The 72,089-nt window shown below is 36.3% G+C and overlaps 4 protein-coding genes and 1 long non-coding RNA gene across 6 annotated transcripts in view; 3 read left to right on the top strand and 2 right to left on the bottom strand.

Annotated features, from left to right (window-relative positions):
• Window positions 1-20,527: 20,527 nt before the first annotated feature.
• Window positions 20,528-35,690, bottom strand: LOC131931163 (putative transferase CAF17 homolog, mitochondrial). The gene is made up of 6 exons (XM_059287866.1): window positions 35,380-35,690; window positions 23,622-23,756; window positions 22,624-22,786; window positions 22,160-22,294; window positions 21,805-21,904; window positions 20,528-20,985 (listed from the first exon to the last, which is right to left on the bottom strand). The coding sequence occupies exons 1-6, from the start codon at window positions 35,683-35,685 to the stop codon at window positions 20,775-20,777; spliced, it is 1,050 nt and encodes a 349-aa protein (XP_059143849.1). The 5' UTR covers window positions 35,686-35,690; the 3' UTR covers window positions 20,528-20,774.
• LOC131931165 (uncharacterized) lies at window positions 24,909-27,302 on the top strand. The gene is made up of 2 exons (XR_009384252.1): window positions 24,909-24,967; window positions 27,135-27,302. It is a non-coding gene; the product is annotated as an uncharacterized LOC131931165 (long non-coding RNA).
• Window positions 29,791-31,109, bottom strand: LOC131931164 (uncharacterized). Its single transcript, XM_059287868.1, has 2 exons — window positions 30,972-31,109; window positions 29,791-30,881 (listed from the first exon to the last, which is right to left on the bottom strand). Exons 1-2 carry the CDS (start codon window positions 31,017-31,019, stop codon window positions 29,976-29,978), a joined length of 954 nt encoding a protein of 317 aa, XP_059143851.1. The 5' UTR covers window positions 31,020-31,109; the 3' UTR covers window positions 29,791-29,975.
• Window positions 35,691-47,522: 11,832 nt separating the features above from the next.
• LOC131931167 (aspartate aminotransferase) lies at window positions 47,523-62,243 on the top strand. 2 transcript variants are annotated; one of them, XM_059287870.1, is made up of 14 exons: window positions 47,523-47,667; window positions 49,765-50,066; window positions 50,534-50,645; window positions 51,909-52,043; window positions 52,301-52,428; window positions 53,114-53,177; window positions 53,781-53,820; window positions 54,883-54,973; window positions 55,344-55,409; window positions 55,751-55,864; window positions 58,803-58,885; window positions 59,739-59,892; window positions 60,457-60,633; window positions 61,510-62,243. In XM_059287870.1, exons 2-14 carry the CDS (start codon window positions 49,944-49,946, stop codon window positions 61,561-61,563), a joined length of 1,341 nt encoding a protein of 446 aa, XP_059143853.1. In that variant the 5' UTR covers window positions 47,523-47,667; window positions 49,765-49,943; the 3' UTR covers window positions 61,564-62,243. The 2 variants fall into 2 exon arrangements, with proteins under 2 accessions (XP_059143853.1, XP_059143854.1); XM_059287871.1 differs by lacking the exon at window positions 47,523-47,667 and adding an exon at window positions 47,723-47,830.
• A 2,484-nt stretch (window positions 62,244-64,727) lies between these two features.
• The window catches only part of LOC131931166 (putative inhibitor of apoptosis), a 9,538-nt gene continuing 2,176 nt past the window's right edge, over window positions 64,728-72,089 (top strand). The window contains exons 1-6 of the mRNA XM_059287869.1: window positions 64,728-64,779; window positions 67,811-68,579; window positions 68,850-69,025; window positions 69,484-69,541; window positions 70,043-70,150; window positions 70,514-70,615. Of these exons, the coding sequence (XP_059143852.1) occupies window positions 67,910-68,579; window positions 68,850-69,025; window positions 69,484-69,541; window positions 70,043-70,150; window positions 70,514-70,615 (1,114 nt within the window). The 5' untranslated portion in view covers window positions 64,728-64,779; window positions 67,811-67,909. The remainder of the gene's footprint in view (window positions 64,780-67,810; window positions 68,580-68,849; window positions 69,026-69,483; window positions 69,542-70,042; window positions 70,151-70,513; window positions 70,616-72,089) is intronic.

The following is a 72,089-nucleotide window of genomic DNA, read 5'->3' as shown; positions in this document are numbered from 1 at the left end:
CATCTAAAATGGGTGCCCCCTACAATCACCGAAAACACAATCAACCAGATCGTGAGAACACTGGCCGTAGCTGACACGAACGTCACAACTCTCCGAATGGGGAAAGGTGACAAGTGGGCCATCGATTTCCTCCCCAACGCTCCTCTGGCAGATCTCCCCCACTATCTGGATGTGGAAATCGGTGGGGAAACACACCAACTACTACTTCAACTAGACGGAAGGAAAACGGTCTGCAGACTGTGTAATACCACTCTTCACGGACCCTCGGCTTGCAAAAGCCCATTTGTACGCAATCGAGATAACATTCAAGTGGACGAAGATGGCAACCATCATCTAGTCATCGAGCCTACAAGAACCGAAACTTCAGACGACAACGACTCAGACAGCAACCCAGACAGCGAGCCAGACCCCAGTGATCCCAGAGAAGACACCGAAACCGACCAATCATGGACAACAATTGTATCCAAAAAAGAACTGACCGAAAAGAAAAAGAAATACAAACAAAAAGAAAACACAGAGCACATCAAAGAAACCCAATCGATCCGGAGTCCCTTGGTCCCACCCCTAGAAGACCCTCTCTACAAAGGCAGAGTAAAACTATCCAGTAAAAGAGAAAAAAAACACACCTCCTCCGCGCATCCCCAAGCAAACTAGGGCGAGCCAGACTTAAAAGAAACAAACAATGCAACAAATAACGTAAGTACCCAAATCACACTAATAACCCTTAACATACAAAGCACGCACCACAAAGACAAACACATCAGACACCTAATTCACAACGTAAACCCCATTTCCTCTTACACTCAAAATCAACATCACATCGGACAAAGCGTACGAGGTCAACTTACACACATTAAAAACAGCTATCACCCAAGCACACAATATCAAGACAGAAGAAATAGAGTCACTATACAGATTTGAAAATTACAACACGTGGTATAATGCCCCTTTCTGCCAAGTTCAAAAGGTTAGTGGCGCTTCTTAACCTTGCTCTGGTGCCTTAGAAAAAATTACCTGTTTGGTACCATGGGGTCAGTTTGACCACCATTCAAATGAACGACAAACTCTCAGAGTCACAACGCGCAGATCTACATAGTTTGATCCATGAGTACAAAGATATTTTCAGTAACATACCGGGTAGAACAAACTTATTTGAACACAACATTTAATTAAGTGACGTTAAACCCATTCGGAGTAGAAATTGAAGAAATGGAAAGGTTAGGGATTATAGAAAAGTCAAACTCAGACTATAGCGCCCCAGTAGTTTTAGTCAAAAAGAAGGATGGGTCGGCACAATTTTTGTGTTGACTACCGCAGGCTGAACGCTGTCACCATATATGATGCTGAGCCTATCCCAGACCAATAGAAGTTATTTGCCAAGATGAATAGTGCTAAATAGTTTACCAAATTAGACCTCACCAAAGGCTACTGGCAAATACCCATGAACGATATAAGCAAGAAGATTACAGCATTCTCTACACTAAACAATGACTTTGTCATTTTAATTATCTCCCTTTGGGTCTGTCTACCGCCCTGCAAGCTTCGCCAGGTTGATGCATTTAGTTCTAGAAGGTTTAAGGAACGTAGTCTCATTCTTTGACGACATATGCATTTATAGTGACAGCTGGGAGAACACGTTAAAAGCTTAGAGGCAGTATTTAGTAGGTTAAAAGCGAAGCGGGATGAACTGTTAAACCGTCAAGACTAGAACTAGGATTTGAACAGATAAGCTACCTTGGTCTGATGGTGGGAAATGGAGTAACTGCACCTCAGAGAAGTAAGATAAATAAAAATTTAACATTGCCATCCCAAGGACAAAGAAACAAGTGAAACAACTTGTAGGCCTTGTTAGCTATCTATTACTCCAAATTTATCCCCAACTTTAGTAATCTTAGGGAAGTGTTGAGTGACCTTTCTGCGGGGAATAAACCAGAGAGAGCTGTTTGGACATAGGAGTGCAACAGGTCTCTTGGGCTGATACAGGAGCACTTAAACTCAGAGCCTGTCCTTGTTCTGCCTTACATTAACCAACCATTCATACTAAGGACGAGCGCCTCAGCACGCGGCATAGGCGCATTGCTACTGCAGGCTAAAGAGGGGGTGCTACGGCCCGTCAAATATCTCAGCAGGAAGTTGCTATTGCGTGAGACCAGGTACTCCAACAATCGAGAGGAATGTTTTGCTAGTTTTTTTTTATTTTTTTTTCATATATATATATATGCATCATTATGTCTATTGTAATATCTGTATGCACAGTTTAATTGTATTTATATATCTGCTGTGCGAAGGCAAATTTAAAATAGAAGATTAGTATTTAGTTTTAGGCAAATAGGGCAAAGCCCAATTTGCTTTAGGTATGGGGAGGTATGTTGGGTCAGAATCTGACTATTATCTATTCACACCATAATTACAGGGTACACAGTAGGGATGGACAGTAGGTGAGGTGTTCAAAGAGACTGACCCCTTTGAGAGGATAATACTAGTCTTTATGCTGACCAGTAGCCAGGGTTGTTGGTCAAAAGGATCCCCCCCCCCCCAAGTGGAAAGGATTCTCACAATGGCCAAAGTGAATATTCACACAAACCCAGTAGAACATAATGTGAGTACAGAAAAATCATTATTCAAACATATTAAACTGAATGGTGGATCGGTACGCACCTGAAGAATACTCAAATAAAAATACTACTAATAAAAGGTAAAATATCTGCTAGGTTTGACAAACTGATTCTTGAAGAGATATTAATGCAAGAACTGAGTATACCCCAGCGTATTGTCCCCTGATTGTGTGTGTGTGTGTGTGTGTTGTGTGCTGGTACAAAAGGTACCCTTTTTTTGTAATCCTAAGTGCTTTGGCCATAGGGAGGTTTGACCATAGGTGCTTTGACCATAGATTGGGTTTGATCACAAGGGGATAGACAACAGTGGGGCTTTAACCATAGGTGGTTTGACCATAAGGGTATAAATAAATAACTTCTTTTCCCTACTATGTAATGTTTTTAAAGGGAAGTAATTGTGTTTTCTTAATTTATCAAGGGAATTAATAAGTGCCTAAGGACTAAATGTAAATAATTTTCAGACATAATTAGAATTTTTGTTAAAGATGATATTATTTAAAATTTTTGTTTAATGAACATGCCGACAATTATTACTATCAGTTTGAAAAATGAAAATTGTTTTACAACACCTTCAGTGTTAATTTTTGAAACTCCGAATTTAGACGATGAGCACTTTAGACATTTAACTATGTCATCTTAGATTATGTGGACGGAATTTCGCCTATCATTGGAGTTGAGAATGTTTTAGAAATCTTTTGCTCTGCAGTATTTGAGCCAGCGGTTTATGCAACCAGCAGCCAAGGGCAAAAAAGCAAGGGATTAACATCATTAACTGATTGCCTCGTCCATCCAAAGTTAAGCTGTCCACCTCCTGACGGGCATCATCATTCAAGTGGTTTGGTGAACTGCTAGGTGCTGCTGCTGGGGTTCAGAATGGGCAATCATGTTGGAACATATGAAGAGGATCAAGTTTTGCGTCAACTGGCCTCAGCAGCAGCAGCCCTGCAGATTCGAGATGGTTATGTACAGAAGTGGTCTTTGATAGAGGAAGCTATCAGTCGGCAGATTTATCCAACAAGGCATGATGCTCGTCATGGAGTGGGAGCAGAGGATTCAAGATATTTCCAGGACTTCGTTTTGTTTTTAGTGTTAAATTTCTAAATAAATAGTGTCTGTGCAAATTAAATTCGAAAATACGTAAGTTACCTCCCTTTTATTTCATTTTCTTTTTTGTAGTTACTGGCCCTGTTCCCCCCCCCCCCCCCCCCCCCCCGGCCCCCCACTTTTTTATTCCCGACAGGAAGCCAGCTGCCCACGTGGCGAGGCCATCTTGCTAGAGAAATAATTAAAGGAATTTCTAAACCAGCCCCATCCAACTTATATCCACCCATCCTAAAGCCCAAATCTAACGAGGCCGAGAAGATGACGACGATCACTGTAAACCTGGGGCCTTCTGCCCCAAAACAAATCCACAAGCCAAATCCACTCAAAATCAACATCACATCGGACAAAGCGTAAGAGGTCAACTTACACACATTAAAAACAGCTATCACCCAAGCACACAATATCAAGACAGAAGAAATAGAGTCACTATACAGATTTGAAAATTACAACACGTGGTATAATGCCCCCTTCTGCCAAGTTCAAAAGGTTAGTGGCGCTTCTTAACCTTGCTCTGGTGCCTTAGAAAAAATTACCTGTTTGGTACCATGGGGTCAGTTTGACCACCATTCAAATGAACGACAAACTCTCCGAGTCGCAACGCGCAGATCTACATAGTTTGATCCATGAGTACAAAGATATTTTCAGTAACATACCGGGTAGAACAAACTTATTTCAACACAACATTGAGTTAAGTGTCGTTAAATCCATTCGGATGAAATCGTATTCTATACCTTACGTACGCAGGGAAATGAGAGTAGAAATTGAAGAAATCGAAAGGTTAGGGATTATAGAAAAGTCAAACCCAGGCTATAGCGCCCCAGTAGTTTTAGTGAAAAAGAAGGATGGGTCGGCCCAATTTTGTGTTGACTACCGCAGGCTGAACTGCGTCACCATATATGATGCTGAGCCTATCCCAGACCAATAGAAGTTATTTGCCAAGTTGAATAGTGCTAATTATTTTACCAAATTAGACCTCACCAAAGGCTACTGGCAAATACCCCTAAACGATATAAGCAAGAAGATTACAGCATTCTCTACACTAAACAATGACTTTGTCATTTTAATTATCTCCCTTTGGGTCTGTTTACCGCCCCTGCAAGCTTCGCCAAGTTGATGCGTTTAGTTCTTAAAGGCTTAGAAAACGTAGTCTCATTCTTTGACAACATATGCATTTATAGTGACAGCTGGGGGGAACACGTTAAAAGCTTAGAGGCAGTATTTAGTAGGTTAAGCGAAGCGGGATTAACTGTTAAACCGTCAAGACTAGAACTAGGATTTGAACAGATAAGCGTCCTCGGTCTGATGGTGGGAAATGGAGTAATTGCACCTCAGAGAAGTAAGATAAATAAAAATTTAACATTGCCATCCCAAGGACAAAGAAACAAGTGAAACAACTTGTAGGCCTTGTTAGCTATTACTCCAAATTTATTCCCAACTTTAGTAATCTTAGGGAAGTGTTGAGTGACCTTTCGGCGGGGAATAAACCAGAGAGAGTTGTTTGGACAGAGGAGTGCAACAGGTCTCTTGGGCTGATACAGGAGCACTTAAACTCAGAGCCTGTCCTTGTCCTGCCTTACATTAACCAACCATTCATACTAAGGACGAGCGCCTCAGCACGCGGCATAGGCGCATTGCTACTGCAGGCTAAAGAGGGGGTGCTACGGCCCGTCAAATATCTCAGCAGGAAGTTGCTATTGCGTAAGACCAGGTACTCAACAATCGAGAGGAATGTTTAGCTATTTTTTTATTTATTTTTTTTTTTCATATATATATATATGCATCATTATGTCTATTGTAATATCTGTATGCACAGTTTGATTGTATTTATATATCTGCTGTGTGAAGGCAAATTTAAAATAGAAGTTTAGCATTTAGTTTTAGGCAAATAGGGCAAAGCCCAATTTGCTTTAGGTATGGGGAGGTATGTTGGGTCAGAATCCCACTATTATCTAATCACAACATAATTACAGGGTACACAGTAGGGATGGACAGCAGGTGAGGTGTTCAAAGAGACTGACCCCTTTGACAGGATAATACTAGTCTTTATGCTGACCAGTAGCCAGGGTTGTTCATCAAAAGGATTTTACCCCCAAGTGGAAAGGATTCTCACAATGGCCAAAGTGAATATTCAAACAAACCCAGTAGAACATAATGTGGGTACGCACCTGAAGAATACTCAAATAAAAATACAACTAATAAAAGGTAAAAGATCTGCTAGGTTTGACGAACTGATTCTTGAAGAGATATTAATGCAAGAACTGAGTATACCCCAGTGTATTGTCCCCTGATTGTGTGTGTGTGTGTGTTGTGTGCTGGTACAAAAGGTACCCTTTTTTTGTAATCCTAAGTGCTTTGACCATAGGGAGGTTTGACCATAGGTGCTTTGACCACAGCGGAGTTTTAACATTAGGTGGTTTGACCATAGGTGCTTTGACCATAGATTGGCTTTGATCATAAGGGGATAGACAACAGTGGGGCTTTAACCATAGGTGGTTTGACCATAAGGGTATAAATAAATAACTTCTTTTCCCCACTATGTAATGTTTTTAAAGGGAAGTAATTGTGTTTTCTTAATTTATCAAGGGAAGTAATAAGTGCCTAAGGACTAAATGTAAATAATTTTCAGACATAATTAGAATTTTTGTTAAAGATACACAGTAAATTGAATGTTATGGATCCTTTGTTAGAAAATTTTGCTGAAAAAGTTTACTGTGGATTAAATTTGAGTCTTTTGGAAAAGTATCATGTATTTGTTAAAGTCCCTTGTGGTGGATTAAAAGAGTTTATTTCATTTCCACCAATAGGGCTGACAGACATGAAAATGAAAGCAAATACAGTTGAGCAGGAAATTATGAACATGATACAAGTTGTTGCAAAGATAACTGATTCATGGAAAAAATTTAACTCTCTAATAAGATGTTATTTAATGCATAACCCTGTTAACTCCCCATTTGTAAACTCTATAATTGATTGTTTAAATGAAAAGATAAACTGTATTGTTTTTAATGTTATTTTAAATGGATGTTTGAGTGTATCTGGTGAGGTGAAGATAGATTTAGGAAATTGTATTTTTTTGTGCAAAATCATGTATCTACTACACATCAGTAACATGTTTAATAAGCTAAGCATGACCAATCACACCAAATTATGCTTTTCAGAGAAATCAGTAATTGTTGATGCTAAAACATTTATAATGTTATGTGACGAGGACCAAAAATTTCTTTGTGATGAAAACGCTTTTCCAGTTGAGCACTCTTATGTGTTAAAAAAAAAACAGGTTCTTTTCTGTTAAAAAATTACTTGAAAACAGATCAGACCTTCACAATCAATTGAGAGACAAGGAACTTTATTATTTAAATGCAAGGTATATTGACACCTTAAAGGATTTTCAAATCATCAGACTACACACCATCCTTAGTCAAACGTGTCAGAATTTTAACTTGTTGATAATTGGACCAGCATTGGAGTTAGCTGAGTTAATAGGGCATATCATGCTTTGAGGAATTAGATGCTGTAATGGAATACAGTGCAGTAGTTTTACGTGAAATAGTACACAAAATTGCAACAACTGATAGTGAGAATGAAAGACAAGCTCAGTTAAAATACCAATCCATCAATAATCTGTTTAAAGAAGGAAAAATTTCTTTGAGTGAAAAGAAAGAAAGAATAAAACAAGCAGAACCACAACCAAATTATAAAAACCTAAAAAGTGACGCTATAAAACTAGCTAGACTGAGTTTGGCAGCAAAGTCTTTCAAAGCAAATATTGCATCAATAAGCACTAGATTTACTGCTCTTTTAACTGAATCTAAGAGATTAAGTGAAGGTGAGAAGCTAAATTTTGCCCATCCAATGCTGGCAGTAGCACACTATGTCAAACACTCAGGACGTAACAACATGGAGGATGATATTGATAAAGAAGAGTTTAAAAAATATCTTTTAAAGGCAAGAAATCTATTGGGTGATATTTCAACTTTTATCTGGTCTCAGGATGGACAGCTCAGTCGCTATGAAGTTAAAAATGAAAATGGATCAGTAATAGCTGCTAGACTTGAACATACAATACTGACGTTAATATAAATGTTGGTTTACTGTTATGTCCACTTGACTGATCTTTACATAATTTGTTTTGTTAACAAACAGGTGATTTGTAAAAGAATTTTTTGAAATGCTTAAATTATTTTGTTTTTACAACCTAATGGTTTTTCTTTCTCAACATTTTGTATGTTTGGGGAACAACACAGTATTGCTGTTTGTTGAATACTTTAAGAGTTCTCCATGCTTTACATTCCAATTTTTTCATTTACAAAACTTAACTCATTGAATAATTGTAAATCATGCTTGAATAGCATCTATTTAAATTTTGATTTTAAATGTGGTGTACATACACATTTTTTTGCTAATTTTAAAGCAGATGATAGGCCTGATGTTTTCTTATATTTTTGTGAGTTGAACTTTTAAAAATGTAAAAGGATTCTACTTGTAAGAAACAAAGGTAGTATTGATTTTGTTGTTCCTCATCTAAAGTGGATGGAGCATAAAAATTAATCTATTGTAACAAATGATTGCTTTTATTACCTCACTAATGACTGATCTTTACATAATTTATTTTAACAAACAGGTGATTTTTAAAAGAATTTTTTGAAATACTTAAATTATTTTATTTTTATAACCTAATGGTTTTTTTTTCTCAATATTTTGTATGTTTGGGGAACAACACAGTATTGCTGTTTGTTGAATACTTTAGGAGTTCTCCATGCTTTACATTAAAATTTTTTCATTTACAACAAAGGGGTTGCGCCCTTGGATGTTCCCCCTGGGTCGAGAGACTTGGGGAGGAGCAACCCGTACTACGGTTCGGGTGGCTTAACTCTTTAAGACCGTAACGACGCTCCCAGCGGTCGGTCCGCCGGCCTGCCATACCGTAACGACGCTCCCAGCGTCCGATAAAATTTTCTGTATTTAATTCGTTATTTTTCGGAATCCAAGTTTTTAATCGTAAATCTAGGTCATGATAACGCTAGAGCGGCCATTTTTCGTTGTATTTACTTCTTGTAGTTTTCTCGTTAGATCGATTTTGTATTTTATAGAATTTTTTTTGTAAAACAACTCGAAAATTGGAATTTTTTAGGTCTATGGGTGTCTGCGCAGGACAAAGGATTTACAGTTTGCTTGGAGAACCAGAGGATGCGTTGACCTTTTTGAGGATTATCCAGGCGTTCTTCAATGAAGATGAAGATTCTATCTTTTTCTTGGCAGGGATTACTGATACTCACCAAGAAGTAGTTCAAAGGTCTGCGCTTCCTGGAACTCCAAGGCTGATTATTCAAGGTTCCTCATTCTCGACCATTGAAGGTTGGATGTTGTCCACTGAGAGTGAGTTTGTAATGAAACGTACAAGCTCACCCACCAAGGCCGTGGCTGCCCTATTTCAAGTATTTGCTTGCTACTATGTGTTGAACCTAGAATACCAGGCAGAAGCGGCTTCAACACTTGAATTTATTCAGCAATTCTTCTTTGGTATTGTGGCTGAGGGCTCAAGGTCTGGAAAAGGGCCGTGCAGAAAAAATGGAAAAACTGTCTTCAGAAAAAGTGTCGTTTCTCCCCATGTACACACTTTAATAAATTTTTGCCCTATTATTCTTATTTTGTAACAAAAATAAAAAAAATATCTCATCATAGGCATTAGGTAATTATTGTCTGTTAACATGATGTTTGTGCATTTTATTGAAGGGTACTACTTTCTGTATTAATATGGTTAATTTTTAAATACTGACAAAAAAAAGAAAGTTTATAATCAAGTCAGTTTCTTTAAAGATACATTGATTTGGTGCTGTTGATTTCTTTCATTTATTAGTAAATATGTAAGAACTTGGTGGAGTTTTTTTGTCTTTAATGATTTTTTTAAATTGAATAAGTAACTGCAAGTTTATTTAATACAGATATAACTTTATTTGACATTTATTTATTTCTGAATGAAAAGTAACTTTACTTGCTTTTTTATTTAATAAAGTAGGGCCTTTTTTAGATTTGATCTGTCACTTTTAAAAAATGTTCATGTCTTATTTCTTATATTAAGAGTAAATTGATCGCTTTCTCTTTTTTTTTAAAGTTTTATAGACTTTTCTATCTCCCAAATGTTGTAACAAAATTTATATAACTTTTTCGTCAATGGAATTGGTTAATTATCTATTACCAAGTATTGCATAACTTCTGTAGAATATTGATTTTGAGGTTATTTTTTAGGACTTGTTCCACATATACCTTACTCCCTTTTTTATTTTTTTTTATTTGAAGTTAACTGATTTTGTTGCTAGTTCCTAGGCTAAGTCAACTATTTGCAACATTTTATGACATATTTTTATTATTATTGCTTTAGATCTATTGATATTAAAAAATGGTTTTGTTCACAAAAAAAAAAGTATTTCAACTGTTAGACCCTTTATGATTCATTCCGCTACTGATACTACAGAAGCTGAAAAACGCATCCAGTCGGCATGGCAGATGGCTGACAAGAAAACAAATCAGAGACAATCGGATGTACAAACAATCCCTATTCAAAACGTGAGTAATCCAGATTTGACTAGAGAGAGCCTTGTAAAAAAAATATCAATCCCTGGGGTCGCTCCAGGTCGGCACCCTAAAAATACTCTCAAAGCTATTCTGAGAGGGAAAACAGACCGGAAAATCAATGAAATCATCCTTGAGAACCTGATATCATACAAGCTCAACATTACCCGAAGCCTGTTTACCAATGTATACAACTTAGGAAAACATACTGAGTGGTACATCACCCTGAAGTCCGAGGAGCTCTACAATTCATTACATATGTATGAGCTCCTCGAACATTCCGATTATTGTAAGAGCCTGCTTCTACTCCACGCAGAAAAAAACTGTCAAAGGGGCTATCTAAAATGGGGTCATGTTAAGTATCATCATCTGTGTTAAAGCATATAGTATCTGTTATTATTTTCATATTTATTCTTATATATATATATATTAAAGTTATTATTATTATTGCTTGGCATTGTTATCCAGTGAATTTACTGTGGTGTATGTTGTCAGTTGATATAATATTAATATACCCCTAGACTAAAAGACAAAATGGATGAATCCTGGGGTAACTATTTTATGCCTCGATCTAGATTCTGGTAGATCTAGATCTATACTATCTAGATTCTAGATCTAGATTTTTTAGCGGGATGACAATCAATAGTGACTTAAAGGAAGTGTACACTATATCCAGAAGATTACACATTTCAATGGCTGCCCTCGTAAACAAAGACCTGGAGCTCCAGTTAGTTCTACATCGCAATAAAAGCGAAGTTGTCTTATGTTCCCTAAGCAAAAGCTTGCCTCAACAACTTCTAGACATAAATTTTGCTGTAGGGGAGGACATAGGATTTAGGATCATTGGTCAAGGTTGTATAGGTTTATCAGGCTATATATTGCCAAATGGAACTGATGATGAGGATTAATTTGATGTGGAAAGTTTAGACAGCAAGGAAGGGCAGAGTCAGCCAAAATCAAAGAGAAAAAAGACCGTCCGCTTTGCCAATGATGTTGTTGATGTCCACGTTAGAGGGATAAAAATGATCCGGCTGAAGAAGTGGAGAATTATACCAATTCGTTATAAAGAGATGATCTCTTGGATGAAAAGAGATCTGAAGGTGGAGGGGAGGGATGTTGTGTCCCTTACATGTCCCCTGCTGTGTGTGTGTGTTGTGTGCTTGAGTGACAGGTACCCCCCCCCCCCCTTTACTATGGTTGTAGCCCTTGGTTGAGTGTAGTTACATGGAGCGAGAGGTGTTCACGTCAGGTGTGTCAGTTGACGGGTGTCAGAGGGTGCGCCAGTGTGTGAATCAGTCAGTTGTAGTGTGGCTGTGGACGTGGTGTTGAGTATTGTATTTATGTTGTAGACCCCTTTTGATCCTTTTATTATTTTAGTACTGTATATATTATTAAATATCTTATTATTATTATTATTATAGAGTGTTAGTGTTATTGTTGTATACGTCGTATTTGTCTGTTATTTATATACCCCTAGACTTAGACTGAAGAACCCAACATAGGGTATTGCCAGAAAACTGAAACGGGGGATTTCGTCAATGGGAAATGTTCTATCAGCGTTTCTTCCAAGTTCTGGTGAAAAGAGGAAAAAAACTGTATTATCAGATGAAGAGGATGATACAGATGTGCCCCCTTGAAAAATGGGCAAAAATGGTGACCAATGGTGGATCAATGGAAGCAGATAATGTCTCAACCAATCACATGTAGTCCGATAACCGGATCTTTGGATCCTTGTGCTGGGGCTTACAATACCGGCGGTATCTGCTCTAATGAAGGACGATTGATGGGAACAGTGTGTTTTAGGGTTTTGACTTGATCAATTAAAAGTTCCAAAGGAGCTGATTAAGTGTATTTTTTAAGTGTCATTAGCTAGAACCACACTCTGGGGTATGGCTTTTTTTTTGGGGGGGGGGGGGGGGGTAAGTCTCTTTGTCATTACTTGATATCAGACATGAACGTTTTATCATAGTTTGCCAAGTGATGATATTGCACAGCAATGTAAAGCCAGCAATAGTGGCTTGCAAAACAAAGTTCATTGCCAGATAAAGGACAAATTTAGATTGAAAATGTGCCAGATCAGAGAAGAAGATCAGAAAACAACTTTCAAAAGGATGGACAGTATTGTGAATGCGCAATGAGAGAAATTAAAGTCTGATTTAATGATAAGAAGTTTAAAGAAGCTTGATGTCTTGATATTCACTAGTAGGTTTGAGACATTCAATCTCTAATGGAATTAGATGCCATTAAAGTTACTAAATTTTATGACAATTTTTCCTTAATCTGGAAGGTGAACTTACACAAAGTCATTCAGATAATTTGTGAAGTCAATGATTCAAAAGAAATAGTTGAATGTTAATAAAGGTCCATTGAAAAATTAACAAACTAATCTAGGGTATTATGAGTTACAAATGCTGTGTGAAACTCTTCATTCCCATCACAACAGATTCTATTGAAAGATTTTTCAGCACAATAAACAGAATACTTAACAAAGCAAGAAATAAAATGCTTCCAGGAACCTTAATAAACTTTAATGCACTGTATGATGATCATCACTGAGAGACCCCATATACTATCCGAAGAAGTTAAAAAAAAACAAAAAACAATAGGCTTTTATGCAATAAAGGAAATATGCCAATCACTGCTTTTGAATCTATTATTTCTAAAATCAATTGTTTTATTATACAGATAGGTATAAAAAAAGCCATATTTATTAATTTTAATAAATGATTTCACCTATTTTTACATCATCCGGGGGGTATTTAGGTGTCTAGGGTCTAAGGAGTATTATGACAAATCGACAAAGGTAAAAGACATTAGAATTGGCGACTGTGCTGGTGTTAAAACCTCAACTGCTGAACATATTAGAGCTTAGATGGGCAGGGCCTTAAGGAATTTTTGACAAAATATCAGACCAAGTCTGTGTAGTTAGAATGGGTGAGAGGACAAAACAGTGGCGTAGGGAACAATTCCGGCACCCCTCCCTATATTTGTTATATATAGTAATTCCTGTATGTGCAAAAATGCCCCCTTCCGCCAAGTTCAAAAGGTTAGTGGCGCTTCTTAACCTTGCTCTGGTGCCTTAGAAAAAATTACCTGTTTGGTACCATGGGGTCAGTTTGACCACCATTCAAATGAACGACAAACTCTCCGAGTCCAGCGCGCAGATCTACATAGTTTGGTCCATGAGTACAAAGATATTGTCAGTAATATACCGGGTAGAACAAACTTATTTCAACACAACATTGAGTTAAGTGTCGTTAAATCCATTTGGATGAAATCGTATTCTATACCTTACGTACGCAGGGAAAGGAGAGTAGAAATTGAAGAAATCGAAAGGTTAGGGATTATAGAAAAGTCAAACCCAGGCTATAGCGCCCCAGTAGTTTTAGTGAAAAAGAAGGATGGGTCAGCCCGATTTTGTGTTGACTACCGCAGGCTGAACTGCGTCGCCATTTATGATGCTGAGCCTATCCAAGACCAATAGAAGTTATTTGCCAAGTTGAATAGTGCTAATTATTTTACCAAATTAGACCTCACCAAAGGCTACTGGCAAATACCCCTGAACGATATAAGCAAGAAGATTACAGCATTCTCTACACTAAACAATGACTTTGTCATTTTAATTATCTCCCTTTGGGTCTGTCTACCGCCCCTGCAAGCTTCGCCAGGTTGATGCCTTTAGTTCTTAAAGGCTTAGAAAACGTAGTCTCATTCTTTGACAACATATGCATTTATAGTGACAGCTGGGGGGAACACGTTAAAAGCTTAGAGGCAGTATTTAGTAGGTTAAGCGAAGCGGGATTAACTGTTAAACCATCAAGACTAGAACTAGGATTTGAACAGATAAGCGTCCTTGGTCTGATGGTGGGAAATGGAGTAATTGCACCTCAGAGAAGTAAGATAAATAAAAATTTAACATTGCCATCCCAAGGACAAAGAAACAAGTGAGACAACTTGTAGGCCTTGTTAGCTATTACTCCAAATTTATCTCCAACTTTAGTAATCTTAGGGAAGTGTTGAGTGACCTTTCTGCAGGGAATAAACCAGAGAGAGTTGTTTGGACAGAGGAGTGCAACAGGTCTCTTGGGCTGATACAGGAGCACTTAAACTCAGAGCCTGTCCTTGTCCTGCCTTACATTAACCAACCATTCATACTCAGGACGAGCGCCTCAGCACGCGGCATAGGCGCATTGCTACTGCAGGCTAAAGAGGGGGTGCTACGGCCCGTCAAATATCTCAGCAGGAAGTTGCTATTGCGTGAGACCAGGACTCAACAATCAAGAGGAAAATTTTTTTAGTTTTTTTAAATAACTTTTTTCATATATATATTTATGCATCAATATGTCTATTGTAATATCTGTATGCACAGTTTAATTGTATTTATATATCTGCTGTGCGAAGGCAAATTTAAAATAGAAGTTTAGTATTTAGCTTTAGGCAAATAGGGCAAAGTCCAATTTGCTTTAGGTATGGGGAGGTATGTTGGGTCAGAATCCGACTATTATCTATTCACAACATAATTACAGGGTACACAGTAGGGATGGACAGTAGGTGAGGTGTTCAAAGAGACTGACCCCTTTGACAGGATAATACTAGTCTTTATGCTGACCAGTAGCCAGGGTTGTTGGTCAAAAGGATTTTCCCCCCAAGTGGAAAGGATTCTCACAATGGCCAAAGTGAATATTCAAACAAACCCAGTAGAACATACTGTGAGTACAGAAAAATCATTATTCAAACATATTAAACTGAACGGTGGACCAGTCGGTACGCATCAGAAGAATACTCTAAGGATATTAATAGAAGGTAAAAGATCTGCTAAGTTTGACGAACTGATTCTTGAAGAGATATATTAATGCAAGAAATGAGTATGCCCCAGCGTTAGATCACAAAACTTTACAATTTAGGCAAGCCAAATGAATGGTTTGTTACAATACTGTCAGAAGAACTGTTTAGGAGTCTACATATGAGAGATTTCTCCAAGAACTGTAACCTCTGGGAATGCCACAACAGTAACCAGAGATGTGCCACAACTGTAACAAAGGAGGTGCTAAAATTGTAGCCAGTGACGCGCTACAACTGTAGCCAGGGACGTGCTACAATTGTAACCCTGGATGTGCTAAAATTGTAGCCAGGAACGTGCTACAACTGTAAACAGGGACGTGCTAAAACAGAGATGAAATTTAGCATAATGCCAATTCTGAAAAGGAAAGGTACAAAAAAGTGCAAGGGTGGAAACTATTGCAGATATTGATGAGAAGATGACAGCGTCATTACAGAATAGTTAATGCCGTCTACAAGAGCACACTTCTATTTTAATAGCATGTGGGCATATACACAAGGAAGGAGCAGACATTGCTGGCAGGGGGAATATTGCTTGAAATTAGACACAAAAGTTTTATCATAGTGTGATGACGCTAGTTTAGGTCAAGTAGATAGAGAAACAGACTATAGATAGTTGGCTGGAGACCAAAGGACGTACAGGAGCTGACCGGTCACGTGGGACGGTCAGCTGATGATATTGCACAGCAATGTAAAGACAGCAATAGCGGCTTGCAAAATAAAGTTCATTGCCAGATAAAGGAAAAATTTAGAATGAAAATATGCCAGATCAGAGAAGAAGATCAGAAAACAACTTTCAAAAGGATGAAGATTATTGTGAATGCGCAAAGAGAGAAATTGAAGTCTGATTTAATGATAAGTAAGTTGATGTCTTGATATTCACCAGTAGGTTTGAGACACTCAATCTTTAATGGAATTAGATGCCATTAAAGTTACTAAATTTTATGACAACTTTCCTTAATCTGGAAGGTGAACTTACACAAAAAGTCATTCAGATACTTTGTTAAGTCAATAATTTCAATGAAATAGTTGAATGTTAATGTTATGATGCATGTTTGACTGGGGAAATCGGTGCGCAGGATTGATGGTGCGGCCGTATATTGAACGAGTGAATGTGTGACAGTTTTAGGTTAGAGAGTGGGTTGCTATGAGTTTATGTGTGAGCAGTTGAATCCTTATGGTCTGTGTGAAAGGACGTGTGTTGTTGTAGATAAGAGATTAAAAGATTCATACACGGATTACTTGGTTCATCTTATTCCTGATTGTTTATCGTTGATCTATTTGAATGTGACATAACCTAGTGGTTCTCAAGGTGTAATGCTCTCTCCCTGGTATTGGAGAGAGTGAAATGGTAGCTGGCTAAGTCAAATAAATCAAACCCTCTCACTGCAACACATAACCGTAACATGGTGGAGCAGTATAACAGTTAATAAAAGTCCATTGAAAAATTAACAAACTAACCTAGGGTACTGTGAGTTACAAAAGCTGTGTGAAAGTTTTCATTCCCATCACGATAGCTTCTATTGAAAGATTTTTCAGCACAATGAACAGAATACAGAGATGAAATGCTTTCAGGAACACAACGCTGGTAATGGTGTGGTTCAACGTTGGTAATGGTGTGGTTCAACCTGTGTCAGCCAAAGTTGAAGCCATTGACCACATGTCCCCTCCCACAAATGTAAGACAGTTGAGTAGGTTTTTAGGCATGTCGGGCTACTACCTACGATTTTATCCAAACTTCTCTAGTGTTGCAGTCCCCCTTACCACTCTTCTCAAACATTACGTTAAGTTTGTTAGGGATGCCACATGTCAACAGCTTTTGAAGAAATCAAAGCCATGTTAACCTCCAACCCTGTCCTAAAGGCTCCTGATTTTAGTGAACCATTTAAACTGGCTGTGGATGCCAGCGAAGTAGGGGTAGGAGCAGTGCTCTTACAAGAGGATACAAATGGAATGGATCATCCCATTGTCTATTTCTCACAAAAATTAAATGCTGGCCAACGCAACTACTCAACTATTGAGAAAGAGGCACTAGCCTTAGTACTTGCTTTGCCACATTTTGAAATATATGTGACTTCCTCTGTTGGTCCCTTAGTGGTGTACACTGACCACAATCCCTACTCATCAGAAACGCCTTAGTCTTCCATCCACCGCATTACGCATTACTATAGACAATACAAACATTGAACAGGTTGATAGTTACAAATGCCTAGGATTGGTTAGAGATCACAACCTCACTTGGTCCGATCATATTCATTTTCTGAGAATGTCCTTATTAAAGACAACTTTTCAATTAGCAAGGATAAAGAACTTTCTCGATTATAGGAGCAGGCTAGTTTTTTGGAAGCTTTTATTCAATCTAGGTTGGATTATGCTTCTGTAGTGTGGAGCGGCAGCTTTATAACTAAGCAGCGTCCTCTTCTATCATTACAAAAAAGGGCTATAAAACTAGTTACTGGCTTGTCCATTAGTCTGGATAATATATACTAAATTTTTTTTTATAAAATATTCCACGAAACAGCCCCCTCTTATTTATCAGACCTATTTTCTTTTAACATAAAATTAAATCGTCGTCTTAATTTACCATTACCATATACAACTTTTTTCCAAAAACATAGCTTCGCCTACTCTGGTTCTAATTTGTGGAACAATCTTCCTAATAAAATAAAGCTATCTAGATCTGAAAATATATTCAAATCTAAACTAAAACAACAATTATTTAATGACCTCTCTAACTGACTCATGTAACATTTCTCATTCATCTATTATATTCTCTTTTTTATCTAATTTTGTATTATAACTATGTAACATTATTTCTTTATTCCACATTTTTAGTGCTATGTTACTGCTATGTGTTATTGAATTGTTTTATTTGTTTAAACGGCCAATGGGAAAAAAGGCCTTCGTGCCTACAATTGTAACCATTTTTTGAATAAATTTGAATTTGAATGTTAGTACAGGTTAGGTTTATACTAGTTTTTAGCCACTGTATCTTAGTTTTGGTAGCTATAGTAAAACTCAAACTGAATAAAAACATGTTGGAAAACAAAAGGAAATACAGATACAACACAGGCTTGTTTAAGGACCCCTCTAAACTCAATGAATTTAAACTTCAAATGTCCAATAGGTTTCAGGTACTACAAGAACTAATAGATTTAGAAGAAGAGAAGATAGAGGAAACATGGAAAAAAACTAAAAACATATTAACATGTTTAGACTAGACTTTGTTAGGTGTAGATAGTGTATATACTATTACATTCTTTTAGTTTTCAACTAGCCTTTGTTTCATTCAGTCTTGTGTTGTAACCCGTTTGTAGTTGTCTGTCTTATATGTTGCGCTACGCATCGGATCACCTGAAAGGCGTGTCCGTGTGTTCACAACAGGCTTAAACCAATGTCTAGTTTTGGTTTTGTGTTAAGTTTTAGGCTGATGTGGATGCTTTGGTTTTGGTCTTTTTCTTAAGGTTAGGATTAAGGTAATACATAGGTATAGAATTCTAGTCAGAGTTAGGATTCTAACTTGAGGGGGGGGGGGGGGGGGGGAGAGAGGAGAATGTCCTATAGCCCTTGTAACATTAAATAAAACACCACCAGCACAACTTGAAGAACCTGACAATTCACCAGGTGACAAGGTAAATTTAATGTGGCACAAAAAGTACCAGAGGCCAGTGTTTTAAAATGATAACAGGCAGCATCAGCAAAGAACTGAATTGGGGCAGAGAAAGACTCAGATTTTACATTACTAGTGAATGCATTTGGGGTTGGAGAGATGAAAACTGAAAAGGCTAAGAAGAAAAATCATTAGAAGATTTTGCCAATTGTTATGAGTGATATCAGGGTATTGCAACTGTATAAGAGTATGTATGTTGTTGAAGGATGTCTGTTGTGTAAGGATTTTGTATAAATAAAAGCTCGTGACTGTGTGAAGCAGTACACAAGATGTTTTAGTGTAGGATTGTTGTTGCAAGGAAAGAGGGTTAGGGCAGTCCAGTGCCTTGCGTTAGGGTGAGGTTGTGAATGTAGTCAAGTCATAGGTTGTTAAAGTTGCCATTCACGAAGGATGACCAGCGCCTGAATAGCCCACCAGGTAATTAAAATGAAATGCGAAGGCATGTTCATGGACTGGCGCAGGTGGTCGGAGAGGGGACGCTAGTGAAGGAAAGGAGTTTTCATTTTAATATCTGAATAGTGAGGTTGACTCATTGATATTGTCTGAAATCCCTGCTCTTTGAATCCCTGTCTATTATAGAAGACTGAAAGAAACCCATTGCTTTTATAGATCAAGTCAATATATTGTTTTGTCAAAGATAATGACAGGACAGCAGAACAAAGAATGCTACCCATTATCCCAACATGAGTATCCAGAGTAAACAAAATGCTAGGTAGCACAGTAGACCATTATCTAGATCTAGTGTATTTCGGCAGAAGGTATTTGAAACAGGTCAAGAGTATGCAGCATTTAATTGTGATCATTCCTTGGATGGAGGGGGTGGGGTAACACAGGGGTGATGGTGACACAGAGGCAATAACTTAATAGTGGGCTGGGGATTCAGCAGTATTATTTATGTAAAGAACACAAAACTTGAAACAGAATACATGAATATGGGAATGATTTATGGGTGTGGGTATTAGGAGAAAGGGGATGTTAATAAGCAGCATGTGGTGAAAGTATGAATCAAGGCGTGAATGGGAAAAAATTAATCAGACTGTTAATGTAATTTTGTGTAGGAAAGTTTCTGTTATTGGTAGTCTGTTAAATAATGTCTTTTATTTTAAAACCTGTAGTGGAGAAGTTGTCTAGTTAATTAATGAGAATTGCAAAAAAAAAAAAAAAAAAAGGTAATGTCGAGCAACATACTAGTGATTAGATTCAACCACAAATCAGTCTTTATAATTGTATTTAATAAGGTGTGGAAACTTTTGTGCTCTTTTATGCTCTACCCTTTCCTCCAAAAGTTCTATTTCACTCCTGATTGAAAAATACTGAGTGTATCATAAAGCAATGTATTCTTAATTTTCTTCAAATACTGGCAAGTTAATGTTGGGCATTTGGCTGTAACAATTTCTTGATTCTCACTGACTTCCCTAGAATACATTTATGGTGGCTATAACCAAAATACAACAAAATGTATGAGCTAAAATTAACCCTTTACTGTCCAAGCATTAACATTTTTACTTCCCTTAAAACAAAGCAAAATTACTTATTTTTCTATCATGATATGCTTTAGAAGTATTAAATATGTCTACGTGTATAAAAAAAACTAAAACAAAAAGCAAAATGCTGAAAAATTTCTTAACTTAAAGAAGTAGAACATTTATCACTAGGGATCGAATGAGAACAATCAGTATATACGACATACGTAAAATCTCAGTGCATAGGACAGTAAAGGATCAAATTGTTGAAAATGATCACATTCAGTAACGATATATTAAATTTAAATAGAGGATTAAGTTTTCTTGAAGGGCACACAATACATCAATTAGATTTAGAAAAAAAATGTTTACAAGCCTCTTATGCAGCTCAGGTGTTGGATTTCAATTTTCTTCAGAATATGTCTTTCCTTTTGATAGAACTGTTAGTGTAACCTTGTTTCCTCCTTTCTTGAATTGTGTACACAGGTCAGTTGTCACTTTAGCAACACTCAATCAGTTTGTTTTTGTAGTGGGCCACCAGCCAGGTAGATGAACCTTCACATGAATGAACTGACCGTCTAATGCAGTCACCCCAAGATTTTCTTCTATTAGTTCCATTCTCAGCAGGCCAAGACCAAACTGTCCCTCTGAACTTCTGAACTTTCCGGCACTTTTACCACTGGCTTTAGTGCTGATTGTGACATCTGGATTAACTGTAACTGATCTAATAAAATAAAAAAGAAACTATTATTGGTAATCTAAAAAATGTCTTTTGAAGTAAATAAAATTAAGGTTTAATTTTTAAACTTTCTCATTAGGTACCTATCATAGCTGAGTGATATCAGGGATATCCAATGAAGTTGAGCACAAAATACACACATACCAGCCATCTAATACTGAAGTTTCTACTTAACTCAGGGATTTTTATATTCATAAGTATAGGTAAATAGAAACCAAATGAAAATTACTGTTTGGTATAAAAAAATTGAAGACAGAAAAATAAATAATTCTCTCTATAGTCAATTATATGGCGTTGGAATTTCAAATAAAATTTAATAAGAAAATATTTTGACTGTGTTTTATCTATCTAAGTTAAGTAATAATGCAACACAGTTCTTTACTATGCCATTCCAATACTATAGCTTTAAGTAAGCACCGTGCCTTACATGACGAATTTCCAATTTTCATTTATTCACAATGACACACATTGTCTAATATGTTTGACATAGGCTGAGGGAATATTTGCAGGTTGCACATTTACAGAAGGTGTAGAATTAGGAAAATTTTAGTTTTGTATCGATAATTGCAAATAGAAAAAAATTCATTCATTCACAAAGACACAACGTCTAATATGTCTGACAATAGGACAGTAGGTGTGTGCAGCTGATAACTTTGCACTCGTCTTTTTATCAATAGCGATAAACATTGGCTGTCTAGCTTGATTCGTAACTAAAAAAACAAACTTGCCTAGATGCCAGCAATGGAAAACACTGGCCATCTAGCTATAACTAAAAAAACTAAACAAGTAGAAGATCCCACTTACTGATCTAACTCTATAGGCATCAGACGTTTACGTGTCACTCCTGTGTGAAATGTACGAGCTGTTAACTCCTGTCCAATGTAGCATCCTTTTTGAAAATTTACTGTTGAGGAAAAGTATTATCAAGGCTAAAATTTTGATTTTTCTAAACTTCTACAATGAAATTTTCTTTTTCAATACAATTTTATAATACAACTTAAAAAGGTAGTTAAAAATATATTCTTATAAATAAAGACTGTTGATTTGCGCTTCTCCCTTTGCCTAATATGGAAGTTGGAAAGCCTATTATACTTAATATGTATTTATCTATTTCAGTAAACCAATTCTGAAGCAGTAAACAAAGACTGAGTTGTGTTACCTCCATTCATAAATGCTAGGTTACTCTCTAAAGGAAAACAATTCCCTGGGGGTAGATCCAGCACACCTTCAGGAACTCCCCACTTGTATCTGTGAATTCTGTAATCTCTTTCTGTTGACTTCTCGGCTTCTGAAACTAGGTTGTAAACCAAAAGATTGAAATGTTAGCAATATTAATAATACAGCATCAAATATTTTTTACTTATGCTGGAGTCCCAATAAATGAACACAAACAGCAAAGTAAAGAACTATAGTTTATATAAAATTTAACAAATAACAGGTCATTTTTAAGTCTTAGTTTGAAGGTTTTAAATAATTTAAGCGACACAACTAATACACTCACGCAGTTTATTTCTCCAACTGTTCAGCAGCCATCTACATTACTTAAATGATCAATTTATAAGAACATTTTTTAAGCAGGCAAGTGATTTATAGCATGGAAATTACTATCAGAAAAAAACTCACATAAATTATCTTGCTCTGTGACTATTCTGTTCCCTAGCATTGGCACTCTAGGATCATGAAAGGTTAAGGTTGGTGTGTCTTGCTGGACTTCTTGTGGACTGGTAGCGTGGTGGTTCCATGTAGCCCAGACTTTGTAACTGTCACTAGCATCACTGATGTCTACCTATTAAGTTGATGTTTATATGGGAGTTACAAATATATTTTATTAGTGAGGAGAGAGAAGATATCTCTAAGTGTACCTGAGTATAGTATTTAAGTCATGCATACAAAAAAATCAACAAATGACCATCTCCCTAGAGAGTACTAAAGCGCCATCCAATATTGGGAAAACATACGAATCAACATTCCTAATTATCAAACAAGAAATTCCAATCACAAAAACTTTAAGATTGCTCTTTGACATTTTGTGTCCAATATAAAAGAAAACTAATTATTTCATGTTTATTCATATACTGATTGCAAGAGTAAAACTAACACTCCACAGTCTGATACAGATAAATTAAAACCAATCACATTATAGTAGGCCTATAGTTTTAACTTAGCTAACTCAGTAAATAAGTTCCCTTTCAAACCTGACGGTGCAAGGGGCAAGTGAAGTAGAGTTCACTTGTTTCTGTGACCTCGTCTTAAAAAGGGATAGTGTGGTCAGCACTATGCCCAGTGCCCATCAGAGTTGAGTGAACTCAGGGACTGCCTACTGACTTGAACCCGGATTTGAACTCAAGACTTAAGGGTTAGCAGTCCAGCTCTCTATCACTAGGCCTCTCCGGGGTTTTACAAATGATGACAGTAGTGCTCTATTTTCATTTTTAACTAAATTTATTGTATTGCTTTTGATTAAGTAACAGTAATTTATTTATTTTAAAAAATCAATACAACTGGAGTTGACAGTTGTGTAATTTGCATAATATTAAAAAACAGGTCTATATACAAAATTTCTGGAAAAAATTACTGTCTTATAATCATTAAAAAAGAAAAAATATTTTAAAATACTTCACCTTCTTTCTGAGCTTGTAGCGTTTGAGTATTTTAATAATTTCATCTTTAGCGGTAGAGTCAACATCAACCAATAATGTTGGAGTTTTGCACTTGTATGTTATATTGTAAAGAAATAAGTCGTATAGAACGCGACCCTGCAGGAAAAGTTTTATGAGACATTAAATTATTTGATTAATACATTAAATCATTTAATTAACACATTTTAATACTTGTAGATCTAGGCCCGTATCAATCGTGTCACCATATCAAAGTAAGTCTTCAGTATTTTGTATAAAAAATCAATCATAGTTCGAGTGGGTATTTTTAATCCCCAAAAATTTAGTAAAAAACGTAAATAGCAAAGTTAAAATTAGATATTTAAATAAAAGCGCTTGTTGAATGTGCTCGCGCAGTCATGCGTAATAGGTAGTTAGTTGCACGCAATTTTTCAATTGATAAAAATGACAAAAATAACGACAGGGTTGTATTAATGGGACTAAATGTTGCAAAATGATACCAAATTTATGTTTATAGGATAAACGGTTCTCTAGATATGACGGTTTTAGTGTAAAAATTGCGGGGACAACTAAGCCTATCTATATATATAATTCTCTTCTTCGAGCCGTTAGAAAACAAGCTGCAAACGCTCTCCCTACCTCCCCACCCCTACATGGTTTTAGTGAGCTGTGTTCACTCTAAATGTTTACAAGCAGAGCCAACGATTATAAACGTAGGGGGGGGGGGGGGGGAGGAGGGGGGAGGGTAGGAAGGGGGGGGGGTTATGGTCCTTAACGAGCTACTTATAGTGTTTTAAAGAAATATTTTCAGTGTCAGCGTTGGTACTGTCGAATTCACAAATTATAAATTATTGAAAATTAGAAACAACTAAATAGCGGCGTATGTTATGCCGCGGGCCGGCTCGTGGAGAATGAAACCAAAAGTTGGTCACGTCGAGAGTACGAAAAAAGCGAATGGGAAAATCTTCTAATAAAAGGCATAATAGGTAGGAAAAGTCTATGTAATCATACTAATTTTTTTAAAAATTATTTTAAAAAATTTAGAAAGCGATAAAATTATAGCTACAATTTTAAAAATTAAAGTCGATAAGGAACCATCGATTACACTCATTTTCATATTTTTGTATTGAACATAAGCCGTTGAAAATGATTTTGAATTATTGTATAAATTTAAATATTTAATAAAACCGCCCTCAACCCCACCTTGAACTGAACTGAACTGGCCAGGGAGAGTAAAACGATAAATGTCATAACATTTATTGTCCATGATAAATACGAACAAGGTGATTTAAGAAAACAAAATGGCGAACAAGGGAATATTTTCAGTTCGATTCAGGCTTTTAAAATTCGTTTGTATCCCTTTTCATTATAGTTGGCTTATTTTTTTATGACTGTTATGCTCAGATTACTAATATCTAACATTATTCTTATTAATTGTTACCATTGTTTTTGTAGATTGTTTTTAACGCATGTTTCATTATTTTTGTTAGGCCTGTGAAGTTGTGAACTGTGACTACTCACTGTGAGTTCTGTGAGTGCTCTAAGCTAGAAATCTAGAATCTAGCCATAAGTTTCTAAATTCTAGATCTAGACCTAGATCTAGATCTAACCTAGATCTAGATTATCTAGACTAAAATAGATTTATATCGAGAATCTAGTACTAGATCTAGATTCTAGGAGGAGTACTCTAGAGTCTAGAGATCTATTCTAGAATAATTCTAGATCTAGATTCTAGATCTAGAATCTAGATCTAGAATCTATTAACTATGATTATTATCTAGATCTAGATTTTAGATCTAGATGTTGATGTAGTCTTGAATCTAGACTAGATCTAGATTTCTAGATCTAGAATCTAGATCTAGTCTAGTATGTTACGGCTTTTTAATATGTTTAATTATTTATTAAATATAAAAACACTAGATCTAGATCTATTCCAATTTATAAACTTAATAATACTCAATAATACTTTATACTTTATATAATACTAATAACTAATACTAATAATACTAACTAGATCTATAGATCTTATAGTTAGTTAAGTAACTTTATATTGTACGACACTAGATCTATTAAGTTAAGTATAAGTCATAAGTCAAGTAGTAGAGAATAAGAGATCTACTCTAGTCTAGATCTAGAAGTTATATATTTTATAAAAATCAATATTAAATAATTCAATAAGTATATTGAAGTATTTTAAGTTAATGGTAATAATAGATAAGTTAAATAAATTAGGCCCATAGTTTATATTATAAATGTGTAGCTGGTATAAACTAGTTTTATAGACTAGTCATATAGTAAATAGTAAATAAATAGTTAATCTTAGTCCTTAGTAATTAGTTAGTAGGGCACTACATACGCCTAGTCTAATAAATGATTATTCTAATTAGTTAGAGCATACTTGTTAAAATATATTTACTATAGTAGTAGTATTCTATGTTACAGATGACAGTCCTAATACTTACTTTGTTAATATGATTAGGGCCTAGTTAGAGGTAATTACTAATTAGACTTGTGATGACTTATGTTAGTCTAATATCTAATAGATTCATATTTAATAGCATTAGGTCTATAGGCTTAAAATAGTATTGTAAAAAAAATAAAGTATGCTTAATTTTTACAGTTGTCATATTACTTTTAGTTCAGTAGGCCTATCTAGACTGTAGATTTAGATGTAGTAGCTTAGTAGTAGTCTAGTAGGCCTGTGATTGGGTAGGTATTTAGTATTTGTATGTAAGTTAAGCAAAGTTAACTAGGCTTAATAATGCTACAATTTTAAACTTGTAAAAATTACATGTAGCCTAAATAAAAGGTTACCGACTAGTACATTAAATAATATCCCAAAATTTAAGTTTAATCTAGATTAGTAGTCTAACAGTAATTTTAGGCCTCTAATAATAATAGTAAAAATTACTGAATAGAAGAGTAGGCTTATTATTAGTAAAGAGCTGTCTTATTTCAGTTCTACTTAATCAACTTAATATATGACTTAGTCTACTCTTAGTATTATATAGTGATCTTTAGAATTTAAAATGCAGAATAGTTGATAAAGCCAAAAGGTGTCAATTGTCATAGATGGATTAACTTACTAATCAAATTAATATAATTATCCTAATATTTATTCTAGTATGTGTATGAATTAATGATAGTTATAGTAGCCTAGTTTGAATATCAATTTTCAACTAATTCCTGAGGTGGCTAAACATAAGTAGTAGATCTTTATTGATACCTTTTTCTTTATTTTAATTATATACATGACTTTTGGACTCTTTTGAAGGCCTATTGTATTTTATGACAAACTCCTTACATTAAAATATTAAAAGTAAAATATTAGACCAATATTTTTAATGAATGGTAATGGTTAGATAGCCCATACAATCAAATACATAAATACACATCATTGCTTTATGATCTTTATAAGACAGACAAATATTTTTATTTATAACATTAAGAGTTGAAATTATGTAAACATAATGAGTTTAATATAACAGTTTATGAAATTTATTTATGTTTTTTTAGATACTGTGGATTATACAACTGCATACAGAGAAGACAAAAGTCAAGATGAAGCTCAATTTAAAAACTGATCCAAGGATACATGTTGGACCCAAGAAAACTTGTTCATATTGAACAATTATTTTTTTAATATTCTGAATGAATATGGTAATTAAAAAAAGAAAATATAAACTTTGTTATGTTTTTTTTAGCACTGGTTGTGTGTGCTGGTGTATGCGGAAACTAATTATTGCTACCTTTATTCAGTAATTAACTTAAACTGGCGAACTATAATTACTATAAATAGTTTTTAAGAATATGGTGCTGAAGTAGATTTCACCTAGTTTTGTTGCCCTTCCATATTAATAAATTGTATGGTCAGCAAAATGTCAAACAGCTTTTACTAAGTTTTATTGTCCCTAACCAGTCAGGTACCAGTTAAAGTTAAAGCTGATTTGAATCAGAGACAACCTAAAGGATTAAAATTTCAACTCAAGAACTTTTGCTTTAGCAAATGTGTTCACAAATATGTAGTCCCACTATAAGTCTTACATTTGCATATATCTATCATAGCTGTAAAACATAATGATAAGGGAAGAATCAAGAATATGGGTTTTTCTCAATTCTAGCCATACCACAAATACCAGCATATAAATGTAGACCAAGCTTAGAGAAATAAGGCTGATAACTAACCACAAATACAGCAAACTATAATCACTGCCTGTTTCCTGGTAATGTGTTGTTATTGGAAAAGATGTTTTCTATAAAGGATAGGTAGCTGTAGCAAATGAGGTTAGGGGAAATGTTGAGTTAAGATAAACTATTTAATAATTGTAATGACAGAGATACCATCACAGCAACAAATGTAATTAGGTTTGTATGACTAATTAATGAATATCCTATAAATAATAGCAAAATGCTCAAGTGGTCGTCCATAAAAGACTTTGAGGTGGTGGGGGAGATTTGGACCTTCGTGTCAAGGGCGGGAGGGGGGTTCAGAAAGTAAGATGACACTTTTCAATGTTCAACAAACACTCTTGTTAAGAAACTGAATTTAAGCCTTTATTTGCATTATTAAAAGTTGTTTTATAAAATGTTATAAAATAATTCATCAATAGGCCTACATTGAATGTTAAAAAAGCCCATAGGTCTAAATATTTTATGAAAATCGCTGCAACAGCGGGGGGGGGGGGGGGGGGGGGGGGGGGAATCTTAGGTTTACTTTTTTGGGGGAAGGGGGAGGTCTGGCATCGTTGTGACATCGTTAATAGATGACCCGATAGTCAGAGGTAGATCTAGATTGATTAGGCCTATATTAAAATGTTGATGTTAATTACGCTTTACTTATTATTACAATGGAATATAGCCTAGTAGTTTATTTATATTAAATAATATAACATCCCCTTGCACAACAACACCCTGACTATACTAATCCAAATTAAAATTAAAATATTTGGTAAATTACTATTATATTATAAGTAATTTTTAGTTTAAATATTTCTAGCTTAGTAAAACCGGAAGTGATTTTTCTTTATTTCACAAATGTTATAAAATATTCGATTTTGGTTCAAAAATATGCTTTCTGGCAACACAAAGTGGAACCACTTTTGGAACCACTTTTCCTACCTATTATAATTTCTCAAAATTATTACATTATCGCAGTTTAACTTTGCGCGCGTCTAGTCTAGAGCAAAGAGAGTACGTAAGACTAAAGAAACTAAATTGTAATAAAATGTTTTTAAACAATCTTGTGTAGGCCCTATTAGCTTTAAATATATTTACGCTTAAGGAAATACCAAAGATAGATAAAAATGTCGATGAAAGCTTAATAATAAAAAAAAGCCTAAAATAAAATAGGTTAACCGTTTAACACTAATACTAGATTTATAGAATCTAGATCTAGATCTAAATGTGTAAATGTAAAATTTACAGTAAATAGCTAGACTCTACCCTAGAACTAGACTCAATCCCCATCATATGTCTAAAAAGTCTAAACTCTAAAGTTTAACTAGATCTAGATATAAATGAAATTCCCGATTATTGATTTTTTACGGAGACCTGCATGGTGCATTAAAATTAAATTAATTTAAAACAACAAAGATCTAGAATCTAGCTATACTCCAGAATTCAACCCTGATTATTCCTGATCTAGACTACGATGAGCCATGGCCTTACGCGAAATCTATTACGGGTTGGTGGAATGCAACGAGCATCGATGTTTTAAGGGCGCGATCTAGATCTAGATTCTAGATCTATTGAGAGACATTTTAAAAAAATATGCATCGTGATAAAACTTGATTAATTAAAAGTAGGCCTAAACAAGTAAACATGGATATGGTTTAAATCATGGCACAATAAAGAGTAGTTTAAAAATGTTAAGGAACAGAGCAAGTTACAGTATTTATTATAACATACATGGAAACTTATGCCTACATTAAAAAATTGAATAAAACAAATTCATAAACAGAGTGTGTCTGTTTATTTTATTAATTATAGATCTATAGGAAAGTCTCAAAGTTTACAAGCTTTTAATTTTAAGAGTCCTGTGTGAATAGAAGCAACAATCTGGCTAGTTTTGTGTATAGTGTAGTAGGATGTGTAGTCTCAAAGTCAAATGAATAAACTAAAGGCTGATTATTTATGAATAAATTAATACATGCATCTGATTTGCAGGAATAATCAGATATCATAACTACATATTGACAAACATGAACTTAGAATTTTATTTTGTTGAACAATGAGCAGTCACATAAATTTATTTTATATACATTCTTGTGTTTTATAAAGAGACTAACTTTGTGCATTGCAATGGATATAGCTTTTATTTATACATTGTACAATATAACTTCTAAAAGAACTTGTACATTAAAACTCAAACATCAGATGCTTACTGATCATATCAGTTATTAAAGTATCTACATTGAGTTCTGAGTCTTCACTATTTTCCTCATCAATTGACCAATAAGCAATTACAAATCTATCAAGTTTTGTCTCACTAGCTGAGAGTCTTAAGACTATTCTACCAAAATAAAAGGTGTCATTGTCATTTATACATTCCCACTTGTGTTTTAGCAGTTGGCCAGTCATATCCTCTCCATTGATAATTTTAGCTAATACTTGTTTTTGTCTGGTCTCCACATTGCAGAATATTTCATCATTTATAAATAACTGACCTTTAGCCAACTTATCAACAACATCTATCTTTAACTTCTTTCTTTCTTTATTTTCTTTCTTTTTAATTGATTCTTCTCTTCTCTGTATGATTTCACTTTCTATTTCTCGCTGTTGGGTTTTGTGAGATCTTCGCCTGCGAGCACCTTCAGTTATAGCAAAATCAATTAGCTGATTTTGTTCATTGATACTTTTTGCATCAAGCCACTCCATTGTTTTATTTAATTTAGCTTTAACCTTGCAATCTACAAAACCTATAGTGGCATTTGGCGCTCGACGAATTAAAAAATCAGCCATTCCTAGTATTCTCTCACAGTGTATATTGTGTGGGGGGGCAGACTTGGTGGCCTCAAGCATTTCATCAGATGGATCTGATAAATAACTGCCCATCTGCCTTTTTATAACAACAAGAGTTTCTTGCAACAAACAAGACAAAATATTTTCTAGTTTAACACTGTCATGTGCCCTATTTAAAAGTGCTGCATGGACATCATCATGTTTGAGGGAGACTTCCTCAAATATTGTTGTGTGGCTTTTAATCAGCACTGGACTAGCAATCAATTTCTCCAACATGCTAACAGCATATTGAAAATTTTGGCTCTGTAAAAAAATAAAATAAAGTAGTAACTAACATTGTAGTCATTGAAAGAATGAAAATCTATTTATCAATTTTTCAAACGAAGCACCTACTATTTGAAGATTTGTCCTGCCCATTGCATTTTTGTACAGAAGGGTCATCCAAGGCCCAGTGATAACTTTTCCTACTAACCCAAGAGCTTGTAACTGAAGTAATACATCTTCTTTACATAAATCTTTGTATAGATTTTTACAAATGTTATTGTGGTCATTTCTGTGAACATGAATTTATTATAGAATAAAAATGTGGTGTCAACATAAAAAAAAAAAAAGTAAACACAAGCTAATTAATCATACAATTGTTTAAATAGAAATATTGGAGAATACCTTTTACAGAACTTCTTTAATATTTCTTCATATTTTATAATTACTCCTGCCATGTGAAATAGCACATGGTGCCTATTTCCCACATATCTAACAAAGCTGCTAGGTGTTACATTATTGTCTTTTAAAAACAATTTAAATGCAGCTGGTTCACCTTTTGAGCTGTACCTGGGAAAAATGTTCTTGTAAATAATGTTGTTCTAAAAAAAATAATAAAAAGTATGATAGTCAGTAAGATATTAGTAATCAACATATTTATTAATGTCTTTATTATTGGAAAAGTTTTCTTACCTTAGTTTTGATATGTTATATACTATTGAGACAGCAGCACAGTCTTTTCCACATGCTGATGTTGTGCCAATGGTTTTGTCCAGTTTTAAAAGATATTTCCTACATTGTGAAGCTATAGTGTCCAAGGGATGTATATTGCAATTTAATTTAATCAGCTGGACATTTAAATAATTTTCTAACATTTGTCGGACACAGTTATTTACCGGGGCTCTATCTGACAAACAACTTCTCATTTTCTTTTGACAATTGTCCATGAAATCAATATATGGGATCTTTTTAAATTCAGAAAATAGGGAACCTATTTCTCTCAAAGCAGATAAAATGTTTGTAGAATAATCATAAGCTCTTCCCCCTGCCACTCTTTGTGAAGATATAGTGTAATCCTTTCTAGGTGGATAGGTTGAAATACTAAATGCATTTATATGTTTCTCCCCTGTAGTAGTGGCATCAAACGATATTGTCATTGTGCCGCAATTCATTATGGCTTCACCAACTTGTATTAATGATAGAACCGCTGGCTCATAAATCATTCTTGATATATTTGAATAATGTGGAAATCTATCTAAATTTTTGTTGCATACTGTGCTAGAAAATGATTGTAAAATTTCACCTACTCCTCTAACTGGGCAATGACTTAAAAGTGATCTATAAATGCATTTTCTAAGTTTTGGACAATACCTATTGCCAGTTTTTGTTTCTATGTTTTCTTCTTTGTTCTCTAACTCTAAGTATAGATCAATTAAATTGTGATGATCTGCCAGAAGTTTACTTAGTTGCTGTTTCAGAGAATTAACTTCTTTTTTGAAACTTTCAATGACTTCTTTCTTATTGTCAATCACCATTTTGTGATTCAACAATGAGTGTTTCATTTTGCTTCTTAGTTTTGTGTTTTTTATTTTTAATATCATAATTTCTTTCTTTAAATCTCTTGTTGCTTTTGTTTGTTCAATAAATCTGCATTTTCTTTTTTCTTCTATACACTTCATTTTCAAAGTTGTAATCAATTTTTCTTTTTGCTTTACAGATCTTTTCAAATGTCTAATTTGAGCAGTGTTTGTGTCTCTGATTTCTTTCCTTAAGGTTTTTATGGTTTCCAAATTTTTTTTCAATATTATGTTTTTTTCACAACACTGTGAGCACTTCTTTCTGCATAAAGGTTTGGTAGCTACCCCCAAATCAAATACTTGTGTATCTGTTGTAGTTTCATCCATTGTCATTGTCTCTTCACTCAAAGCAGTCAGCTGTTGTGTAGGATTTTGGTTATTTTCCTTTCTCACAGATAGTGGTGTTGCCTGTGTGTTTATTCCTACATAAGGTTCTTTGAAAAAACTAACCAACTGATGCCAATTTCTTTCGGGGTTTGATTTTAAGAGCATGAATTTTTTAATGATTCTGTTTACAGAGTTTCTGTTAGCAAAATAGATTTTTGTTGTTTTTATATGTCTGTTTCTATCTAATAGCTCATCAAGTACCTTGGAGATATTTTTATTTTTTATATAGTACAAATAAACAACATTGCCTATTCGCACTTCACCACTTACATCAGAATAGCTTTGATAGAGATTTACTACATTCAAGGCATTCTTCTTCTCCATTCTGTCTTGCCTATAAATAATTAAATCATAAGTAGTTAATTATAGTTATATTATTTAATTTTTGACAATGGATAGCAAAAAAAAAATTAATAGTTATACTTATAATATATTTTATTATTAAAAAAAAAATACACGGACCTTTTGAAGAAGGGCATCGATACCACTAATTAAAAGTGACTGGTTTTTGTTTTTGTAACGTCCGAAAAAAAATATGTTACTACTAATATATCAAGTTATAGGCTTAAAAAAGTTAATTAAACTTTGATAATATTAAACATATTAATATATTTACTATAGTTATTAGTTAAACAATAGCTAGTGTGTTTGTGAGAGCTTAAAAAAAAACAACTGAGTAATAATAAGCTAGATCTAGTAAGTCGAAAAAAAACTATATGCCTATTTTAAAATAAATATTATAGTTAATAGGCCTACTTAATAGGTTGACAGACATTGAAATATGGTGTTTTATTAACAAGAACCTTACAATTTAAACAATAATTGAATCACTAATTTTAATTTTATCAATATTAATCATGAATAAACCTTTAGGGCTAATTAATTAACTAGTAAGTTCGGGGCTTAAATACTAGATTTAAGGCTGAACGTAGATGCATGTTAAGCGGTATCGATATTACTAGTATTGGTCTACTTTGTGAGACCATTTTCAATATTTTCTACATTATTAATAATTAACAAAAAGAAGTCTACTAGGGCATTTAATTAAATAGATAAATATATTACACTCAATCCATGTTTAGTTCAAGTGTGTATCTTTTTACAGTATTTTATTTTAATAGCTCGATTCCCAGTTCGACCATGATTACAGCGAATTAGTTACAACTAGAGCGGGCCTTCAAAACATTACATATTTGTATAAATGTGTTTTGTATTAACATTTAACACAAGATAATTACGTTAGCAACATTTAAACTCCAATTTTTGTAAGTATTCTTTTTTTTTTAAAGCGTCAATGTCATAAAATTTATTATATTTTACAATCAATCAATCGGCGCGGAAAGGGGTTAAAAAAGTATCGATACCGTTTAAATAGTGTCACTCGGAGGATTGCTTTGTGAGACGAAGTTCGTCGTCTGCTAAAGCGTAAAATATTACAAAAAAATAGACTTAAGCAGAAAAATGAATTATTAAAATAATCCTAACAAATACAGAGCTAGTCCGAGTGTTAAAATATTTTATTACAATTTTTGAAAACTTACCTTTTTTAGTGGCTTTTGTTTTGACATATAGAAAAGTGGTCTTGAACAAAAAATTAATCTGCCGTAAGCAGCCGCATCAAGTCGTTCCGACTAAAGTTAAAACGGGTTACGGAATCACGTGATATCTATTTTAAAGCCGTTTGATGCGCTATGTGTAGACGGCTGTAGACGTAATTATTTTCTTTGTAAACGAAAGGTTTTGAGACTGTGACGTCATATTTTCTTGGTTTGTGCAACTAACTAGTAATAGGCCTCTCGGTTAGCGCATCCACGAATTGAATAGAGTCTAAATCTGTGCTAAAGTTTTCCGTAGCTTTTTTTTAGGGAAAAAGCAGAGTTGAGTAAAAACTGAAAAATCACATCTCTGCTGGAGATAATCCTATAAAGAACCACTTTGGTATATGTATAATGCAGCCAAGCTGCGTACATAAATGACGTGACGTTAACTAGACAAATTGTACCCCAAACTATATCATCACACAACAAAAGGTATCAAAAAATTTGGTCTAAAGCCCCACACACTTCTCCAATAATCTTTTCAGGACTCCCTACAACTTCTGACTAGCTTTATGAAGTTATCAAAAATAGTGGATAAATTTGAGAGGTAGTGTTCATGCCTGATCAATCTTTTGATAAATAAGTTTTTTAAATATAGCTGTAGCACATTCACACTGCCACAGTAAGTGTAAGTTTACACGCCGTAGACGATAAACTATTACACATCCCCAAATGATGTAAGATAGTCCATTGAGTGAAATACATTATTCTGTAAAACCAGCAAAACTGTCATAAAGCAGGAGGGGATGATGCGACCATTCGAATATTGGTAGCAAAACAAAATAATGGATAGGCTAAAATTATTTCCATGTTTTTTTCAAAAAAGTCGGTCGGCGGAAAAATATTAATTTTTTTTGGCAAAATAATTTCCTTTTGTTTCGGTGGAAACTTTTTTTTAGATGGATGAGTGGATTTCTGGAAAAAAGTGGGAAAGTTACATTTCTGTACAACTATAATAATACTAAAACACAGACAAACCTGAGAGTTGAGCATCATGTTGTACTGCACACCTGGTGATTGTTGGGCTAGCTGCTCTACATCATTGGTGACCAAACCTTGAAGAAACTGCCATGAATCACTCCCTGATACCCTGACAACACCACGTGTCTCTAGCTTACATGCTGCATGTAACTTTCTACCATGTGATGAGTGAAACAAGGCTTTCAACATATGCACTGGTGGTTGAACTCTGTGCTTGCAGCGATGTAAACTACAACAGTCTGCGTAGTTCAACAGTTGTTTTAAAAGTTTGCCAGTTGATCTCCAACCTTGTGACTGATTCATCCCTAACATTTTGTCTGAAATATAAATGATTATTGTAAAAAACTGAAATACAGAGGTGATATAGCGCTTTGTTGGACAAGTATCTCTAAATATTTTAAGTTAGCTCTATTACTAGTTTGGAAATTCAAAGAGTAGATTCTAAATATTTTCCTCCTTTCCTATTTTACAAATCAACCCCTTGATTTAAAAAATCTGCTGAGTTTAGGCAATAATATTATATTTTCTTTGAATTTTTTCATAAAAGATTTTTTACTTGAAAAAAAAAAATACCCATGCTCTAAATTCAGTTTCTTTTATAGATAAACCCCTGGGTACTAAATGAATATATTTCATTTCTCCATAAATCACTTGTGATTCTTAGTTAGGCAGTAAAGTGATAAAATTGTCTGCAATGATTTTTTTAAGATCTTGATTAACAACATTTTTTGTCAGTTATCTTGTTTTTTCCTATAAAATTAGTCACAGCTTTTTAATAAAATATTACACCAACAAAAAAAACATAGGATTAGGTACTGATTCTAGATCAATATCTAATATTTTTTGCTACATTTATATAAAATAACAACCCTAGCAGTAGCAAAGAGCCTATTTTCATAATTTACCATTACAATTTTTAAAACTTTAGCACAAATATTTTAAAATAAGGACAGCATGTAAGAATGAAGCTTAATTGAACTTAGGTCATGGGTCAGGGCAAAGGTCAGAAGCTACATCACTGCATGAGACTGCTTTGCTTAAAATATATGGCTGTCCAATGTGTTAATTTTTGTCACTTGAACTGTTTAATGCATTACAATGCATTATGCGCTTTCAGATATAAATTTAATCATATAATTGTTTGTTGTTTCTGTTAGGTTTCAACAATATTATCTGTTATCTAATAATTCCAGAATAAGAGCCATTTGTTAGGTCTGTCGGAGAAACGCGATTCTAGATACTAATATCCAGGCCTATAAAAGCACAATGAATAATTGAGTTTTAATCCATTATTAGTTTTCGGCTATAGCTTTAAAGATATAACTGCTTGTTGTTTCTATTAGGTAACATTGGAATAGGTTAAATTTGGATATAATTTAATTAAAACAAGATTTTACTTTATGAGTATGAAAATATTTTCACCAATTGATATGAGAATTCCTTGCCAAGATGATAGCGTGTTATATTACTGTTAGCTTATCACTCAGGTTGCATGTGTATGAAACCTAAGCAATCACTGTCAATCTTTAAAGTGGACAGAGGGAAATCTCAAAGCATGTGAACTGCTCTGAATCATTGCTATTATTTTTACATTTGGTTATATAATTTATTATTATTCATACAAGATTTGCGCTAGAAAAAAAAATGGAATGTTAGATGTGTCTTTTTCTTCTTTGTTCTTAATTTTTAATATTAGAATGGAAGAGATTCCCTCCAACACAATTGAGTATTACGTATTACGTGTCAACTTGTTACATAGGTGTGACTTCTGGCAATCTTTTTTCACCACCATGGGCAAAAGTTAACTCAGCGCTGATGAACAAGCTGCTTCACAAAGACAAATTATTATTCAGTTATCAAATAGGCCTAATATTTGACACAAATATATCACAATATAGTTGAATATAGATCTACTAAAAAGCTACTTCTATTAAAGCCTTGACAATGAGGTAACTTTTTCGGACATTACTAGCCGCAGGCGATTTTACGTAGATCTCTAGATCTACCTAGAATCTAGATCTAATCTAGATCTAGAATCTAGATTAGATTCTAAAATTTCTAGATCTAAATCTAAAACTAGCCTAAGTCTGCCCTAAGTCAAGTCTACTCTTAAGGTTTATCAATAATCTAGATTATTTATAACAAGTAATGCGAGAACATAAAATTTCTACAGGCATCAGGTTGTGTAAATTACCTCTCTAGATTTCTAGAATATTCTAGACTAGATTCTACATTAATCTAGAATACATCTACAATACTTTTTAGAACTTCTTACATAGGCCCTAACGCACGGCTTCGACAGCAAAGACAACCTTGCGCATGAATAAGTTAGGTCACTCCGATTTTCAAACGGCTGCTTCTTAATAGAGTGGTTTCCCTTTAGTAAGTAAAAAAAATAGTTCCGTATAAGTAGCCTATACAGACCCAGAATAGATTTAGAAAAATTAGATTTCTATATAGGACAAATAGATCTAGATGTAGGACTTATTAAAAAAAAAACTGTTAGATCTGACCCTTTTGAGTTATCATTTCCCCCATAGCCTAAATGAATCGTAGTAAATTTTGCTTCGTTGAACCTGAACCTGAGACCCAAAGATCCATCAGACTTAGCCAATGGGAATGATCGAGATCTAGGCTCTAGCCTACGTAAATCACATAAATGAAAACAACTGTTTCTACGAAGAATTTCCTTTAGTATTTAGATATAGATTATATTTTGCATGCCCACTAAACTAAGACAGCGAACATGGCAAAAAAAAAATTCATAAAAAACGTTTTAATAATAACAAGCTTTTATGTAATCCTAATAAGTAATATATAACAGCCCATGTGCGAAAATGTCTATACATATAATTCTCTTCTGGGAGCCGTTAGAAAACAAGCTGCAAGCGCGCGCCTTGCAGTCCCCTCTCTTCCTCTCTATCGCTACCACCTCCCCCACCCCCCCCCCCACCCCCCTCACATGGTCAGGTGAGTTGTAGTTCACGCTAAATGTTTACAAAACAATAGTAGAGCAGGCTTTGGTGACGGCTATTAGGGGCAGATAATTCAGTTTGAAACTATTTTAAACTTAGAGGAGGTAACTAAGAGGAGGCTGCTTTCACGGGGGGGGGGGGGGGGGGGGGGAAATGGGGGTTTAGTGTTTTAAAGCGAATATTTTCAGTGGCAGCATTGGTACTGTCGAATTCACAAATTATGAATTACTGAAAAGTAGAAAAAACAACTAAATAGCGGCGTATGATACACCGCGGGTCGGCTCGTATATAATAATGCACTAAAAAGTATAAAATAAATTATACACTACTATTTAAATTACTATAAAGAAAAGCGTCGGCCACTTTAGTATCTACTAGAATACCCGTCATCCGTTGGATAACTGTGGGTTTCGGGGGTCATCCATCAAAAAACATCACGTCTGTCACTCAGAGGCATAGCGAGCATTCCCGGCGCCCGGGGACAAACTTTTCGATTTTAACCCCCCCCCCCCAAGATTTCGATTTTCAACCCCCCCCCCCCTCAAACTTTTGATGTGCACCCCCCCCCCCCCCACTCAAACTTTCCATTTGAACCCCCCTCAACCTTTCAATTTATTTTTCCAAACCATTTTGGCGCCCCAACATATGTCCCCCCGCCCCCCCTCCACCTCCCCCCGCCTCCCCTCCCCCCCCCGCCTCCCCTCCCGCCCCCCCCCCCCTCCTCGCTACGCTACTGCAGTGTCACTTATCGTCACAAAAACAGACCCCACATTCAAAAATATGTTTCTTATCTTTTAAAAACACCGAAAACACCGATTTCGGACTATCCCTTCATATACTGACGTCACATGTGACCTACTCAACTCTACTTCACCTGCCCAGTGTCCCGCCAAGTCTCAGACAACATGTTTTTATCGTTTAAAAAACGATTCCAGCCGAGCATGTCTCTGACCACACTATCCTTTCATATGCTTAGGACAAAGAAACAGATGAACTCTACTTCACCTGCCCTGTATCCTGCCAAGTTCAGATAGGCAACTTTATCATTCACATCTAAAAAAAAAAATTGAAAAAAAATATCATTGACATATTGGTCTAGAACCTGTACCACCCGCATGAGAGCGGACTACGCTACCAACTTAGCTATTTACTCGTGACGTCACAAATGAATTTTTATACTATACTTTTGAGTCTCCGCGCATAGATCTAGATCTAAGTCTAGTAGTAGAATCTAGTAACTTTCAAATTAAATTTTATCTTAAATTAGCCAAACAAAGATTTATATAAAATACTTAAGGCCTGAAATAGATTCTAGATGTATTAAGGCCTGAAATAGATTCTAGATGTAGAATTTACATTAAGTCTAGATCTAGAATTTACATTGAGTCTAGTGACCTAGATCTAGGCTAGATCTAGATCTAGGCTAGATTCATAACTTTCCTTCGACAGCTGATCTTTAGATCTAGAGAAATTTATTGTAAAACTAAATGAAAAAAGACAGTTTAAAATTGATATAAGTGTTGGAACGTAATAAATACAGCAAACGGACGTATTGTTAAAGTTATGACCGACAGAAAATTAGATTTAGAACGCGTTAAACTTTTGAATGGGAACACAATTTTCTTCGATAGACGCCGCCATTTTATTGTACTAAAGAGTAAACAAAAAACTGTGACGTCACGGTCCCGCCGAGTGTAGTGGTCGTTCTAAACTTTTTAAAAAAAATGGGTTACTCTGCGTATGAATAAATCAATAAATTAATTAACGTCTTTAAATAAATTTGTGATTAACAGTCTGTCTTAAAACAAAAAATTTTCTCTACCTACATACTATTTTACAGCTTTCCACGATGAGTGCAACCATGCGAGATAGTCAATCAGGCAAACAAACAAACAAACAAAAAAACAAATAAATATTCAAACATGTAAACAAACTTGACTTTTAGTAGTATTAGATTGGATACCTTTAATAATATTTAGGAAGAGACCCACGCTTTTCTTTATAGTAATTTAAATAGTAGTGTATAATTTATTTTCTACTTTTTAGTGCATTATTACATAAAAACTTGTTATTAAAACGTTTTTTATGAAAATTTTTTAGTACTTTACATGTTTTTATTTACAACAGAGTAACATGACTAAAAACCACTGCGCAGCTATTGAACGTGATGACGCGCTTTTGCCGCGATGAAGCGTGCGGATTGGACTGCCTACTAACTTGGTCAAATTTTTAATTAATTCATAAAAAATTAATCAGGCGACCAATTAAGTCAAATTGAATGTCATGATGCATTGTCTTCGTGTCTTGCTCCACGTACCAATTACGAACCGTATCTGTCAATTAGAAGTGCCTGCAATTTCCCTCGGCCGTTTCGATCTAGACCAGGGGTCTCCAAACTACGGCCCGCGGGCCGGATGCGGCCCGCGAGGTCCTTTCATCCGGCCCGCGGAGATATTTTTGTCCACGGACAAAAATGTTTGTTGTAGGTGGCTGAGGAACTTTGCCCAGAAATTTCAAAACAATTACAAAATGTAGCTTTTGGTACAACTACCGTTGCCCGTCGTGTTGCAGACATTGGTGAAAACATGTTGACTCAAGTAGCGAAAAATGCAAGCAAGTTTCGCAATTTTTCAATTGTAATGGATGAGTCGCTGGACAGATGTTCCACCTCTCAACTGCTTATGTTTATTAGAAGTGTGGATGAAGACATGAACATAACACAAGAGCTGCCTTCCCTACATAACATGTATAACACTGTCACCGGATATATTCAATGAGTTGAAAAAAACATTTGCTGATTATAACTTCATATAGGTCTTCAAGGCGTAAGCAACAGCTGTTTCCCCCCGCTCATGATCATCAAACACCTCCAGCTGCTGTTTCAGTAGGGGTTTTCGGACTTGGATTCAAAGGCAGAAGAACTGAGACTGTTTCAAAACCAATTTGAAGAAAATGTAGCCAGTTGCCCAGATGATCTGCTGCTGGAGGTCATTGAATTGCAAGCAAATGACCTCCTTAGAGACCAGTTCAAAGAAGGACGGGTGGGTTTTTTAAATACGTTTTTGACCAAGGAAGACTTTTCTAAAACTTGCATCAAAGTATCAAATTTCGCAACAATATACCTGGTTTAACAAACATTTTCAAAAATGAAATACACGAAGAACAATTTGAGAACAAATCGGACCTGGAGTGTGTTGTTGGCCCCCGACAGTGTTTCTTTCAGACTTTTTTCTCCGTGGGTGGGGGGGGGGGGGTGACGACGACACTTGAAATTTGTATATATTTCTATATAAATTTTATTTCGTGGGGGGGGCGGAAGGTAGACATTCTTCGGGGTCTGAGGGGCTCTACAACCCCAAAGAGATGCCTGGAAAAAAACACTGGCCCCCGGACTGATTTTTGGGTAGTTAATGCGGCCCTCGGGCTGAAAAGTTTGGAGACCCCTGATCTAGACAGACAGACTGACGACTGACGACAGAGGAATCAAGTTAATTAAAAGCTTGTAAAAAAAGAGAATGGTTACATTACACAATGCAGGGGAGGGTGACACCAGTCAAGTAGTTACATCGAGGTTTAATTTTAGAATTATGCCAATATCAAGATGTGGGGATGTTAGATATAAATGTATGGTGATATGTAATGTTAGTATACTTGAGTATAAAGTCTTTTCATCAGTGGCGTCACTATGTCGGGTGTAATTCAACCAGTGGCGTAGCCAGGATCGTCTCATGGGGGGGGGGGTTTCAAATTTTTTCCAGCATTATATATATATATATATATATATATATATATATATATATATATATATATATATATATATATATATATATATATATATATATACTAGCTGTATATCATTACTTCGCTATGATTGATGTAAAATGAATTGAAAGTACTCTGAAGAAATGAGAAAAAAACACACAATGTTGGCCGACAAAATAAAACAATTTATCACTCTAAATAAAATAAAACAAAAACAAAAGATACACACAATGAACGCAACACAATCTTTTTGTAATCCTTGTAAAAACAATTTGACATAATGATTCCTAGAATATTAAGACGAACTAGGGGAAATAATCATTCTCTTAATATAAATATGTATATTTCAACAAATTTAATTGTAAATGTCAAAACATCTCACTAATTTACTTAAGTATGTAGTAAAGAAACTTTATTTTATTCGTTTTTAAAATAATATATTGTCTACAATCAGAATTAAATATATTGTCATTATAAATGTATTAACATGCTCAGAGCCGGCGTTAGGGGGTGGCAAACGGGGCGGTCGCCCCAGGCCCCGCGCTTGAAGGGGCCCCGCGCTTCAGCAACGCCATTGTTGCCTGAATTAGTTTGTAAACTTAAATAATCTTTGCTGAATCTTAAATTTAAACAAAAAAAAAACTAAATGGCCGAAGTTGTTGGATGTTAAAACTGAGGTCACGGCTGATGTTAGTGAGTTATCCTATACATGGACTGGTACAGACCATTATTCGATACGAAGACATTTGTGTCACACATCGCTGGCACGGTCGACTTGCTATTGTCCGGAGGTGACTGGAGATGGCGGTCGCGAATTAGCCCCCGACCTGACATGGGAGGTAAAATCGGGAAAAACTTAAAAAGATACCCTATTGTTTGCGGACCGTTGAAGACGTTTTTTTTTTAGTGAGCAGGCGGGGGTGCCTGTAGTAAACAGTCAGTGACCTGATGATGGCTTGCAGAGGAGGAGGGGGGGGAGTGGATGGGGACATGCCCCGGAAATAAAGAGTATTTATCCCTAAAATCATAATTTATACACGGTATGGGCATCTTTTGTGTAACATCTTTTATGCATATTCACCACGACCACGTTTGATAGGCATCCATACAGTAATTATGTTCATATTTATTTTATATATTGCCAGGTCATCTTTAAATACATTACACTTGTATTTATTTTTATATTTTTGAAGGGCATTTATACATTAATTATGTCCATTTTCATTTTGGTAAACTTTAACGGTATTCGTAAAGTGATTAAGCACATGTTTATTTTAATTAATTGTAGGGACAGTGGCGTAGCGAGGTCGGGTGTCACCCCGGTGCGGCACTTAATGGTGTCCACCCCACCCCCCCTTCCCGAGGCGTAGCGACCCTTCCCGGAAAAAAAATTCAAATTTTCGATTTTCACCCCCCTCAAGTTTTCGATTTGCACCCCCCCCCCCCCCCACACACACACACCTCAAACTTTCGATTTGCACCCCCCTCGAGTTTTTCTCTATATATTTTTCTATTGTTTGCCTTGGTGTCACCCCTCTAAAAGGTGTCACCCGGTGCGATCCGCAACCCCCCCCCCCCCCCACTACGGCCTCTGTGTAGGGATATTCAGTATAATAGTTAAGACCATAGTGATTCTTGTCTTAAAATAGTGTAGGCACACTAAACAAATTATAAAGTCTATACTGTTTGATACATCGGGCCGAGACTGTTTTATGGTAAAGTTCTCCTGATTTCTAAAACGTCTAAATTACCGGCAGTCCGAGCATGCCATCGCGAAACTCATAAATAACATGAAGCTGGGCTGTCACATGGTTCACATTCTAATTATAGACACGGACCTTCCTCTGGTGAGAACGCGGTCTTAATCTGTAATGTAATACGTGGACGCTCTATACACACGCACCTTCTCTTGAATGTCTGCGGTCAGAGATCCAGTAACGTAGTACCCGAACAGATTTTTTTTAGGGTTTGGGCATCCCCTAGATTTAAATGTACAGTTATCCTTCACCTCACCCCACCAACTGTCCACCCCCCCCCCCCTAGTGTTCCACCTTACTGAGCGTCCGTGATTACATTTGAGAGTCATTTCCTTTGGATATCTATAGCTGTAAACAGTGTTTTTTCCACGATTCGAGCTTATTCCGAAATCTATCAATGTTTTGCTATTTTCCCCGGCATCCACACACTTTGAATGCCACTGTTAACACTCGATAAATTGAGAAAACTATCGATACTATCACCTGCCACTGTGGACCGATTTAACGTTGCTTCAAAGTGCCCGAAGGTATTAAGTCAGCCAAAAACAGTGCCTTCAGTACATTTGGAGTATTCGGGATTCCTTTCCCAATACGGCGATCGCCTACAGAATCTTGCTAACAGTTCCAGTCACGAAAGGCAAGAAAAGTAGATCTTCGTTTGTGAACGTACTGGTAAGATTTTCATAAATAAACATTAATGTAAAAAAAATCAGGTTTGAAGCTGACGTTCATCGTCTCTTTAATGCGTGTATCAAACTTATATCCGTTTTATTTTTTACTTTTCAAACAAAAATCCTTAACAGAAACAAGCAAACGTTTCAAAAGCACTTCTAAGTAAACAAATTATTTGTTAGTCAGTGTCTTAATGTTAATACGACATTGATAAACAGCTTAAAAATACCATATATATCGTTATAAATATTAATTCGCGTTGAGAAGAAAAAAAAAAAACGCCTCACTGTACGTGTTTTATTTAATTATACACCAATGAAAAAATATAAGGCCCCGCGCGGATGGTTGGCCATAGGCCCCGCGTACCCCCTAAACGCCGGCTCTGAACATGCTGATTGACTTTAACAGAACTTAACATTTAGGTTCTATTGTGTTTTTACAATTACTTTGCTGGAGGACTTTGTTCTGTCAAAATGGAAAAAGAACAAGTTGCTTTATGCCTACATGGAATGTTCTCTTGAGGTTTGCAGGCTACATTCTGTTATGGAATTACCTTTTAGGGTAAGTTATTGTAGCTTACCAAGTGGCCTATCAGTATGTTCTGTTGAGGTTTGCAGGCTACATTCTGTTATGGTATTACCTTTTGGGGTAAGTTATTGTAGTTTACCAAGTGGCCTACCACTAGCGTGTTTTTGTTTACGTAATAATCTGCATTATTTTATGCAAAACAACTGAGCAACCACTTTACTGTAAGTAAATTTTCCGGTTTCTTTTTCAATCGTTTTAATATATGTATACATTTCTGCACCAGTCCCACGTCAGTTTAGGGTAAGTTATTGTAGCTTACCAAGTGGCCTATCAGTATGTTCTGTTGAGGTTTGCAGGCTACATTCTGTTATGGTATTACCTTTTGGGGTAAGTTATTGTAGTTTACCAAGTGGCCTACCACTAGCGTGTTTTTGTTTACGTAATAATCTGCATTATTTTATGCAAAACAACTGAGCAACCACTTTACTGTAAGTAAATTTTCCGGTTTCTTTTTCAATCGTTTTAATATATGTATACATTTCTGCACCAGTCCCACGTCAGTTTATCAGAAAATAAAAACAGAATGAATACAGCCACGTTGTTTATCGATTTACAGAGCTTTCAGTTTCTCAAGGCCGTGTGATGTAATATATCCTAGTCAGCACTTTTTTCTCTCTCTAACTACAGTCTAACATCGGGAAATCCCAAACGGTTTCCTCAAAGTTGTTATCTCCTAAAGTGTCTCTTATAGCTTAACCCCCCCCCCCCTCCTCCTCCTCCCGACACACTGCTTCCGTTTGAATCGCGGACATGGATTCAGTAAGCGTGCATGAATATGCTGGACGTAGATGTTCTATGTAATAAAATCGGATCATTTACTAACTACATGATATTTACCTAATAGGATAAAATAGTCCATCTTCGGATAGTAAAATGCTGTTGACCCTCTCTACAGAGGAGTTTTGAGTTTTGGGACTAGAGTTGGAATGGGGAGAGGGGTGAAGGGGGCGCTAAATATTATTTTTAAACGAACAACAAACATTGATAAACCCCATCAGAGGCGTAGCGAGGGGGGGGGGGGGCGGAAGGTGCGCTGCGCACCGCACCGGGTGACACCATTTAGGGGGGTGACACCAAGGCGAAAAATAGCAAAATATATAGAGAAAAACTTGAGGGGGGTGCAAATCGAAAACTTGAGGGGGGTGCAAATCGAAAATTTGAAAGTTTGTCCCCGGGAAGGGTCGCTGCGCCTCTGGGGGGGGGGGGGGGTGACACCATTAAGTGCCGCACCGGGTGACACCCGACCTCGCTACGCCACTGAACCCGATCATTAACTTGTGATATAATATAAGCCGATAGGCCTCTCAGTTATGATACTTGGACTACTTGTTGTTCCCATTTATAAAAGTCTTTCAGTACTTTTAAGGTTTCTAAAAACAACACTCGCAAACACCAGCTATTAATGATGTTTCTTTTGCTAATGTAGGATTTTTATTTGGTTTCTTCCTCTTCTTCTTCGTTCTTAATTGAGATTATGGTGGAGGATTTAGACAACAAGTCCAACTTCGTGAACAAACCGGACTGTGGTCTCCAGATCAGCAGGTGCCCCATATAATTTTTCCCTGAGTGGGGTGAGCAGGGGCCAGTGTCTGACTCGCGCCTGGCTATACAAAGAACATTCCTGAAGGACGTGCTCCATATTTTCCGGGGCCTTGCCACAAGGGCACATTTCGCCACACCCAACCTTTAGTTTTTTATGCATGTGTTGATTTAGTCTGTTATGGCCTGTTCTAAGTCGAAAGATTATGGTTTAAAAAAAACGAGGTTTTGAACATAATGTGGTCTGATGACTACTTACAATACAGTCTTCGACTACCGAGGATACGTTTCCCATACAGTCTCAGTTTCTACCATGCCATTTTTACACTGGCGATTTATTTAAAAAAAAATTCAAATACTCAGGATTCGCTTGCCCAATACCATTTGTAGCGCACACATAGAGAAACGACAGGACAAGTTTCCGCTGATGAGGAAATCAGAAAAAGAGGTTGGGGTTGGACCACCAACCGATATCACCTGTCAGGCATTGAGGTGGAACCCACAAGGAAACCGCAAAAGAGGTTGACCTAGAAACACCTGGCGAGGGGACCGTGAAGCTGAAACCACACCTGGAGTCAGGTGGAGAAGATGGCACAGGACAGAGGACTCTGGAGGTCTTTGGTTGGGGTGACGGGCAGTGTTAATTGTGATGTTTTATTAAAAATAAAACAACAAAAACAACGTTGAAATGTCTTTCTCTGCATTACATGCTTGAATTAATTACATGTGAATGTTTACTGTCTGTAATTTTTGTTACTAAATATCGAAGCTTTTACCGTAATTTCTTTACACACGCCTAATTAACAAGTTGTGTTGTCTTCATCTAGTTTCTGGAAGAAGTCTGACGTCACACTTGTTTTGGTTAATGACGCCTCATCAATGTAGGTCACCGGGCATTCTTAAACACAGGGAGACAACCGTTGCCCTTGTTCTGTGGTACTACTTACAACAAAACAAACAGATAACGCTAGAAAGTTCAACGTGTAAGCACTGTAAGTAAATAGATTTGTGTATGTACTGTTGCAGTATGGTGGCTGTTAGTCTCATGGCATAAAAAGTTGCAAGGTTTCACGTCTTGCCCCACTTGTATGTAGAAAAAACCTGGGATATTTTTTTTTTTTTGCTTCATCTCAGTCATCAGCATAGGATTCTTAAGTAAGTCATACAGCTGTCTTCTTTTTTATTTGTTTTTTTTTTTTTTTACAATATAAAAAAATCGGGTAAGAGAAATATTTTAAGAAATAAAAGGTTCAATGGCATATTCAAATCTGATATTAAAGAACTTCCAACGATATATATTGTCCATACAATACTATGGGGTGCAAAAAGGGAAGCTACATCGTACCACCAGTGTTTCTTACAGACTATTTTCTCGGGGGGGGGGGGGGCACTTCATATTTTCGGGGTGTGGGGTAGGGGCGGAGTAAATTTCCCGGGGGTGAGGCGGGGCGGACTCTGGTAAGTATATATTTTCTATTTAAATTTTCGTGAGGTGGGGGTGTGAGGAAGGTAGACTTTATTCGGGGGGGGGGGGGGCGGAACTCCTCCTCCCCCCCCCCCCGCCCGAAGAGATGCCTGGAAGAAACACTGCATACCACCCACCCCCTGCCTTGTTTTATTGTTAATCTGAAAGACGAACACCCGACACATTCACAAGGCGCTTTCTGCAGATATGCATATTCTAAACCAGTTTTAGAGAATATCAGTGTACATTAAGCCGCTAATTACCACAGAATGCTGGGTAAAGGATGGCGTGGTATGCACGACGCCCAGTCGTCTTGATCTTTCCCAATTTATGTTAGGCTTTATACAGGGCTGAGTGAGCTCGAAAATGTCTTGTTAATTCCGTCCCAACCCACTTTGGCAAACTGACTGTAAATAAAATGTTAAAGGTATCACAGTATAAATACTTAGAAATGTTTAATCAGAAAGAAACAGCTGTTTGACAAGAATTAATTTCAATTATTCCAGCACACAATGTTAACAGTGATATTGTTAACCATGTAGTGAATGAATGTAAATGTTTACTAGATCTACCAGATTTTTTACTTTCTCGTATATACGAAGTATAGAGAAAGTCTTGTAGTCGTGCAAAAAAAAATCGAAATTTTTTCAAATCTCGACGTTTTACACCTCACTGATACGGAAAAACATAATTTTGCAATCTTGTCCGTATGTCTGTGTGTGTGTGTGTGTGTCTGTCTGTGTGTAAACACGAATACTTGAGTACCGTTACAGCTAGGTTGATGAAATTTTATATATAAGTATTTTATCAAAATCGTAGATCCGTATAGGCTTTTGAGCGATTTCCGATAACCGGAAGTTGTACCTTTCTTACTTTGAATTTTTCAAAAGCCTATAACTTGAGTACTATTTCAGATAGATAAATAAAATTTCACTTGTAAGTAATCAAATTTTGAGTAATTTCCGTTGACCGGAAGTAGTAATTTACGCTATTTCCAATTTCTCAAAAACGCATGTAAATTTATAAAGTACTAATAATATTGCGCACTATTATGCACATCTTTATTTGGCGTTCACTTGGTGTGCAATTCTTTTTACACTAGATTTTATTCTAATGTAAAAAGTTTAAGTATTTAAAATGGATTAAAAATCATGTCTATATCCCGAGTTCCCATCCCCTGTTGTTTTATATAAGAATATTCGAGAAAGTTTAGGGGAGATCACTCCCGGTTTATTTTACCATGTAGTGCATTTAACGTAATTCTTTTGCCCTCAGCATGTTTACATTGTAGGCCTAGTCCGACAGGGAGAAAATTGTCGTTATGTTATGCTTTTCTTATCTCGTAATGAACAGTCCAAAAACGTCACACCTAATTATACATTCCTAATTCACACAGCCAGCAACGGTTGTAATTCACACAGCCAACAACTGTTGTTATTCACACAGCCAGCAAGAGTTGTAATTCACACAGCCAGCAAGGGTTGTAATTCATACAGTCAACAACTGTTGTAATTCATACAGCCAACAAGTGTTGTAATTCACACTGCCAACAAGTGTTCTAATTCACTGTACTTATTCACACAGCCAACAAGTGTTGTAATTCATACTGTTGTAATTCACACAGCCAACAAGTGCCCTGTAGTCATCGGTTGGTTGAACCACCGGACACCCTGACAACCACATGTCACCCTGACAATCACCGGACACCCTGATAACCACACGTCACCCTGACAACGACACGTCACCCTGACAACCACACGTCACCCTGACAACCACCGGACACCCTTACAACCACCCGCCACAATGTCGTTGCTGAAGCCAGAAGCTCTACAGCCGTCACCCATCAGATCAGATTTACTGGAGAGAAATTATTCCGGAGCTTCGAACCTGGCCTTTAATGAGAAGATCAAGAGACTCAACAAAGAGGTGAGTGTTAGAACTTGGAATCTTTGCTTTGTGGAGCTAGAAATTAGTAAGCCTTTACAATGTGACAGATGAATGAACTAATTTCATATTCATAACGATCAAGTAAACTTACATAAGTAAAGTAAGTAACTTGCACATTCCCTCGTTAATGAAATCTGGAAACTAACATTACTTTAACTTCTATGGTTAGACGTAGATTGGGAGCAGGATATATTAATTGTAATGATTTAGGTTTAGGGTAAAGTGTTTTCATAGGCGACTCCAGCAATACTAAATATGTGAGCATCGCTAGGGCTTCAAGATTAGCTCTAATTAATAGATCGAGCACGCAGAAGCAATCATAGTTTAGATTAAAATAGCAATTAGTGGCTAATTAAAGATTGCACATCATTCTTATGCTCAACCAGTCTAGTCTCAAAATATTCGTTGCCCAGTGTTCTCATTCTCACTCACTCCTCTCAACACAGGGACAGAATATCTCCCATTTTGGATTCGGACAGTCTCCGTTTCCCATCATCGAGACTGCCATTGGTGCCTTACAGAAGCAGGCACATCAGAACTCTTACCTACCTGTTCAAGGTGAGTCAGGTTGTTTCACCGTGTCACGTGTTTTAAGGTTGTTTCACTGTGTCACGTGTTTTAAGGTTGTTTCACTGTGTCACGTGTTTTAAGGTTGTTTCACTGTGTCACGTGTTTTAAGGTTGTTTCACTGTGTCACGTGTTTTAAGGTTGTTTCACTGTGTCACGTGTTTTAAGGTGAGCCAGGTTGTTTCACTGTGTCACGTGTTTTAAGGTTGTTTCACTGTGTCACGTGTTTTAAGGTTGTTTCACTGTGTCACGTGTTTTAAAATTGTTTCACTGTGTCGCGTGTTTTAAGGTTGTTTCACTGTGTCACGTGTTTTGAGGTTGTTTCACTGTGTCACGTGTTTTAAGGTTGTTTCACTGTGTCAGGTGTTTTAAGGTTGTTTCACTGTGTCACGTGTTTTAAGGTTGTTTCACTGTGTCACGTGTTTTAAGGTTGTTTCACTGTGTCACGTGTTTTAAGGTTGTTTCACTGTGTCACGTGTTTTAAGGTTGTTTCACCGTGTCACGTGTTTTAAGGTGAGCAAGGTTGTTTCACTGTGTCACGTGTTTTAAGGTTGTTTCACTGTGTCACGTGTTTTAAAGTTGTTTCACTGTGTCACGTTTTTTTAAAGTTGTTTCACTGTGTCACGTGTTTTAAGGTGAGCCAGGTTGTTTCACTGTGTCACGTGTTTTAAGGTTGTTTCACTGTGTCACGTTTTTTAAAGTTGTTTCACTGTGTCACGTGTTCTAATGTTGTTTCACTGTGTCACGTGTTCTAATGTTGTTTCACTGTGTCACGTGTTTTAAGGTGAGCCAGGATGTTTCACTGTGTCACGTGTTTTAAGGTGAACCATGTTGTTTCACTGTGTCACGTGTTCTAATGTTGTTTTATTGTGTCACGTGATTTAAGGTTGTTTCACTGTGTCACGTGTTTTAAGGTTGTTTCACTGTTTCACGTGTTTTAAGGTTGTTTCACTGTGTCACGTGTTCTAATGTTGTTTCACTGTGTCACGTGTTTTAAGGTGAGCCAGGATGTTTCACTGTGTCACGTGTTTTAAGGTGAACCATGTTGTTTCACTGTGTCACGTGTTTTAAGGTTGTTTCACTGTGTCACGTGTTTTAAGGTTGTTTCACTGTTTCACGTGTTTTAAGGTGAGCCTTGTTGTTTCATTGTGTGACACCGTCTGTAACGCGTGCGACATGTTTTCCAAGCATCAACCTCACCATTACTCACTACACCATTTCTCATTCATGATATTTCTAAAAATAATCCTTCAGGTATACCAGAGTTAAGAAAGAAAATCTGCGATTTCCACAAGCACTACGATCAGGTGGATTTTGATCCTGAAGACGTCATAGTGGGACCTGGGAGCAAGGAACTCATTCTGCTGTTGTTGACTGTGTTTAATGGAGGTGGGTTCAGTGCTCTTTACCATAGTGTCATTACTGATAAACAATTAACCAATCAATCACTCAGATTTTTTTTTAAATTGAGAATGCACTAAAACATGTTTTAAATGTATTAAATGTTTAAAAAAAAATGAAATTTTTAATGATATTCGCTTGTAAAATGTAAAGCACAAATATCATCGTGATCATCTGGTTGGATTTCGTGCGTTAAAATTGTATCGTGCAATGTTTACAACTGCCATTCTTCACATCTTAAAAAGATGTACTGGTCAACTCCCCATCATGGACCACGTACCGACCCCAGGCCATCCTCACTGGGCACACGGCTTACAATGTGGACAGCTCAGAGGAGGATGAGTGGAAGGTCACGGTCACAAGTTTAGAGAAGGTCAGTAGGTCAGGGTTGAGATTAGCTACTGTACTAAGTGAAAGACAAACAGCAATGCATGCTTAAGCCGCTCAACGAAAAATCTGAAAATAAGAAAACAATATCTTGCACCCCCCACTCCCCCTTAACATTGGATTAAAAGTGTAGTGTATGAAGTTTTGTAGTTTCGTTCTTTGTGCACACTCAAAACTTAATACAGTAAAAATCTTTTATACACACTCAAGCACACACGCACAATCACACACACAAAACAAACATAGCGTCAGTTTTTAGATGACTGTTCTAAACATACATATACAATTATATATATATATATACAATTATATATATATATATATATATATATATATATATATATATATATATATATATATATATATATATATATATAAATACTGAGTCAGAAATAGATTTAAGTAAGTAAAAGTGTTATTATGACAGTAAAAAAAAATTACAGAAGGGTCCATGGGGGGTTGTAACCCCCTTAACCCCCACTGCCTACGCCACTGTCTAAGGCAGTAAAAACAGGTGAACTCTACTTAACTTGCCACGTAGACCGTCAAGTTTGAAAGGGACTTTTACTTTTACTAAGGCAATAGGTGTTTCTACTATTATATCTATATAAAGTTTACGTTTATTTTCGTATATGAAACTTTAAAACACAGTTTTTTAATGACTCCATCAGGTAATCACAGAGAACGATATGAGCTATTACAAAATTTTAATCCTGACCAATCCCTGCAACCCAAGTAAGTGCACGTGACAGTCACATGACCAGTAGTCTGTAGGTATAGACGGTTTGCACGTGACCACAACCATAGTAAAATAGCAAAACTTAACCAGTCTCTAGTGAGATCCAAGCAATGATCTAATATCAGCCGCTGGTGTAGGCAGTAGGGTGTTTAGTGTGTTTGTCTGTATGTGTGTGTGTGTGTGGGGGGGGGGGGGGTTAAACCCATGCCCCAATGACGGCTAAATGACAGATGTCACAGTTAGAGATATAGTGGTGTTACCACATCATCTTGTGTCACCATATCCGCCGGTGTCACCACATCACATGGTGTCCCCACATCACCTTATGTAACCACATCACATAGCATCACCACATCACCTGGTTTCACCATATCAAATGCTGTCACCACATCCCACGGTGTCACCACATCACCCTGTGTCAGCACATCACATGCTGTCACCACATCACCTGGTATAATCACATCACTTGGTACCACCACATCATCTTATGTAACCACATCACATAGTATCACCACACCACATACTGCCACTCCGTACGACCAGCACCCTCATACTTCTGACACCACCGACGCCTTAAAATGTCCTCACTATCTCCCCAGCCGGCACTTGCTACACGGAGTCAGAGCTTAGGAAACTTACGTAAGATGTTCTCACCAGCACTAATTAATTAGTTGTAATTAACACTCAATTAAAATAAATCTACTGTAAAATATTTGCATTTTAGTTAGGACCCTTTATGAATTTATAAACGTCAAGCTTTTAAACAGTTAATTTGGATTAAGTTTTTTTTATTGATTTCCATTTTTGAGATATTTTACGACTAAATTTTTTTAGCGCAATTTCCATTCTGGAGAATTGCGTTTATTAACTCGTCATTTCTGGGAATGGATGGATGGATGAATGTGTGTCCGGGCTTTAAGTCGTATCTCCTCCTCAACGAAGCAATATCGATGACTAGTTCCAAAAGCAATTATGTTAAGCAAGTTACAAGAATGAGCATAGGCCATAAAAATTCCGGGTTTCTTTCATGTATTTCCCGTAAAAGCCAAAAAACCTCGAAAAAATGCAGTTTTTTGCCCATATCTCGGCAACCAGACCACTTAGCGACTTGAAACATGTACCAATCGATTTCTGCCATAATTTAGAACAATATTGCCGAAGAAAGTTTTCAAAAATATCCTCTCGTTCGGTCACAAATTTTAAAATTACATAAACACCTACAAACCGATCGCTCTTCTAGCTTGAACGCACCCCATCATTATACGTCAGAGCTATTTTTAGATAACATAAGGAAATTGCGCATAAATGTCACTAGACTTTTTTAATTAACTTGCGCGCCTACTTAACGTGATGGCGCAGCCATGGAACGCGATGACGCATCTATTGAACGTGATGACGCGTGTGGTGTGGTTGTATATACATGCCGGAAGTAGAGATCTATCATCTTAATGATTATCATGTTGATAATCAAGTTCAACTAACCAATGGTTTTAATGACCCTGCTCTTGATTTCAAGGTGCTGAGTTTAGTTAGTAGTTAGGTTTATTTAATAAAAAACGTTTTAATAACTAACCAATGGTTTTACTAACCCTGCTCTTGATTTACGCTACGACAGAGCTATTTTTAGATAACATAAGGAAATTGCGCTAAAATTGTCACTAGACTTTTTAATTAACTTGTTTCTGGTTTATTTATGTTTAGAGAAGTGTTCAGACGTCACCACGTGCTGGTGCTGAGTGATGAGATCTATGCACGTGTACACTACACTCACTCGCATGTCTGTCTCTCTAAGGTACTCATCAGCAGTCAAAATATTTTTTCCACTAATGCCGTTAACTTCTGTTTCCTAGCCTGTCTGTAAACAATCCGCTCCTGTATTTTAGGACCAATGTTTCTTCCAGACTTTTTTCTCGGGGGGGGGGGGGGGGGCACTTGAAATCTTCGGGGGGGGGGGGGGCGGTAAAGTTTCTTCGGGGGGGCGGACACGGTTAAAAGTAGTTATTTTCTATATAAATTATATAAATTTCATTTCGTTCGCCCCCCCCCCCCCCGAAGAGATGCCTGGAAGAAACTCTGTTTAGGACTAATTTAGTCAGTACTGTGACTGTTTAGATTATCACCAATATAAAAATAACTTTATTATCACGTGACTTATATCTCAGGTATACCCAGAAGGCACAGTGTTGAGTACTGGCATGTCCAAATGGGCAAGCGCTGGGGGCTGGAGAGTGAGTAATCTATCAAAATCTTATTGTTTCGATTGTGTTCTATCAAGTTGATGTAAATGTATTGAGCAGAAGGTTTTAATTTGTGTTTTCTATTGGACAGATCTAGGCTACTTAATGTTGTTTTCTTCTAGTCTATTGGGTAGATAAACTTTTATTCGGGGCGTATGCACTTGATGGTATTTTCTATTGGCCAGATAAATTTGAGAATAGTTGTATTGGACACATGACCTGATAAACTTAATAACTTTTTCTATTGGGTACATGCACTAGATGTAACTTATTGGTATTTATTGTCAAGTATTTTTACACTCTAGTACATCACATGTTATTTTGATGAGCAGGTTGGATACCATGTCTACCCAAAAGAGTTATCGCACCTGCTGTCAGTTGTGAAAAGTGCAGCCAGCCACAGCTTTTCTTGTGCACCGGCTCCCATGCAATATGCATTTGTTGAGGTAAGTTTGGTCAATGTTTAAAGTGGGATGGATGGCCCCATACAATATGCATTTGTTGAGGTAACTTTGGTCAATGTTTGGTGTGATGGACGGCCCCATACAATATGCATTTGTTGAGGTAAGTTTGGTCAATATTTGGTGTGATGGACGGCCCCATGCAATATGCATTTGTTGAGGTAAGTTTGGTCAATATTTGGTGTGATGGACGGCCCCATACAATATGCATTTGTTGAGGTAACTGGTCAATGTTTGGTGTGATGGACGGCCCCATACAATATGCATTTGTTGAGGTAAGTTTGGTCAATATTTGGTGTGATGGACGGCCCCATACAATATGCATTTGTTGAGGTAAGTTTGGTCAATATTTGGTGTGATGGACGGCCCCATACAATATGCATTTGTTGAGGTAAGTTTGGTCAATATTTGGTGTGATGGACGGCCCCATACAATATGCATTTGTTGAGGTAACTGGTCAATATTTGGTGTGATGGACGGCCCCATACAATATGCATTTGTTGAGGTAAGTTTGGTCAATATTTGGTGTGATGGACGGCCCCATACAATATGCATTTGTTGAGGTAAGTTTGGTCAATATTTGGTGTGATGGATGGCCCCATACAATATGCATTTGTTGAGGTAACTGGTCAATATTTGGTGTGATGGACGGCCCCATACAATATGCATTTGTTGAGGTAACTTTGGTCATTGTTTAAAGTGGGATGGACGGCCCCATACAATATGCATTTGTTGAGGTAACTGGTCAATGTTTCAAGTGTGATGGACAGCCCCATACAATATGCATTTGTTGAGGTAACTGGTCAATATTTGGTGTGATGGACGGCCCCATACAATATGCATTTGTTGAGGTAAGTTTGGTCAATATTTGGTGTGATGGACGGCCCCATGCAATATGCATTTGTTGAGGTAAGTTTGGTCAATATTTGGTGTGATGGACGGCCCCATACAATATGCATTTGTTGAGGTAAGTTTGGTCAATATTTGGTGTGATGGACGGCCCCATACAATATGCATTTGTTGAGGTTAGTTTGGTCAATGTTTAGTGTGATGGACGGCCCCATACAATATGCATTTGTTGAGGTAAGTTTGGTCAATATTTGGTGTGATGGACGGCCCCATACAATATGCATTTGTTGAGGTAAGTTTGGTCAATATTTGGTGTGATGGACGGCCCCATACAATATGCATTTGTTGAGGTAAGTTTGGTCAATATTTGGTGTGATGGACGGCCCCATACAATATGCATTTGTTGAGGTAACTTTGGTCAATATTTGGTGTGATGGACGGCCCCATACAATATGCATTTGTTGAGGTTAGTTTGGTCAATGTTTAGTGTGATGGACGGCCCCATACAATATGCATTTGTTGAGGTTAGTTTGGTCAATGTTTAGTGTGATGGACGGCCCCATGCAATATGCATTTGTTGAGGTAAGTTTGGTCAATATTTGGTGTGATGGACGGCCCCATACAATATGCATTTGTTGAGGTAAGTTTGGTCAATATTTGGTGTGATGGATGGCCCCATACAATATGCATTTGTTGAGGTAAGTTTGGTCAATATTTGGTGTGATGGACGGCCCCATACAATATGCATTTGTTGAGGTAACTTTGGTCAATATTTGGTGTGATGGACGGCCCCATACAATATGCATTTGTTGAGGTTAGTTTGGTCATTGTTTAAAGTGGGATGGAGGTAACTTTGGTCAATGTTTAGTGTGATGGACGGCCTCATACAATATGCATTTGTTGAGGTAAGTTTGGTCAATATTTGGTGTGATGGATGGCCCCATACAATATGCATTTGTTGAGGTAAGTTTGGTCAATATTTGGTGTGATGGATGGCCCCATACAATATGCATTTGTTGAGGTAACTGGTCAATATTTGGTGTGATGGATGGCCCCATACAATATGCATTTGTTGAGGTAAGTTTGGTCATTGTTTAGTATGATGGATGGCTCCCATACAATATGCATTTGTTGAGGTAAGTTTGGTCATTGTTTAGTATGATGGATGGCCCCATACAATATGCATTTGTTGAGGTAAGTTTGGTCAATGTTTCAAGTGTGATGGACGGCCCCATACAATATGCATTTGTTGAGGTAACTGGTCAATATTTAAAGTGTGATGGACAGCCCCATACAATATGCATTTGTTGAGGTAACTGGTCAATATTTAAAGTGGGATGGACAGCCCCATACAATATGCATTTGTTGAGGTAACTGGTCAATATTTAAAGTGGGATGGACAGCCCCATACAATATGCATTTGTTGAGGTAACTTTAGTCAATGTTTAGTGTCTGATGGAGGTAACTGGTCATTGTTTAAAGTGGGATGGATGGCCCCATACAATATGCATTTGTTGAGGTAAGTTTGGTCATTGTTTCAAGTGTGATGGACAGCCCCATACAATATGCATTTGTTGAGGTAACTGGTCAATATTTAAAGTGGGATGGACAGCCCCATACAATATGCATTTGTTGAGGTAACTGGTCAATATTTAAAGTGGGATGGACAGCCCCATACAATATGCATTTGTTGAGGTAACTGGTCAATATTTAAAGTGGGATGGACAGCCCCATACAATATGCATTTGTTGAGGTAACTTTGGTCAATGTTTAGTGTCTGATGGTGGTCAATGTATAAAGTGGGATAAACGGCCCCATACAATATGCATTTGTTGAGGTAACTGGTCAATGTTTAAAGTGTTATGGCCTTAATAAATTCCTGGAAAACGGACAAAATCTACACGATAGATCAAAGAATTAGATTACCTATTTTTTTAATTAATCGTTAGCTTTATTAGCTTTTGTTTTAAAATACTTTTATGACTACAATAATTATAAAATTTGTCGTACAAGCTTTCAGTACGTTGTTATAAAAACCAAGTAATTCGAATTACATGTCTGTATTCTTCGAAAGGTGATACAGAACAAATCAGCCTGTGATGACTACATTAAACACACAACTCGAATCATGAAAGTTGTAGCTGAGTTTTGTGTAAGGTTAGTGACTACACTAAACACACAACACGAATCATCAAAGTTGTAGATAAGTTTTGTGTGGGGTTAGTGACTACATTAAACACACAACACGAATCATCAAAGTTGTAGATAAGTTTTGTGTGGGGTTAGTGACTACATTAAACACACAACACGAAGTTGTATTTGTGTAAGGTTAGTGACTACACTAAACACACAACACGAATCATCAAAGTTGTAGATAAGTTTTGTGTGGGGTTAGTGACTACATTAAACACACAACACGAATCATCAAAGTTGTAGATAAGTTTTGTGTGAGGTTAGTGACTACATTAAACACACAACACGAATCATCAAAGTTGTAGATAAGTTTTGTGTGGGGTTAGTGACTACATTAAACACACAACACGAAGTTGTATTTGTGTAAGGTTAGTGACTACATTAAACACACAACACGAATCATGAAAATTGTAGATAAGTTTTGTGTGAGGTTAGTGACTACTACATTAAACATACAAGATCTAATAAAAGTGATAACTGATTTATTGTTTAGGATAGTAACCTACTTTATAATCCACTTTGTAACTACATTATTATATGTCAATTTATATCTTTATCTAAAGTCTATATTTTTCAGCATGTACATGATAAGGCACTCTTTAACTTCATTATAAGCGCCTTGTAACTCCTGTATACATTAATGTATGAGCTATTCAATGAAGCTATCACTGCATTAGTAACATGACTTTGTGTATCCAAGCCTATACCATCACTTCTCCATACAACTGCTAAAACACTTCCAATATTATAGGGCTGGTACGTAGGCCATAGAACTGGTTGGTGACCTTAACCAACAAAACTACACTTTTTGTTTTAGAGAGCTCCAGTCTGTGGGGGTGAAGGTCGTTCCCCCTAAAGCTGGGTATTACATTTTCCCCAACTTTGAGGTCATCAGGGGTCAACTGGCACGACGAGGTGTGAGAACTTGCCAGGAAATGTGTGATCTAATTCTTTCAGAAGTCACTGTTGCCGTGAGTCACTTTTACTCTTGGTACTTGCAACTGTATAGAGAGTGGTCCCCAGTCTCCAGTCGTACCTGTATGTTCACTTGTTCAAACGTCTGAAACTCATATCGAGGATATATTTTTTTCTAGTAGCGTTTACTTATTCTTAGCAATAACCCATACCCAGCATAAAAAAAAATGATCTACCTATGAAATTTACCCTTGACCATAACAAGGTTACTGGCAAGAACAACACTCTAGAACTTTACTGATTTGTTTAACCTATTGTTTTATAAGAACCGGTATCTGTTGAGTTTTGGGGTACTGTATTGTTACTCAAAAGATTTGACAATCCATACCTTGACTACGGCATATGAAAGGATGGTCAGCACTATGCTCCGTCGCTTTTGCTTGCCCTATCGTGGGTTAGGGAAGTCTGAGATCCGAACTCGAGACTTTCGGGTTAGCATTCGAACGCTCTACCCACCGTCCACACCATCCCATCATGTTACTGATGGTAATCGCTATACGACTATGTAGCGATGGTAACCCCACACGCCCCCAGTACAACCTTGTTGTCTCGTATCCAAGGTGATGCCCGGTGGACCAGACCACCTACGTCCGGCTGATGAGCTGACCACACGTCTGTGTTACGTCAACTTTGACGGCGCCCTGGCCTTAGCAGAAAGTCGGAAGTTGGGTCTTGATGTGGAACTTGATGCCAGCTTTGTGGAAGACGTCTGCACGCCCGTATACCAGGGCATTGTGGTAGTTATCTTTCTTTGTGGTGGTAGTTATCTTTGTTGTGGTAGTTATCTTTCTTTGTTGTGGTAGTTATCTTTCTTGTGGTAGTTATCTTTCTTTGTTGTGATAGTTATCTTTCTTTGTTGTGGTAGTTATCTTTCTTTGTTGTGGTAGTTATCTGCTTTGTTGTGGTAGTTATCTTTCTTTGTTGTGGTAGTTATCTCTCTTTGTTGTGGTAGTTATCTTTCTTTGTTGTCGTAGATATCTTTCTTTGTTGTGGTAGTTATCTTTCTTTGTTGTGGTAGTTATCTTTCTTTGTTGTGGTAGTTATCTTTCTTTGTGGTGGTAGTTATCTTTCTTTGGTAGTTATCTTTCTTTGTTGTGGTAGTTATCTTTCTTTGTTGTGGTAGTAATCTTTCTTTGTTGTGGTAGTTATCTTTCTTTGTTGTGGTAGTTATCTTTCTTTGTTGTGGTAGTTATCTTTCTTTGTTGTGGTAGTTATTTTTCTTTGTTGTGGTAGTTATCTTTCTTTGTTGTGGTAGTTATCTTTCTTTGTTGTGGTAGTTATCTTTTTTTCTTGAAACGTGTGGTTCAGGCAGTGGCTTAAGCACAAGATTATATCATGTGATATATATATATATATATATATATATATATATATATATATATATATATATATATATATATATATATATATATATATATATATATATATATATATATATATATATATATATATATATATATATATATAACTATATATATATATATATATATATATATACCTAATTGCATATATACATGTAATAAATTGATCGTCTCCAATGCCTAACTGCTTTTTCCTGATCCTGTGTGAGAAGTCCCGTTCAACTAGAAGATCTACTTATTTATTTTTTTTAGAAACTCAGGAACTGGATTCTAGAGCTGAAGACTGAGACCATAGAAAAACAATAGAGGACCAGGCAATCTATATTTATAGATCTGGGTTGAGCGAGTCGTATGACCACTCAGGAATGAGTAACAAAGAGTTGTAATACTAAACAGTGTTTCTTTCGGGTATCTCTCCCAACCCCCAACGAAACGAAAATGAAAATATTTACAGTTTGCAAGTCTACTTTATTTGGGACAGGGAGTTCGGATTGTAGAGCTTACGGCTGCTATCCTGACTCATATGAGTCCACCTTAGCTCTGATGGATATCTGGCTAAATTTAAGAACACACTATCCCCCCCCCCCCTCCATCCTTTTTAAGCTGAAGCCATTGAAACAGATGGACTCTACTTCACATGTACCATGGTGTATTTGCCACGTACAGGCTAAGATGGCAAAGATATACTTCAACTAATATCCGTCCCCCGCCCCAACGAAAGTTTCATGCGTCATCCCCCCCCCCACACACACACAAACCCCTCTCTTTACAGGAGAAAAAAAAGTCATATTGAGAAATATTGGGAGTCTGACAAATTAAATTTTAAAGTCATATGAATATAATACGGTTGAACTAAATGTAATGTGTTTTTTTTGTGTGTTAATTTTTTATGCTTCAAAATACAAATTTTTATTGCTTTAAAAATACAAATGTTTAACGCTTCAAAACACACAGATGGAACTGTTATTGCATCAGTTTTTTTTTAAAATAATTTATAATTTCGCTGTCAATAAAATATTTACTTTTTAAAAATGTGTTTATTTTGTAAACATGTAATAAAATAAACTGTACAATTTGTAGCAAGTTGGTTTTTTTTTTCTTCTGGAGTTTAGTGGTTTTCACCAAAGGACTGATTGTAAAATGGCGTGTTTTAAAAATAGTATGATTCCAATTTTTTAAAGTCCAGATTTCCACCTCACTTTAGTGGCTTAGTTGGCAAATTTTCTTCCCGAAACTACACGTCACTAGTTCATGCAGCTTTAAACTATTTTTAGAAAAGTTGAATTGTAAGGAACTAGAGATAAACAAAAAATGCTCAAAGATCGTCTACGCTGATTTCTCTGAAATCTGTTCATCGAATTTATTTCACACTGTCGAGAAACAGCTAAGATCTAGATCAGTGGTTCTAAACCTGGGTTCGATGGAAGCCCCAGGTTCGGTGAGTCGGTCTCGGGGGTTCGTTGGAGGTCAAAACACACAACCAATGATTCACAATCAGATTTTGTTAGTGCGGACCAAAAGGCAGTATTAAAAAGGGTTATATATACATTTTCTATATAAATTTTTATATAAATTTAATATTCTTTCTATTTCGTCGAGGGGGGGGGGGGAGCGGGTGGTGGACGGTTCCGGTCGTCTCCCCCCCCCTCCCCCGGAAATATAGGCCTCCCTAAAAGAAACACTGGTAGGAATCATTATACCTTTATGAATAAAAGTTAATTATGTCATTACTTTTTTAATTGATGAATAAAAACAACCCCAAAAAGAGCCAGGGGGGTGGGAGGGGGGAGAATGTGTGACAGTTTTTACTTTCGCATACGAAGTATCGATGAGGTATTGTAATCGTGCGAAAAATTGTTTTTTTTTGGTGGTTCGTCAAAAAGCGTGACGATATACATGACCCCCTAAACCAGAAGGTTTGCCTGACTTGAGCTGACCACATATCAGAGGCGTAGCGAGGGGGTGCGGGGGTGCGGACCGCACCGGGTGAACACCATTTAGGGGGGGGGGGGTGACACCAAGGCTAAAAATAGCAAAATATATAGAGAAAAATAATTCCACTTAATTAAGTGACTAATTCGAGTGTTAAGTAGTCTTTTAACATATGCAAATCGAAAGTTTGATGGAGTGGGGGTGCAAATAGAAAGTTTGAAGGCGGGGGGGGGGGGGGTGTGCAAATCGAAAGTTTGAGGGGCGGTGCTTATCGAAAGTTTGAGGGGGGAGGGTGCAAATCGAAATTTTGAGGGCGGAGGGTTCAAATCGAAAATTGAAAGTTTGTCACCGGGAAGGGTCGCTACGCCTCTGGGGGATGACACCATTAAGTGCCGCACGGATTGACACCCGCCCTCGCTACGCCACTGCCACATATAGTTGTACATGTGAAAAACATGTTTCTGTCTTTTATACTGACATTACTACACCAATAATCCGATTGCAATACACAATTTGGTAAGTTGTTGAGTACACTTCCGCAATTGTTGCTGACATTGTCATTAATGTCATATTACATTTGTTAAATCCTGGAATGGTGGCGCCCCACGAAAGTGTGTGGGTTAACGCCACTGTATCTCCATCTACTCTTCTAGAAGTCTGCCCGGGGTTCGATTATCATGAGTCCTGCAGACATGGGTACTATTTGAATCATTAGTCAAGCTGTTATATGGGCTTCCATCAGCGACCGCTTCATACGGAGCGCCCCTACTTCGTTGAAAAGAGCCCCCTATTCAATGGATACGTCGGGCTACTATATTCGATGACTAAATATAACCAGGTGTTGCACCAGTCACCCGTGCAGTAATGAAACCGCAGGCTCCCATGGTCGACATCCCTGACCCTTGGGTCGTCGCTGATGGGAGTTCTCATTCACCACTGAGGGGGGTGATCAACTTAAACAGAAGAATTGCTAACAGCAAACCCTTGGGCGTCCCGGCGGTAGTGTAGACAAAATACTTAAAAAGCGCCCCAACAGCTAGATCCAAAAAATTAAGTGCTGACGTTGTTAACTTTTAATTAACACTTCTCTGGAAAACAAGGTCACACGTGTAAAATACACGATTGGTAACGTTATATATATATATATATATATATATCCTACATATATATATATATATATATATATATATATATATATATATATATATATATATATATATATATATATAATTATATATATATAGGGCCTAATTATAATATATAGGCCTATATTATATATAATTATATATATATATATTAATATTTGGGTCCCAAAACTTCTTTTTTTCTAGCTTTCTAATCTACCGCCCCCCCCCCCCCCCCCTCCGGAGAAAAATGTCTGGAAGAAACACTGCTAATGCTTGTAAATGTAATAGGCTACACACATAGTATAGTAAAAAGGCTACGTTTGATGTCATTGATGAGAGAAAAGGAAATTACCGAAGATATTTTGACTTTGTTTTGGGAAATTCCCTTTCAGCGCTGTACACTTAGTTAGAGTAGCCTACCCTGCAAGTAATGTCGTCTTGAGTCCAAACTTTGGTAGTGCAGGTATTTAACAATATTCAACATATTATTATTGTTCAAGAATATAATAAGTCTGTATTTTCTGTCCATAAGCATACTCTACAACTGTAGTTACTAGATCTAGATAAAACTGGTTCTAGATCTAGTAGAAATCTAGTAGTCTTACGAATACTACTTTTGAAATGTCATAGGCTCCAGCCATAGGGGCCTAAATGAAAATGAAAATTATTTAATAGATCTAGAATGATAATGTCAATAGGCCTAAAAAATGACAAAAATTTAAAATAGTAAATTGTATAGATATTAGAAAGGCCATAGGGTAAATGAGTAAATAGAGTGAATGTACAATGTACTGTTTCAAATTTTGCATTAATATAATTTTACTAACTAAGGCTAAGGTAATCTATCGTTTTGGGTACGTAAAATCGCCAGCGGCTATTAATGTACGAAAACGTTACCTCATTGTCAAGGCTGTTATAGAAGTATATTGTGATATGTTTGTGTCAAATATTATAGATAAATGAATAATAAACCTAAATCAATGGCTAAATATATCAATATAGGCCATAAACTAACTTTAAACAGCAGTGTCTGCAAGCAAGATTTGCTATATAAACAGCAGCCATTTGTAAAATAGAGTGACTTCCGCCTGAATCTCGCGCTATAAGTCTATAAAAATAAAACTTTAACAAGATGGCTGCTATAGTAAATGAGCATGGTTGCATCTGTTGGAAACATCGCTGGTGTTCACTTATTACTGGAAAGTTTTAATTCAATTGTTTAAAAACAGGTACATAAATGAAACAAGGAAACATTTTTGTATTTTTCAAAACATAAATCCTCCTCAAAATGTGAAAAAATTCTTAAAATGTAAGGAGTCACTTGTTTTTCACATTACTAGTCGCGGGCGATTTTACATACCTAAAACGATAGATTACCTTTTACTAATCTCTAAGATAAGGCTAGATCTGCATTCTATTATTTTTTATAAAGTAAAAGTGACGCCTAGCCCTAGTGTAGAGCCTAGAGCTTAAAAAAATAAACCTAACAAAATAACATTAAAGTTATTGACATCTTACTTAGTAGGAGTTATTTTCTATAAAGTAAGGCTGCTACATACATATTCTATAGGCCTAATAGATAAAAAAAATATTGGGACTATAGGCCTATATTATATATTAAGTAATATTAACTTTTAGTCTATAGATCTAGGCCAGGGGCCTCCAAACTACAACCCCCAGGCTGCTACGAAAAAACCCCGGAAATTTATGTGTATCCTGCCAACATCAGCCGCCGCTTACGTGAACGTTATGCCTTTACCTAATTACAATAGAGGCGAGCAGTAGTATGTTATGTTTTCTAACAGATCACTACATTCCAAAAACTTATTGCTACAAGTGGCAAACTGTTAACAGGTGATGAAGAAATGTTTGTTGGAAGTAGCCGAGGAACTTTGCCCAGAAAAGTCAAAACAATTTGAAAAAGTAGTATTGGGTGCAAACATTGCAGACATTGGTGAAAACATCGTGACTCAAATAGCAAAAAATGCCAGCAAGTCTCACCATTTTTCAATTACAATGGACGAGTTGCTGGACAACTGTTCCACCTCTCAACTGCTTGTGTTCATTAGAGGTGTGTATGAAGACATGAACATAACACAAGAGCTGGCTTCACTACATAACATGCAAGACACTGTCACCGGAGAGGATATATTCAATGAGTTAAAAAATATTTGCTAATTATTACTTGGACTAGTTGCCTGACTGTTGATGGAGGAAACTACATAAGTAGCATGAAGAAAGGCTTGGTTGAACAAGTGAAGCAGATTTTTAATGAGAAATATATTCTTCAACCAATGTTCCTGCACTGTATTATTCACCAACAAGCTTTGTGTACTTAATATGTGGACACTAGCATTGTATTGAATCCTGTGATGAAGTAGAACAATTTGATATCAAACTTGCCTGATGATAATCTCAGGTCACTGTTGATGTTAAGGACATCAAATCTAAAGCCAGAAATTTCTGCTATTCTGGAATCGTTGAAACAATTTCACCATTCCTACTAATACAATGACATGCTTTCATGTGTAGTGTAGCAATGTGTTATTAAATAATAACTGAATCTATACATATAATTCTCTTCATGGACACCGTGACGCAGCAATCTGACTACCTAACCCTCCCTCGCTCTCCAGACATGCATAACAGACCTTATTGCTATCACCCCCACCTGTCTGGTGAGCTGTGGTTCAGGCCAAATGTTTACAATTGTAGAGCCGGGTCAAATTCACAAATTATGAATTACTGAAAAGTAGAAAATAAACAACTAAATAGCGGCGTATGGTATGCCGTGGGTCAGCTAGTAAAATCATACTAAATAAATAATTAAAAACAACATCCATGTTTTGATTCTGTTTTATTTGGATCTCGGGTGTGTTCTCGGCCACCAAACTGCTATTTTATAGATTATGCTGCCCTCGGGCTGAAGTTTGGAGATCCCTGATCTAGGCCTATTATTTTACCAATCAGTCCCTTCTTATTTGACTTATTTAATTTTAACACAAAACTTGAATTATCATCTGAAATATATCATTTTCCCAAAGAAATAGCTTTGTCTAATTATTCACCAGGAATAAACTCTTTAATACAATAAATAACTTATAATAGAAGAAAGTAGCCTAAAACTAAAATGTACATTTATTTTATCACGTTATGAACTAATTAATTGCAAAATCACATCAATGTTTTTCATTCTTCTAATTCTTTCTCACTACATATCCTACCTTTGTAAAAATTAACTTTTTTTTTCTACGTGTTAAATGGTATTTTATTTATCTTTTTTTTTAAAAGGCCACCATGCCTACTGTTGTCACCATTAACAATTATTTATTATTATTATTTATTATTATTATTTCATCTTACAAAAACACTAATTGATACAATAAAAATTGTTATTACTGACTTTAGGTCTAACTGTTTAATTATAATAACAGTGATAATACCAATAGAATTTAAAAAAAAATAAAAAAATGTTTCAATATTTTAATCACCAGAACAAAGTTGAGCTTGAAAATATTGTGAAATACACACTATTGACATTACATCCTTCAGCAGCTGAGTAAACAGACAAGGCTTGTTTCCTCTCACCAACAATGAGATCCTCTGAAGAATCGTCTCATGTGAGCTTTGTGACAACAGAAACCACACCTGGTACACATTACACCTATGTTTCAACTTTGGTCGAGCCTGTACAAGAATCAAGTCACGACCCAGGCAGCGCTAACCTCTCTCATCACTTTCAGAATGCTGCCTCTAGTCTGAACACAAATGCAGCACCTGGATTCTCAAATTATGCACCACATGTCGCCCAGAGCTATTCTCCACATTTATACACAACCGCTGCACAGGGCTACACAAATCTAAATGCCGCCCACAATAATCAAATGTCTGTATCTCAACCTTGGCAAACTTCAGCATTACCTGAGCAGCCAGCTCATAATGTGAGTTCCAGGCCGGCTCAGGCCATCGGGCAACACCGACCCACCACAACATCCACACCATCATTCCCCACACCGTCTCCATCAGTGGGGCAAGCAGCCTTCAGGCCTACAAGTAACCAGAACCTGATGCAACCTAGAGCCCCAGCACCCAATGTTGCTGCAGCTGCTAACCCAACTTACGCTGATCTTGGTATAGTAACAGAAAGACCTAAGAGAACAGAGTTTGCATTAGTCGATGCACGGCGCCAGACTTTTCATAGCTGGCCAGATGGTCACCATATTAAAGTCCAGGATATGGTAGATTGTGGTTTATATTATGCAGGTGAAATTTACCTATAAGCTTTAATTGGCTCCAATTTTTTTTTTGGTTCATGGCAATCTTTAAAATTAAAAAATCAAAATATTGTTTGGTTTATTTTTTAAAATTCATTCATTTAAACCAAACTTTTAAAATGGTTTAATTTGACTTAAAATCCTTGTTTATTGCAATCTGCGTCTAACACCAGCCAAGCAGTTCTTAACGCTACATAAGCTTGGTTATAGTTATAATGATTTGAGTTTTGTTGACTCATCAGTTTCATGCACTCTGCAGGCTATGGAGACTGTGCCAGGTGTTTTTACTGCGGTGGTGGACTAAGGAATTGGGATGAGAATGATAACGTATTTGTCGAGCATGCCAGGTGGTTCCCTAAGTGTGGCTTTATCAGACAAAAAGTGGGCCAGGCTTTCATTGATGCTGTACAGAAACTAAACAAAGAACAAGAACAAGTAAGTCAATTCTTTATATAATTTAAGAATAATTTGTTTGGAGCTGTTTAATTAAAAAATTTAGCTTGAAAATCTAAGTTATTTAACAATTTATAAATATTATTGAGACCCCATAATGGTTTGAGTCATTTAGCACGTAGGACTGTTTTATAGTTTTTAGTTTAATCAATTTGAAAATCTTTTTATTGGTTAGAGCTCTTTGTATATTTAAATAAAGTATGATTTAAAAAAAAAAACATTCTTTCACAATGTGTGCACATATGTACAAAATAAATTAATGATAACTAAAATGCCTATCAAAAATCCCAAACCCCCATATATTATATTTAGCCCTAACAAAAAATAACCTGAGACGCAAAGCAACACATTTCATTATGGAGAGTCAAAGTTATTATATTGTATGAATGAAACCAATTTTAAATATTATTAAGATACAATGGTTTGTGTTATTTGTTTAGATTTCGTTTGACAATGTTATGGCTCAGATGGGGCCACTGGCGAATGCTTTTAAGCTGGGTGAGTTTTTCTTATCCCATTTTTAAACCTAATGATACAAGCTATAAATCAGGCTCAATTCCTAATGTTCCTTCTGATAGCTGGGATAACTTTCTTTTGATGTTTAAATACTTTTGTTGCAAGAAACTGATGCTAACTCTGTAAATCAGAAGTTAAAGATCAGATTTAAAATCAGAAGTTAAAGATCAGATTTAAAACAATAAAATTAAAAGTAAAAAGAAATAGGATCAAATTTAAAGTCAAAAGATAAACAATTATTTAAATTAATGTTAAAGGTTTTAGTGTTCAAATTGTTCCCCAAAATCATTTTAAACACTTCTTTACTTTAGTGTTTACAAAAATCATAATTTTTTATAAGGGCTTTTGTGGTTTTATGGTTTTATACTTTGCAAATACATTTTTTATAAGGGTAGTTGTTAATTTCAGACTTCACATAAATTGTCATTTCCAATAGAAAACTTCTATATGAAATGATGTAAAAAAATAATGTCATTAATGCAGATTGTAATGAGCCAGATATAGGAAGAGATCCTGCTGTGAAGACACTGTTGGACATGGGTTACCAGCTTGACACTATCAGTAGGGCTATCATGATGTTCAGGAACCACGGTAAAATTTTGTTCACTTTATAATTAGTTGGATATGAGATATTCTCTTTATACTACCAGTATGGCTATTATATGTTCATAATCAAGTTAAAATTCTGTAAACTTTTCAATTAATGCAAATTTTAAAAAATGCCTTTAAAATAAACAATTTTTGAAAAATGGAAACTATTAGCAACTGCAAGATTTGTTGATTTTTAATTTATTTTTAGTCAAGGTATAAAACAAGAACTACATAATTATAACAACATGAGATTGTGAACATATTAATTCTATTTGTTTAACATGAAGCACTACGTTAACTTTATTTTTTCTTGCAGCTTTTTCTTACAATTCTCTAATAAATCCTTAAACTTTTGTACTTAAGGAAATGGCATCCTCTCAGCTGATACATTGATAACATTGATTGAACAAGGGGATAGGCAAGAAACAGGGATGGATGAGGAATGTCTAGACACTACTTACAGGGGTAAGTTTTGTCTTATGCTTGTTGGTAAGGAATCTCGCTAACATTATAAAACATGAAAAGGCATATATCTTCTTCTTCTTCTTCTTCTTCGTTCTTAATTATTAGTGTTGAAGGGGATCGAGATTTATCTGCCAGTGGGTTTGAACTCGAGACTTTTTCGAGAATATCAACCATGAGCTTTTTGCCGAATCGACCACGCCTCCAACACAATTAAGCGTTACATGTCAACTGGTTATGCGCCATTGAGGCCATTGACTCCGATTTCAGCCTGCTTTTCTTTTTGGATTTGCTTCCATAGCCTTTGTCCAACCAAGAACAAACTACAAGGCAGCAGTTGTTTACTTTTGGAGTTGTCTCTCCTAGAAGAGTGGCTGTCCCCAGCTAACGAGCCTCATCTGCCCGAGGGTTCGAACTCGAGACTTTTCGGTTTAGCAACCATGAGCTTTACCGACTCGACCACACCGACCCGGCATATATCTGACCCATCCCTATCTCCTTTGCTATTTCATCATTTTTTTCTCTTCTTTGCCTTAGACACATGGGGCAGATAAAGTAGAGTATCTGTTTTTATGACCCCACATACTTTGTGATAGTGTGGTATGCCCAGCCAAACTTAGCTCTCTAATGTGAGGCAGGTATTAAACGGAGGTGGGTGGACTCAAAAAGATGCTACAAACTCAAAACAGGAATCTGAACTTGAGATCAGCGGTTGTAAGCTCTACCATGGTCACCTATAAAACTACCATTAGCCTCCCCAGTTCAAATTATATAAAAATCTTATAAACATCACCTCCCCCAGGCTTAGAGACACCATATCTGATAAAATGTCCTCTCCCACATTCCCTGAAATGTTGCTCAGTGTATAGTTCCAAAATTTGATTATTTCAATTGGTTTTTGTAAAATTTTTTTCTCTAACCCCAACAGTTTATGATTACCCTTCAAGATAAAATAAACACTGAGATATAATGAACGATGATACATGTTGCCATTTGACATATCTAGAACAAATTTGTAGTTAACATAATATCTAGACCAGTTGAGTGCCCTATGCCCTTCACCACCTCAATGTAATCTAATGTAGACTGGTTATGTTACTTTTGACTAACTAGTGACTGGATTATCTCCCTTCAGTTATCAATCTAGCCTCTATTTTGTTTTCTATAGATTTTTTGTTGTTGATGTATGTATTTATTTTTAAATTATAATATTCAAATATTTTTTCATAGAGGTATTCTTTTAATTAGTTTTCAAAGCACTATATTTTAATTATGTCCACAGTTTAAAAAATTTTTACTGTTATTCATTGCCAGACACCCAATATGTAGCCCATGTATAACACTGCCCCCCCCCCCCTCATTGCCAGCCATCCTATATGTAGCCCATGTATAACACTGCCCCCCCCCCTCATTGCCAGCCATCCTATATGTAGCCCATGTATAACACTGCCCCCCCCCTCATTGCCAGCCATCCTAT

Source organism: Physella acuta, unplaced genomic scaffold (genome assembly GCF_028476545.2).
Source record: "Physella acuta isolate Inbredline_101_S28 unplaced genomic scaffold, ASM2847654v3 ptg001903l, whole genome shotgun sequence".
Classification (NCBI taxonomy): domain Eukaryota; kingdom Metazoa; phylum Mollusca; class Gastropoda; family Physidae; genus Physella; species Physella acuta.
Note: the sequence above shows the minus strand (reverse complement) of the source record. Positions and strands in the feature narration are given on the sequence as shown.

What these genes read in the sequence shown, in the direction of transcription:
- LOC131931164 (XM_059287868.1), bottom strand. Translation starts at nt 31,019, where the DNA reads ATGACCCTTCTGTACAAAAATGCAATGGGCAGGACAAATCTTCAAATA. An exon ending in GCAGGACAAATCTTCAAATA is followed by an intron (nt 30,882 to 30,971) that starts GTAGGTGCTTCG and finishes ATTTTTTTACAG; the next exon opens with AGCCAAAATTTTCAATATGC.
- LOC131931163 (XM_059287866.1), bottom strand. Translation starts at nt 35,685, where the DNA reads ATGAATCAGTCACAAGGTTGGAGATCAACTGGCAAACTTTTAAAACAA. An exon ending in GCTACAAGCTCAGAAAGAAG is followed by an intron (nt 22,787 to 23,621) that starts GTGAAGTATTTT and finishes TCAACTTAATAG; the next exon opens with GTAGACATCAGTGATGCTAG. An exon ending in CACAGAGCAAGATAATTTAT is followed by an intron (nt 22,295 to 22,623) that starts GTGAGTTTTTTT and finishes TTTACAACCTAG; the next exon opens with TTTCAGAAGCCGAGAAGTCA.
- LOC131931167 (XM_059287870.1), top strand. Translation starts at nt 49,944, where the DNA reads ATGTCGTTGCTGAAGCCAGAAGCTCTACAGCCGTCACCCATCAGATCA. An exon ending in GTTGACTGTGTTTAATGGAG is followed by an intron (nt 52,044 to 52,300) that starts GTGGGTTCAGTG and finishes CATCTTAAAAAG; the next exon opens with ATGTACTGGTCAACTCCCCA. An exon ending in GACCAATCCCTGCAACCCAA is followed by an intron (nt 53,178 to 53,780) that starts GTAAGTGCACGT and finishes CTATCTCCCCAG; the next exon opens with CCGGCACTTGCTACACGGAG.